A 65,972-nucleotide genomic window follows, 5' to 3' on the forward strand; every position below is an offset into this window, starting at 1 on the left:
GGTCGGGGGCTGCCACGCCCCCCGGCTTGAAGTGGTTTCCATCATCTGCAGGGTTTACAGTTTGGTTCAGTGGTTCTCAGCCCCCCCCCGCCCCCATACACATTGTTCCAGCCCCCCGATTCCGAGTGCAACTCCCAAGCGACTGTCGGTGGAGCCCGTAACTCGGGGAGGCAGAGACGGCACTTGGGAGAGTCCCGGAGACTTCGCAACTGGATCTCGGGCCAAACAACCTGATGCAGAGGAAGGAGCAGTCGTCCACACACACCCCCACACACAGGTGGGGCCAAACTTCTCCCTGGTGTAACTCCACTGGGGCCAATTGAGTTGCACCGGGTATGAATTTGGCCCATGAGCCCCCACAGGTTCAGACTGGGGCCTTCCAGTCTCCCAACTGCCCCTTTCCTCCAACACTTTGGGACTTTCCTTCCCAGCCCCTGAAAAGATAAAGGCCAGATCCTGACCTCGGCTGTCCCATTGTAAATCCACAGTATCTCCATTGGAGCCGATCCGGATTTACACCCATGTAAACAGGACTAGGCACTAGCCCTACAATTGGATGTAGAGAGGGGGACCGAGCCTTTGGGCTGGCTCGTACCTCCTGGGTCAATTCCCTCCAGAGAAGTGAGTCTTGGAGACAGTGAGTCCTTTCCCATCATGTGACCGTAAGTAACCAACCTCAATTCCCATTGTTTCCACTGGATACAGGCTTCTTCCTTTCTACCATAATGTGCATCACACTGCTGCCTGCTGTTAAACAGGCGGAGTGCTCCACCCCAGAGACAGCTGCATTTCCCTGCTGGGTAACTGATCCCTGTTCATTGTTACTGTGCCCTGGTATACAACTACCATGCTCCACCCCAGAGACAGCTGCATTTCCCTCCTGGGTAACTGATACTTGTTCATTGTCACTGTGCCCTGGTATACAACTACCATGCTCCACCCCAGAGACAGCTGCATTTCCCTCTTAGGTAACTGATCCTTGTTCATTGTTACTGTGCCCTGGTATACAACTACCATGCTTCGCCCCAGAGACAGCTGCATTTCCCTCTTAGGTAACTGATCCTTGTTCATTGTCACTGTGCCCTGGCATACAACTACCATGCTTCGCCCCAGAGACAGCTGCATTTCCCTCTTAGGTAACTGATCCCTGTTCATTGTTACTGTGCCCTGATATACAACTACCATGCTCCACCCCAGAGACAGCTGCATTTCAGTGTTGGCCAGCTGAACCCTGTGAAGTGTTGCTCTCCTGGGTGAGGCGCTTACCAGGTGTACTTGGGGCTCCCCCATGAAAGGAGCTGAAGGAAAGGAAGATGGTATCAGAGGTTCTTTGTAGTTCCTTAGCACTGGGGCAGGCAGCAGGCAGCCCGCAGGCCAAATCCGGAGCACCAGGCACTTGTGAACACACCCCACCGTCTTTTCATTTACTTATCATCATTACTGTTATTTTTGTTTTATTTTCTCTGGAGTCTGGACCTTGACCGAGAAATTTGGACCTTGAAAAAAGATAATTGGCTCCCCTGGTCTTAGCAGCTTCTTTCCAAGGGTAGCGACTGGCTTCCCCCGCGGTAACTCCTGCTCTGGCCCCTCTGCCAGGGGGGCTGCTGTGCCCCGGTTCTCCAGCCCAGGGAGAGTGGGGCACTGGGACTAGATGAGGCAGCAACTCAGTAGCAGAGCCTGGCCCCCGCCACTCGAGAAAGAATCTGACTTCTAGAACTGGGCATGGATGCTGGGAGTCCTGGTTCCCAGTCCCATGGACCAAACCACTAAGCGCCACTCCCATCCCAGAGCTGGGAGAGACCCCAGGAGTCCTGCTCCAAGCCCCCTGCTCTGACCCACTAAGCCCCACTCCCCTCCCAGAGCTGGGGATAGACCCCAGGAGTCCTGGCTCCCAGCCCCCCCTGCTCTAACCCACTAAGCCCCACTCCCCTCCCAGAGCTGGGAGAGACCCCAGGAGTCCTGCTCCAAGCCCCCTGCTCTGCCCCACTAAGCCGCCCCACTCCTCTCCCAGAGCTGGGAGAGACCCCAGGAGTCCTGCTCCAAGCCCCCTGCTCTGCCCCACTAAGCCCCACTCCCCTCCCAGAGCTGGGGATAGACCCCAGGAGTCCTGGCTCCCAGCCCCCTGCTCTGCCCCACTAAGCCCCACTCCCCTCCCAGAGCTGGGAGAGACCCCAGGAGTCCTGCTCCAAGCCCCCTGCTCTGCCCCACTAAGCCGCCCCACTCCTCTCCCAGAGCTGGGAGAGACCCCAGGAGTCCTGCTCCAAGCCCCCTGCTCTGCCCCACTAAGCCGCCCCACTCCTCTCCCAGAGCTGGGGAGAGACCCCAGGAGTCCTGGCTCCCAGCCCCCTGCTCTGCCCCACTAAGCCCCACTCCCCTCCCAGAGCTGGGAGAGACCCCAGGAGTCCTGCTCCAAGCCCCCTGCTCTGCCCCACTAAGCCGCCCCACTCCTCTCCCAGAGCTGGGGAGAGACCCCAGGAGTCCTGGCTCCCAGCCCCCTGCTCTGCCCCACTAAGCCCCACTCCCCTCCCAGAGCTGGGAGAGAACCCAGGAGTCCTGCTCCAAGTCCCCCTGCACTAAGCGCCCCCTGTGGTGGTCAGAGGACTTTGCTGACCCTGTTGCTAGCATGTGCTGCCCGCCTGGGCCCTGCCAGCTCAATGCGGGAGGCTGCTGCCCATCACTATGAAGGTGGGGCAGGCGTTGGGAGGCCCCTACGGCTGCCCCAGCCCCTCTGCCAGGCGGTGCCCGCTGCCTGGCTCTGGCTGACGCAGCGGCTGTAGGGCTCGGCTGGCTGATCATGTGCCTTGTTCCCTCGACCTCGGCACTGGGGAGACACAAAGCTCCCTCTGTCTCCAGTGTCGGGGCCTGAGAGCTTCTACTGTGCCATGGAGGAAGGAGGGGGCGGGTGGGGGGAGGGATGCTGTTCTGCATTGTTCCAAGACACGGCGTCCGCCATGGCCTCCCGCTCCCCCAAGGGCTGGGGCGTGAGAGACAGCGAGACCTAGGACGGCGATAGGCCAAGGTCTGGCAGTCCAGGCTCCTGGGTTCTATTCCCAGCATCCCCATTCTGGGCCTCAGTTTCCCCCCAGGTAACATAGGAAAAATGATATTGACATGCCTCTCACGGTACTGATCCAGCCCTGGGCTCCCCCACCTCACCCCTGCAACAGCTCTGCCGGTGCCCCTCGCTCCTGACCCGCAGCCCCCTGATAGCCCAACCCTGGGCTCCCCCCAGCTCTGCCAGTGCCCCTCACTCCTGACCCGCAGCCCCTGCTAGCCCAGCCCTGGGCTCTCCCCTTCCCCAGCTCTGCCGGTGCCCCTCACTCCCGACCTGCAGCCCCCTGCTAGCCCAGCCCTGGGCTCCCCCCAGCTCTGCCGGTGCCCCTCACTCCCGACCCGCAGCCCCCTGCTAGCCCAGCCCTGGGCTCCCCCCAGCTCTGCCGGTGCCCCTCACTCCCGACCCACAGCCCCCTGCTAGCCCAGCCCTGGGCTCTCCCCGCCCCCAGCTCTGCCGGTGCCCCTCACTCCCGACCCGCAGCCCCTGCTAGCCCAGCCCTGGGCTCTCCCCTTCCCCAGCTCTGCCGGTGCCCCTCACTCCCGACCCGCAGCCCCCTGCTAGCCCAGCCCTGGGCTCCCCCCAGCTCTGCCGGTGCCCCTCACTCCTGACCCGCAGCCCCCTGCTAGCCCAGCCCTGGGCTCCCCCCAGCTCTGCCGGTGCCCCTCACTCCCGACCCACAGCCCCCTGCTAGCCTAGCCCTGGGCTCCCCCCGCCCCCAGCTCTGCCGGTGCCCCTCACTCCCGACCCGCAGCCCCTGCTAGCCCAGCCCTGGGCTCCCCTCCCCCAGCTCTGCCGGTGCCCCTCACTTCCGACCCGCAGCCCCTGCTAGCCCAGCCCTGGGCTCCCCCCAGCTCTGCCGGTCCCCCCCACTCCCGACCCGCAGCCCCTGCTAGCCCAGCCCTGGGTCCCCCCAGCTCTGCCAGTGCCCCTTGCTCCCGACTCACAGCCCCCTGCTCCCCCAGCCCTGGACTCTCCCCCAGCCCGGAGATCTGCAATGCACCTCACTCCTGATCCACTCAGAGCCAAACAGACAGTCCCTTCACATCCTGGCTGCAAACCTGCAATCCTGGGAGGAGGGCAGGGCTGGGTGCACTGGCCGAGGGATCGGCTCTGGAGTGGGGGGAGCGAGGCGGGTGGCAGCCTGCTTGGGGGAAGCCCAGGGCCATGGGGCCCCAGGCCTGGTGGCTGTGCTACATGCTGGGTAAGGCTCCGACCCTGCCCCCCTAGGCATGGCTAACAGAGTTAGCTCTGGGCAGCTGGTGCTTCGTGTTCCTGCCCCTCTCGCATGCTGGGGGGAGGGGCACCCAGGCCAGCCCCACACTTCACCAGCGGGCAAGGGGCTGCCTGGCCTAGCTCCCGTGTTCCGCAGCCCCCTGCACTCCCTGCTCCTCATCCCAGGCTTGGAGGGCTGGTCGGGCGGGTCCTGGTCCTTTCCCGGGCCTGCCCCCCCAAGGAGCGCTCTCGAACTCCAAAGGAGGCAGGGCCCACGGGGCGACTAGGGAGCCATTTTCAGGGGAACCCAGGAGTCCGGGGATCCCGTAAGGAGGAAGATGAGATCCAGCCGCTCCCCAGGCCTGGATGGCAAAGAGACTCCTGGCATCTCTGTCCCGCTGATGCCAGCTCGCGTCCCGCTGGCCCTGTGGAAGCCTGGCACCGCGCAGGCGGGGAGGCCAGGTCAGGGCTGGCCCAGCTGGCTGGGGAGAGGGTGAGAAAATCCGGCTGCCAAGAGCCAGGCGTTGGCACAGCTCAGGCTCCCACGGGCTCCTGGCTCCTGTGAATGGGCCGGGTGCCCCTCTGCAGCTCCCCCTGGCACCGGCCCCAGGCGAGGAGGGCACCGGGACAGTGTGTCGGGGGGGAGATGGGCAGGCTAGGGACACACAGACCAGGAAGTAACCTGCCTCTGGGAAAAGGAGGCAGGGAGCAGGATCTGGGGGGCACCCAGGTGGGTTGGGGGTGTCGGAGGATGGGCAGTCCCCAGACGTGTTGGAGGTGTGGGGGGATGGGCAGCCCCCAGGGTGGCGCTGGGGCATGGATGCGCCCTGGGACTGGACCTATGGCCCAGGGACGCTAAGGCCCCCCCCAGGCCAGGCCGGGGGCAGAGCCGGTCTCCCCGGGGCTCGGTGGTTGCTGGGGCAGGTTCCGGTGACTGTTGGTTGTTGCTGGCGCCATCTGTCCCCACAGCTGAAGCTGGGTCGGAGCAGATTGCAATGGGGGAGGGGTGTCTGGGAGCCAGGACGCCTGGGTTCTACCCTCAGCTGGGGGGGCTGGGAGCCAGGACGCCTGGGTTCTACCCTCAGCTGAGGGGGCTGGGAGCCAGGACGCCTGGGTTCTATGGCTCGGTGCTCTTGTTCCCATTACAGCCAGGCCCTGGGAAGGAGCAGCGGGGCTGCCTCCCCTCCCCGCAGGACAGAGGGGCCCCTCTGATGCAGCCCAGCTGGCGTCTGGCCGGTTGCTGGGACGCTGGCGTGGCTTCAGGCACCTGCTTGGGCAGGCGGCCAGCGCCCGCGAGCCCCCAGGGAGAGGCAGGGCTGCCCGGGCTGCCCAGGAACAGGGCCAGGGCAGCTCTGCATTCCAGGGAGTGACGCTGAAAGGGGCCGGCTCCACCTGCAGCGAAACCAGATCAGTCACCGCTCCGTGTAGTGTAGACATGGCCAGGACCCAGGAGTCCTGGCACCAGCGTCCCTGCGCTAGCCACTAGACCCCACTGCCCTAGCCAGGCTAGAACCCAGGAGCCCCAAAGCGCCGTGTCCTCGGAGCAGAGGGCAGGCCGCAGGGCTGGGAGCCAGAGTCCCGGCTTGGCCACGGGGGAAGTGACATGGCTCTGGACGGCCTGGGCTAAGGCCCCGTCCGTGCGACGCTGGCTCAGACCGCGGGGGCCTTTGTCCGGGCGACCGACCTGGAGACCCAGAGCGCTGGAATCGGGGCATCAGCGAGCAGAGCCCAGGGCCGCGCTCGACTCCCTGTACTGCCCCAGGGCCCCGCAGGGTGCTAGGCCTGGCCCAGGGCCGTGGGGCCAGCACCGGGTTAGTGCAAATGGGCCCTGCCCCGAGGCCTTTACAGTCCTGCCCAAGGGGAACCCGGACCAGACTCCAGCCCAGCAGACCCGCCGTGGGGCTGGGAGCCGGGCAGTACCCTAGGGTCCGGCGGGCACCACCCTAGGGTCCGGCGGGCACCCTGGAGCCCTGGGGAGGGGCGCGGGCCCCTGGCCCCACAGCTCGCCCCGTTCCCGGCCAGACCCACCAGCCCTTCTCCGCGGGGAGCTGGAAGGGACCAAACCCGCATCCAGACAGCGGCGGGGGCCGGGGGGGGGCGCCCCAACACTGGCCCCTCCCTGCCGCTCTCCCAGGACCCGGGGGGAGGGGGGGCTCGGCCCCCTGGGCCCCCCGGCCCCGCCCCCAGCCACCCCTGCCCGGCCACGCGGGTTGCGGCGCCCGCGGCTGATGTCAGCCCGCAGCTGGGGCAGGACGGGGCCGGGGCGGAGCGGGCCGGGCCGGGATGCGCCGCTAGCCCCGGAGCGCGGGGCCCTTCCCGGCCAGCCCGGCCGGCGGTGAGTGCTGCGGGGTCGGGCCGGAGCCGCGCGGCGGAGAAGTTTGGGGAGCGGTCGGGTCCGGTCCGGTCCGGTCGGGGGGCCCAGGGAGGGAGGGTCCGGGGGGGAGCGGTCGGTCGGGGGGGGGGGTTGGTTCCCAGCTCGCACCGGGAGGCGGGACCCGGCCCTGGGGCCCCCGCGGGAGCGTTACAGCAAAACAAAGTCTCGAGAGAGGGGGGGGGACGAGAGCCCTCAAACTTTGAAACAAGCCCCGAGAATCGGGAATCCTCCCCCCGGGCCGAGCCCCCCCTCCCCCGTGTCCCCCCCCGGCTCCCGGACCGAGCGCCCCCCACCCCTGCGTCCCCCCCTCCGGCTCCCGGACCGAGCGCCCCCCACCCCTGCGTCCCCGCTAATCCCTGACCGAGCCCCGCAGCCCTGTGCCTCTCCGGTTCCGGGACGGAGCCCCCCAGTCCCTGTGCTCCCCCCAACTCCCGGACCGAGCCCCCCCCCCACTCTTCAGCCTTGGCTCCCCCGCTCCCAGCATTGAGCTGATTTCCCTGGTCCAGTGGCCCCCAGTCCCACTCCGGCCAGGCGCCCCAGCGCAGGGCAGGGGGGGCTGGGGGCTGGCTGGGTTCATGTCCCTGAGGCGCAGATGCAGGACCCCAGAATCCCAGCCCTGCCCTCCCACCCGGGTCTGCCGGTGCCCCGACCCGCAGCCCCCCCCTCTCCCCACTGCTGAATGGTGCAGGGGGGGTCACAGAAGGGGCCCCCTGTGCTGGCATTGTTGGTCTGCTGTGGAATTTCTCCGTCTCCCTCTTGGTTTAATCTCGATTCCATTCAATCCTACAGGCCTTTCTCCGAAGAGCAGTGACCCCCCCTCGCTCACAGGTCCCCCTGGGCTCTGCAGGGTTAGTGCACAAAACCTGAGTCCTCGGCCCGGGACTCCCCGTCCTGCCTCCAGGTCACCAGGGAAAGGAGTTTAGTCTCCTCCGTCCACACTGGTATTTGTGTCTCCTCAACTACCTCATGGTTGGGCCCCTCTGCAGTCAGAGAGAGCAGGGGGCTGCGGGTCGGGAGTGAGGGGCACTGGCAGAGCTGGGGGGCCGGGGGGGCCCAGGGCTGGGCTAGCAGGGGGCTGCGGGTCGGGAGTGAGGGGCACCGGCAGGGTTGGGGGGGGACAGGGCTGGGCTAGCAGGGGCTGCGGGTCGGGAGTGAGGGGCACCGGCAGGGTTGGGGGGGGACAGGGCTGGGCTAGTAGGGGCTGCAGGTTGGGAGTGAGGGGCACGGGGAGAGCTGGGGGTGGGGGGGAGCCCAGGGCAGGGCTAGCAGGGGCTGCGGGTCGGGAGTGAGGGGCACCGGCAGGGTTGGGGGGGGACAGGGCTGGGCTAGCAGGGGCTGCGGGTCGGGAGTGAGGGGCACCGGCAGGGTTGGGGGGGGGGACAGGGCTGGGTTAGCAGGGGCTGCGGGTCGGGAGTGAGGGGCACTGGCAGAGCTGGGGGGCCGGGGGGGCCCAGGGCTGGGCTAGCAGGGGGCTGCGGGTCGGGAGTGAGGGGCACCGGCAGGGTTGGGGGGGGACAGGGCTGGGCTAGCAGGGGCTGCGGGTCGGGAGTGAGGGGCACCGGCAGGGTTGGGGGGGGACAGGGCTGGGCTAGTAGGGGCTGCAGGTTGGGAGTGAGGGGCACGGGGAGAGCTGGGGGTGGGGGGGAGCCCAGGGCAGGGCTAGCAGGGGCTGCGGGTCGGGAGTGAGGGGCACCGGCAGGGTTGGGGGGGGACAGGGCTGGGCTAGCAGGGGCTGCGGGTCGGGAGTGAGGGGCACCGGCAGGGTTGGGGGGGGACAGGCCTGGGCTAGCAGGGGCTGCGGGTCGGGAGTGAGGGGCACCGGCAGAGCTGGGGGGTTAGGGGGAGCCCAGGGCTGGGGGAGCAGGGGGCCGCGGATCGGGAGTGAGGGGCACCGGCAGAGCTGGGGGGGCAGGGCTGGGTTAGCAGGGGCTGTGAGTCGGGAGTGAGGGGCACCGGCAGAGCTGGGGGGTTGGGGGGAGCCCAGGGCTGGGGGAGCAGGGGGCCGCGGATCGGGAGTGAGGGGCACCGGCAGAACTGGGGATTTACCTCTCTTCCTGACCCAGCCTTGCCCCAGGACAGCCAAGGACCTGGCCAGATCCAGCAGCAAGTCCCTGTGGGGTAGTTTAACCCCTTCCCTGCTGTGCCCCGCTGGCCTGGCCTGGGCACGGCTGCAGCAGAGAAGGGCTCTGGGGAACCCTGGGATGTTGGGGCTCAGAGCCCTCCTGCTCCCCACCCAGCTGGGAGGGACTCACCCCTTCCCTCTGGGGTGATGAACGATCCCTGAGCGGAGAGAAGCACAGCCCATCCCCCACCTCAGCTCTGGCCCCCTACCCGGCTACCCCACTGCCAGCTCTGCCGGTGCCCCTCACTCCCAACCCGCACCCCCTGCTCCCCCAGCCCTGGGCGCCCCAGGGAGGGGGTTCATCAGGATTCATGGGGGGGGGCTGGGATCAAATAATCTGGCTCCCTTCATGCAGGGAGCTGCCACTTCCACACCCCCACTCCCCTCCCAGCTGAGGGGCAGCCTGCCCCCTGGACCGGCCCTAGCAGCGCAGCGGCTGCCCCATGTCCCCTGTGTCTCTCCAAACCCCAACTGGCTGAGGGCCCTGCCATTCGGGCACACACCCATGGATGTGGGGAGAGGAGCCCCATTCCATAGAAGGGGAAACTGAGGCACTGAACGGGGAAGGGGCTTGCCTGGGCCTGGCTAGACCAAGCAGAAACCAAGGTGAGGGATTCTCCTAGCACCCCAGCAGGGCAGGCGGGTAATGGGGAGCAGAGACAGGCCCCATGCTACTCAGGCTCTGTCTCCCCAGTTCCCCCATCGGGTTCTCACGGGACGATGCCTGAGACCCTGCCCCTGGGGGGGGAGCGGGAGGCTGCCAGACCCTGGATTTTGCAGGATTCCTTCATTTTGGGGGTGGGTGGGTCTGAAGCAGCAACCCCCCCTCGTTAGGGAGGTGGCACCCCCAGGTGGGGGGGCTGTGTGGGTCATGGACATTAGCTGGGGAGGTGAACCCTTGGTGGAGGGCTTTAGGGCAGGTGGGAGAAAGCTGGGGCGAGTGTCTCTGTATGGAACCGGGGACGGGGGGGGGGCGTCCAGGGAGCCGTGGGGTCTGCAAGGGTGCAGGCGGGAAGCAGTGGGGATGGGCGCAGTACAAGGCCTCGCCCCAGGAGGCAGCACCCAGGGGAGATCGGGGAGCCAACCCAGCTGGGGAGATCCCCCTTGTGCTCCTCTGATCCCCCCCACGCTCCCCCCGAGGAGACGCTGCCAGATGTGTCCGTGTGTCCTGGCTCTGGAGCAGCCGCCAGATGTTGGGGGGGAGGGGCTGGCGTTGTGTGTGTTGATTCCAGCTGTTGGGGGGGAATTAGTCATCTTTTCCAGGCTTGGGTCGTGTGAAGAGATTAGCCTCTCCCGGGTGGGGGGGTGGATCAGACCCCGGGAAGGGGGGGCTCAGGGTAGATTTGGGCCAATGGGGTGGGGGCTAGAGGGAGGAGGTGGGGTGGGCCGGGGAGGAGACCTGTGGGGGGGGTTGACGTGACTGTCTCTGGCTGCGGGGGGAGGGGGGGGAGAAGCTCAGGGGGGGTCACAGATCTCTAGGGCTAACACCGGGCTCCCCCCGCAGGGCCCTGACTCCCGCCCAGCATGGAGCCCGACCTCCTGCCCCTCGTCCTCACGGCCGAGCCCTGGGGCTTTAACCAGCAGGCCACGGAGCTGGGGCCGGGCGCCCCCGGCCAGGACCCCTGCAACCTCGAGCTGGAGCGTCGCTACCAGGCCGTGCCCGCCGCAGTCTGCGCCCTCTGCTGCCTCTTCGGGGTCATCTACAGCTGCTTCGGTGAGCGAGCGGCAGGGCCGCATGCGGGGCTGGAACCCCTGGGCAGTGACTGCTGCGCCCCCCCCCCCAACTTCCACTGCTGCCCCTCACTCCCGACCCGCAGCCCCCCGCTAGCCAGCCCTGCCAGTGCCCCTCACTCCCGACCCGCAGCCCCCCGCTAGCCAGCCCTGCCGGTGCCCCTCACTCCCGACCCGCAGCCCCCCGCTAGCCAGCCCTGCCGGTGCCCCTCACTCCCGACCCGCAGCCCCCCGCTAGCCAGTCCTGCCGGTGCCCCTCACTCCCGACCCGCAGCCCCCCGCTAGCCCAGCCCTGCCGGTGCCCCTCACTCCCGACCCGCAGCCCCCCAGCCCTGCCGGTGCCCCTCACTCCCGACCCGCAGCCCCCCAGCCCTGCCGGTGCCCCTCACTCCCGACCCGCAGCCCCCCGCTAGCCCAGCCCTGCCGGTGCCCCTCACTCCCGACCCGCAGCCCCCCGCTAGCCCAGCCCTGCCGGTGCCCCTCACTCCCGACCCGCAGCCCCCCGCTAGCCCAGCCCTGCCGGTGCCCCTCACTCCCGACCCGCAGCCCCCCGCTAGCCCAGCCCTGCCGGTGCCCCTCACTCCCGACCCGCAGCCCCCCGCTAGCCCAGCCCTGCAGGTGCCCCTCACTCCCGACCCGCAGCCCCCCGCTAGCCCAGCCCTGCCGGTGCCCCTCACTCCCGACCCGCAGCCCCCCGCTAGCCAGTCCTGCCGGTGCCCCTCACTCCCGACCCGCAGCCCCCCGCTAGCCCAGCCCTGCCGGTGCCCCTCACTCCCGACCCGCAGCCCCCCGCTAGCCAGCCCTGCCGGTGCCCCTCACTCCCGACCCGCAGCCCCATCTCTACACACACCCAGAGCCCCTGCCCCACACGCTGGGTCCCGCTAATTTATCTTCTCCCCCGGCCCCACTTCCCAGGTTACCGCTGCTTCAAAGCCATCATGTTCCTGTCGGGGCTTCTCTTCGGCTCCCTGGTCATCTTCCTGCTCTGCTACAAGGAGCGAGTGCTGGAGACGCAGCTGAGCCTGGAAGTGAGCGCGGGCATCGCGCTGGGCATCGGCGCGCTGTGCGGGCTGGTCACCATGCTGGTGCACAGCGTGGGGCTCTTCATGACGGGGCTGCTGCTCGGGCTGCTGCTGGCCACGGCCGCCCTGGTGGCCACGGAGCCGCTCTACCAGCCGCAGAGCCTGTGGGTGCCCGTGGGCAGCCTGCTCGGGCTGGCGCTGCTCTGCGCTCTGCTGGCCCTGCGCTGGCAGAAGCCACTCACCGTGCTGTCCACGGCCGTCTTCGGGGCCGCCGTCATCGTGGGCTGCGTGGACTATTTCGTGGAGCTGCTGGCCCTGCTGGGCCACGTCTACGACCGGCTGCGCCTGGCGCCCTCGCCCCCCCTCTGCTGGCACAGCTGGGCCGTCCTGGCGCTCTGGCCGGCCCTTAGCCTCCTGGGCCTTCTGCTGCAGTGGAAACTGACGGCCGAGGGCTACTCGCACACGGACGGTGAGCGGGGCCGAGGGGGGCAGGGATGGAGCATGAGGGGGGGTCCTGTGGGTGGGGGCTGCAGGGCAGGGGCAGAGCAGTGGTGCTGGGAGACCAAGAGCCAGCCTGGGGGTCGGGTGGGGGGCATAGGGTGGTGACCTCCTTTACCCCTGGCTCTTGTCTCTCTTCCCCCCTGCCCCTCGGCCTGTAAAATCTGGACTGTCTCATTACTGAGTGCTTGGAGCAGGGAGGGGCTGGGAGCCAGGACTCCTGGGTTCTCTCCTCAGCTCCGGGAGGGGAGTGGGGGCTGGTGGGTTAGAGCCCAGGGAGGGTGGGATGGAATCGGGACTCTTGAGTTCTATTCCCAGCCACTCACCCTCTCTTGGGTAATTCCCACACCTGGCCGTGCCTCAGTTTCCCTGCCGCACTGAAGGAGCAAGGCCAGACTGGTCCCGTGCTTTCCACGTCTGGGGCCTGGGGCGGAGCGGAGGGGGGGCTGAGGCAGAGCGGGGGGAGGGGCTGGGGCAGAGCGGGGGGGCCTTGGCGCGGGTGCTCACACTGACTCACTCTCCCAGTGATCATCAGCCGGCGGCAGAAGCGTTTGCAGCTGCTGCGGATCCGGCAGAAGGAGGCCAAAAAACGGCAGAGCCTCCCCCCGCAGGAGGGCAGCTACCGGCGCAAGCCCAACCCCGTCAAGCGCTACGCGGGCGACGTCCTGGCACCGGTGAGTGGGGAGCCCCCTTCTCCCCCTCCCCGGAGCGATCACGGAGCCCTGCGCCTTTGTCAGAGGCTGAATAGCTCCGCTGGGATTCCGTTATACTCGGCTGCCATGCTGCGCCCCAGAGCCAGCTGGGTTTGGGCAGGAGAGAGGCCCAGGCAGTCTGTAAGGGGGTGGGGGGGAAGGAAGGGGGATGCCACATGGCCAGTTTATAGGGTGAATGCTGGGCTCTGCTGCCTAGCCAGGGGTCGGGGTCCTGGCGCTGGGGGATGAAGGGGCAGTGGGGCCCCCCTCAGGGCGCGTCCTGTGTTGACCTGTCCCCTCCGCGCCCCCAGAGCTACATCCAGAGCCTGCGGGATCGCCAGCTGGGCCCCAGCACCGCCGCCCACACCGTCCTCGACCTGGACTACGACTGCGGCTCCACCGTGCCCCTGACCGCCCCTGGGCCCGGCGGGCGCCTCTGACGGGGGCAGGGGCTTCACTACATTCCACTTGTGCCTTAGGGGCGGAGGCGGCAGCGATGGGGGGAGGGTGGGGAGACTGTTTTGCTGGTGACACTTCACCTCCCCTCACCCCCTGGCGCCCCCTCCCCAGCCCAGCAACTGCGCTTCCCAGGTAGGGTGGGCACCTCCTGCCCCTTTAAATATTCAAAGCAGCTGCCTTCCCCTGCCCCTATTGGCCTGTCCAGAGGGGAGGCGGGGCTCCAGGGGATACAGCTGGTTCCATTCGACCTGCTCTCCAGTGTCAGGTTGGGGACCCTGCTCTGGGCCCCCCACAACGTCCAACCGCTCTCGTTCGGACTCCCCCGTTTCCCCCCCCCCCGGCACTGAGCCATCGCTGGGGGGTTCTGCCTTGGGGCCCCGAGTTAAAGCTCTCCCCAGGCCGGGCGAGGCCCGTGGGGGCCCAGACGCTGTGCGGAGGGGCTGGCACGGAGCATTCTGGGAACTCAGCAGCCATAACAGGCCAGGAGCCAGCAGCCGTCCCCGCCCGAGCCCCGTCAGCCAGCCCTGGGGGGCACAGGGCGCTCACAGGCTCAGGGCGAGGGGAGGGCCTGCAAGGGGGGCGTGGGGACCCAGATCCCCTGGCCTGTGAGGACGACAGCCAAGGCCCAGCCGGTCTAACGCTTCTAGCACCACTTCCCTAAGCCGCCGGCTCCAGCAGCCCCCCCATCTCAGCCCTGGCTCCCAAGGGGGCAGGGAGCCGGTCCCCTGTTTATACGCTATGTACTGTACGGGGGGGGGGGGGGCATATTAAACTGCCTTACAGACCGGGTGTGGCCGGGTGGCTCCGTGTGTCTGTCTGCAGGGTCTGCCCCCTTTGGCAGGACCCCAGGGGCGAGCAGCTCAGGGCTGGGGTTCCCAGCTGCAGGGGGTGCTGGATTTCAGGGAGGGAGGGGCGGAAAACAGCCGGGCCCCTGCTCCTCAGCCACCCCTGGGAGGCCCAGCCCCACGCTGCCCTGGCACAGAGCTTGCAGGGTCACCATGATGCACAGGGGATGGGGTTTATTGTGCAGGGAGGGAGCAGCGGCTCCCAGGGGTACAGTGCCCAGGCAAGGCCCCCATCCCTCCCCAGCCCCCCAATCTCCTGTCCCTGTGCTGTTCCTGCCAGCTGCCTGCAGGTGGCGCCTCTGGCCCATTAAACCCCCCTCCCCCCCTTCTCTTCTCCATCCCCTGTGGCCCCGATCCCAGGGCGTCCGGGCCCATCCCGCGGGGGCGCCTAGGCCTCGCAGTGCATCCAGCGCTCGGCCGTGCTCAGCGGGTACCCCTTCTCCACCCGCAGCTGCGCGTTCACCCGCCAGTACTGGCCCCCCTTGAAGAAATAGACCCGGCCGTTCTCCCAGGCCACGGCCGCGTCCAGGTGGGAGGGCACCCCAGTGAACAGCTTGGAGATCTTCCTGGGGTAGCCGCCAAAGTCGCTCCAGGCCAGCTCGTCCCACTGCCAGTAGCCGGTGCCCTGAGCAGGAAGGTGAAGCAGAGGGGGGCTGGCGGCTTGGCTCTCCAGGGCTAGGTCCCCTCCCCCACACCAGGTACCAGCCCCTGGTCCTGCCAGGCAGTGCTGGCTGGTGAGCCGCCTTTGCCCAGCTCCTGGCTTGGAGCCAACAACATGCCAGAAGGATTCTCCCAGAATGCATCTGGCAGGATGCTGCAGGGGGGGTCCCTCAGGGGGGTCCCTCATTTCAGCTTGGAAATGGCTACACAGTTCCAGGGCCCCAGGGGAAGGAGACTGCAAGATGTGAACTACACTTCCCAGAATGCTCTGGGCCCAGGCTCTGGTATATAGCCCGTGAGGAGGGGTGTGGTCCTACAAATAGCGGGGCTGCGTTCATAGAATATCAGGGTTGGAAGGGACCTCAGGGGGTATCTAGTCCAACCCCCTGCTCAAAGCAGGACCAATCCCCAACTAACTCATCCCAGCCAGGGCTTTGTCAAGCCTGACCTTAAACACCTCTAAGGAAGGAGATCCCACCACCTTCCTAGGGAACCCATTCCAGCGCTTCACCACCCTCCTAGTGAAATAGTGTTTCCTAATATCCAACCTAGACCTCCCCCACTGCAACTTGAGACCATTTCTCCTTGTTCTGTCATCTGCCACCACTGAGAACAGTCTAGATCCATCCTCTTTGGAACCCCCCTTCAGGTAGCTGAAAGCAGCTCTCAAATCCCCCCTCATTCTTCTCTTCCGCAGACTAAATAACCCCAGTTCCCTCAGCCTCTCCTCATAAGTCATGTGCCCCAACCCCCTCATCATTTTCATTGCCCTCCGCTGGACTCTCTCCAATTTGGGCACATCCTTCTTGTAGTGTGGGGCCCAAAACTGGACACAGTACTCCAGATGAGGCCTCACCAATGCTGAATAGAGGGGAATGATCACATCCCTCGATCTGCTGGCAATGCCCCTACTTATACAGCCCACAATGCCGTTAGCCTTCTTGGCAACAAGGGCACACTGTTGACTCATATCCAGCTTCTCGTCCACTGTAATCCCCAGGTCCTTTTCTACAGAACTGCTGCCTAGCCATTCGGTCCCTCGTCTGTAGCGGTTTGTGGGATTCTTCCGTCCTAAGTGCAGGACTCTGCACTGGTCCTTGGCGTTGCCAAGTGAGTGGTTACGCCTGCCCTTTGCCAGCATCCTCCTGTCCTGGGATCAACCCGCCCTCAGGACAGAGGCAGCTGGGCACAAGGCGAAAGGCAGGACCCAAAGATCCCTGCCCCAAGGGGCTGGCAGGACGAGGGGGCGGGGCTGGCAGGACGAGGGGGCGGGGCTGGCAGGACGAGGGGGCGGGGCTGGGAATTCCCGCCCCAGCCGCCTCCGTTTGCTGGGTCCTAAAGCCGGAGTGGGCAGGAGCTGCTTGGGCTGCGGGGGGCCTGGCTCAGGGCCGAGAGGGGAGGCCGGGGCTGGAGGGGGCACCCCGGCCGGGTACCTTCAGAGAGATCAGCAGGACCCGGGGCCCGTCGCTTACCTTGAAGAGGAAGATCTTCTTGTTCCCCGGCCAGTAGAAGGCGGCGTCGATCTTGGCCGGGACCCGGGTCAGGGCCTTGGGGTAGCCGGGGTCCAGCTGGAAGCCTCGGTACCTCCAGACCTTGTCACCTGCGGCAGAAGCAAGGGGTGTGTGTGTCTGCGATGCAGAACGGTGCCCAAAGCTAGGCCCACAAGGAGCTCCCCCCCACCTACTGTGCCCCTTCCCCCACTCGTTCTAACACCCCCATCTCCTCTCTGACATCCCCGGCAAGGCTCACCCACCTTTGAAGAAGTAGGTCCTGCCGGTGCGTGGGGAGTGCACGGCCGCGTCCAGCCGCCCCGGGAGCCCCTTCCACAGGGCCGGGATCTCCTTCAGGGGGCCGGTCCCGAAATCCGTCACGGTCCAGACGTAGTCCCCCCTGAAGGCGTAGGTCTGCTCATACGGGCCTGGGAGGCAGAGGGGAGCAAAAGGTTAATGCCCAGTGGGCGGCCCCCAACCTCACAGATGTGGGGCGCTGGGGGGAAGTGCCTGAGCTCGGGGCCAGGCTCATGGGGGGGGGGAGCAGCGCAGCCTGGAGCGATGACCCGCTTGTCTTTGTACAGAGACGGGTCACCATGTAAATCGCCCCCAAAACCTATTTCCTCCCTTGGCCTGGGGCCCCTCAGGCACGTCGGGGCCCAGCCCAGGCCCTGCTGCTAACGGGGGCTGGGCCGCACTGGTTTGCGCACGTTTTAGCTCCCGGGACTGGGCTGGCAAATGCTTGCTCCACTGGCGCGGGGTTTACACAGGATCTGGTCTGAGCCCACGGTGAACGGCCGTTAATTCAGCGGGGGTTAGCGAAGGGGGCGCGGGCTGATTTTTAGGTGGGTGCTACCTGGCCAAAGAGTCATAAACCCACTCGTCCTGCTCACCCCCCGGCTCCATTTCAGCTCAGGCTGTCTGCAGCCACTGGCCTGGTTCCGATGCCCATTGGCTCCATTATTTTATATTAACGCCCTCCCTGGGCCGTTCGCAGCCCTTCCCGAACGCCCAGCATCATCTCCGTCCCCGGGCACCAACCCCGGAGAATCCAGGGGGCTTTGGTCCCTCCTCTTTCCCGGACCGTTGGGAGTTCCCCCACGAAAGAGCCCCGCCGGCTCACCGAACATCAGGGCGTCCAAGCCGTCGGTGCAGGGGTCGGGCACCTTGGTGGGCGGCAGGCTGGAGGTGGGCGGCAGGAGGGTCCCGGACGGCATCACTGGTGGAGTCTTTTTGCCTGAAAGTAACACCAGACAGTGGTTATTCTGGCCCGTTACAGGCCAGCCGGGGGCTGGAGGGGCTCCTGGAGGGCACGAGGGGGAAGGGGAGCTGGACCCAGACAGACACATGGGGCAGGAGGTGGGGCCTGGCAGGCAGAGCATGGCAAGGAGAAGTGGGGTCCCCCCGTGGAACGCCAGAGGGGTGTGGGAATACCAGGCCCAGCAGGACTCGGGGTGGGGGACAAAGCCAGTGGGATACTGTGGGAGGAGAAGGACCCAGGGCAGGGGAGATTTTCATAGACTATCAGGGTTGGAAGGGACCTCAGGAGGTATCTAGTCCAACCTCCTGCTCAAAGCAGGACCAATCCCCAAATGGCCCCCTCAAGGATTGAACTCCCAACCCTGGGTTTAGCAGGCCAACGCTCAAACCCCTGAGCTAGCCCTGGCGTCCCTCACCGTACAGGGCCCGGATGCCGTCGATGTCATCGAAGTGCAGGCGGAAGTGGGGCCGGTAGCCGCTGTAGACGGGGGCCATGAGGGCTGTGGGGTAGCGGGAGTGGCCCAGGCCCAGGGCGTGCCCGATCTCGTGGGCCGCAATGATGCGCAGGTTGACGCCACGGTACGTCCCCTCCGTCCACAGCTCGTCCTCGTCGAAGTGCACCGTGCCCTCCTCGGGGACATCGGCGTGAGCCAGCACCTTCCCTGTGCCCAGAGACACCATGAGGGCGGCTCCCCCATCCCGACTGAGCCCCCCGCCCCACTCCCTACCGCACACTGGGGGCAGCACGGCCTGCCAGCGAGAGCGCCCCTTCCTGGAACCAGGCGGCCGCTCACCCCAACCCTGCCCTCCTTGCGCCCGGGCGGCTCCGCGTACCAGGTCCGTCGAAGGGGCGGGAGCAGGTCCAGGAGGTGGCGCCGTGGAACGAGATGCGGATGTCAGCCGTGCCGTGCCGCACCTCCCGGAAGGTCAGCGGGGCCACGTCGCTCCAGTACGCGAAGGCGGCCTGGATGGCCTCGCGGGTAGCGCTGGTCCCCATGTCGGGTGTGTAGTGGTAGATCCGGTAGGTCAGGTTCTTCCTGCGCCAGCGGCCTGGGGGGCAGAGGGAGGAGAGCGGCTTTGCCAGCGGGGAAGGGGTGGGGCCCCCAACCCCCTTCCGAGGCCACAGGGAACGCTGGGACCCGGCTTCCACCCCTCGGTGCCCAGCAGCAGGAGAGGGCCAGCCCTGCCCTGCCCTGCCCTGGCATTCGGGGTCGAAGGGACACCCTGATGCTGGCTCCATCACCCTCCCCTCCACCTCTGGGCTTAGCCCCATAATGCCGACCTGACCCCCGCCCATCCCTAGCTCCGTAACCTCGACCCTAACGCCAGCCGTAACCCCGAGCCTGCCAGGCGGCCCAGCACTCAGCTCCCCCCACCCCCATTGGCTGCACTGGGGTCCGTCCGTCCGTCCGCCTGCCCCTCACCCAGCAGCAGGTACTTGAGGGTTTTCTGGTTGAAGGGGTCCTCGACCCCGCAGCGCGGCTGCCTCATCTGCTCCAGGGTGGCATCATCGAGGAGGCCGGTGGCGGGCAGCTCGGAGGCCAGCTGGAAAGACCTGGACGCGGGGAGCACAAATGGCAGGTTCAGCTGGGGCCTCGACGCTCGAGGGATGGGGCCTCGAAGAGACCGGCTCCCCCATGGCGCAGGCTGGGGGGTGCCAGGGACATCGGGTACGGCCCAGCACGCCCAGGGGACAGCGTGGCTCTGGTCACGCACACGCCCCGCTGGGACTCCGACCACCAGCCACGCCCGGCTCCGGCCCCAGTTGTGCCCACGTGCCCCAGCCCGCCCCTGGCCCCTGCTAGGGCGCTTGGCACCCGCGTTACCTCATGGCCTCGGTGAGCTCGGCCTCGGTGAACTCGTCCGTCAGCCTCTCCAGTGGCTTCTGCAAATACCCGAACTGCAGCAGGTAACGCTGGGGGGAGGGGGGGAAGGGACATGGATCAGCGGGACACATCCGGCCCCCAGGGACCTGGGCATCGCTGCGCGGGTGGGAAACGGGGCCCTGGCCAGAGGGGTGCGGCGCCACCTCCGGGTTCTGGGCCCGGCAAGAGATGAGCTGCGTGATCTCATGCCTGGGCACTTAGAGGCTGGCATTTCCCATAATGCTTTGAGGAGCTCAAAACGCTGTACCTTTAATGAAGGTTCACAGCCCCGCAGGGTGTGTGTGTGGGATCATTGTCTCCATTATACAGATGGGGAAACTGAGGCGGGGGGGAAGAGACTTGCCTCAGGTCAATGCCAGAGCCGGGGACAGAACCCTGCAGTCCTGGTTCCCAGTCCCCCTTGCTCTAACCACTAGACCCCACTCCCACTCCCCTCCCAGAGCCAGGGATAGAACCCAGGCGTCCTGGCCAAGGCCTGGGTGGCCCGCCCAGCTGGGTGAACAAGCGGACAGGAAATTCCCACGGCCTACTTGGCGCGTCAGCGGGGGGCCTGGCCATGCGGTGACACTGTCCTGTCCCAGCCGGGGAGGAACCGTGGTGTCCAGCCTGGGGTCGCCACCATGTCCCGTTGGCCCAGCCACGCTGCAAGGCCCTGGCACGTGGGTGGGCTCTGCACTGGTAGGTGGCCCCATCCCCAGCACAGATTGAAACAAGTCCCGGGGCTGTCGTGGGAACGCTGGCAGGGCTGGGCTGGGCTGGGGGAGCCCCGGAGGATTGTCAGATCAGGGTCGGTGAGAGCTCCCCATCCCCCAGCACTGGATAACAGGGGGCCGCGGGGCAGGAGTGAGGGGCACCGGCAGAGCTGGGCGGGATCCCAGGAATGGGATGGGGATTGGGGGGCACCGGCACCATTCCGCACCATCCCCCGTCCCCCCAGCACCATCCCGGCTGGGCCCCGGAGCCGGCGCTCCCTCTGGGGCACGAGAACACCCCCGGTCCCGACTCACCACAGCTTCCTGCTCCTCCGAGGGGTCGCGGGCAGCGGTGCTGGCAAAGAGGGCGAGGGCACAGACCTTGCAGAGCAGCTCCAGCCCAATCATCCTCAGCAGAGCCTCCAGCAGCAGCGGCCAATGGCGGTTTCTAAGGGGGGCACTAGACACTCCTCTGAGCCCTTGGAAACCGTCTTTCTGGGCCTGGTCCCTCGTCCCCTTCTGCCCGCCGGGTTCCCAGCGGCCCTTCGCTCCTCTCCAGCCCTCCCGCCCCTTTCCCAAGTTTATAAACCTTGAACAGCCCGGATGACTCATTTCAAACTAAACCATGTTGCAACCGCAGGCCAGAGCCCCCCCCCAGGGGGGGGGGGGAGACAGACAGTTAACCCCTTCCCGAGCGGGCTGCATGACGGACCGACCCAGTACAGGGCCCGCTGGACCAGGTGCTGCACAGACACAGAGCACGGGGCAGTCTCTGCCCTGCGCGGTTTGGGCACCAGAATAGGACACAGGACTCGTGGGTTCTAAACCTGGGACAACCACAGCCCCGCCCCCAGGCCTCAGTTTCCCCTCACGTCCTCTCCCTGTGAGATGCTGCCCAAGCCCGGCCCAGGTTACTCCTCTGGGATGCTCTCAAGTGTCCCCCGGGCCTGACCCTGGGAGCAAAACAGTTCAACAAGCCTGTGGAATTGACCCTTTGCCCCCAGCCCGGACAGCCCCCGCGCCGCCAGGATCTCTCCAGCCCACTGGGGTCAGCTGCTGGGGGTCTGCAACGTGCCCCTAGGAACCAGCTGGGACCCATCCCCCAGGGCCCCAGTGGGTGTAAAGCTGGTGAAGTCAGTGGGGCACCGGTCGGTCGCGCCGGCTGGGCTCTGGCCCCATTGACGCCCGTGGGGCACCGGTCGGTCGCCCCGGGTGGGCTCTGGCTCCATTGACGCCCGTGGGGCACCGGTCAGTCACCCCGGCTGGGCTCTGGCTCCATTGACGCCCGTGAGGCACCGGCTGGGTCGCCCCGGCTGGGCTCTGGCCCCATTGACGCCCGTGGGGCACCGGTCGGTCGCCCCGGCTGGGCTCTGGCCCCATTGACGCCCGTGGGGCACCGGTCGGTCGCCCCGGCTGGGCTCTGGCCCCATTGACGCCCGTGGGGCACCGGTCGGTCGCCCCGGCTGGGCTCTGGCCCCATTGACGCCCGTGGGGCACCGGTCGGTCGCCCCGGCTGGGCTCTGGCCCCATTGACGCCCGTGGGGCACCGATCGGTCGTCCCGGCTGGGCTCTGGCCCCATTGACGCCCGTGGGGCACCGATCGGTCGTCCCGGCTGGGCTCTGGCCCCATTGACGCCCGTGGGGCACCGGTCTGTCGCCCCGGCTGGGCTCTGGCCCCATTGACGCCTGTGGGGCACCGGTCGGTCGCACCAGCCTGTTCTCCTCACAGACTCACTCCTTGCCCAGCAAACCGCGCCACAGAACAGCTGCCAGGAGAACGGCACAAAGGACCAGGGCTCCCAGCAAGGCCCCAGCGCCCGTCCCTCGGGACAAGCATTGTCAGTCTCTGGCCTGTTCACCCGGGGACCGGGCAGTAGTGAATCAGCCGCAGCCATGGCAACGTGAGCCTCACACGCACGTCTGCTCATTGCACAACCGGCTACTGCGCGGCCTGAGTCTGAGGGCTCCCCCCTTTCACAGCACATTGGGGGAGGGCAGTTCAAGGGTTCCCCCTTCCCCTCCACTCACCTGCAGAAGGGGGGAAAGAATTGGGGTGTGATGGGACAATTCACCTGGGGAACTCACCGCAACAGGATCGGACAGAGGCATAGGATTAAAGGGGGTTAGATACATACAGGACTAAGGACAGGACCTAGTTATGATAAAAGTTACAAGGGCCAACGAGGCCACATAGCAATCAGTTCCACCACCACTGAAATGCAGCCACCTCTGGGGTGGAACATGGCAGCTGTTAACACCTACACAGCAGAGCTGCCGGAGCCAGTAGGGAGGCAGAACCCCCACCCTGGCTGAAGCTGCAGAGGGATGTAGGGAGGCAGACAGGGACAACCAGCAGTGGGGGAGGGCCAGGACAGCAGCTCCCACACCCAGTTCCCCCCTTGTGCCCCACATTTGGTGTTTTGTATGATGGGTATTTTCCATGCGTCCAACTCCTGCCAACTCCCCCAGCTGAGAAAACCATCAGGGCGTGACTCCCGGGCTCCCGCCATCCCCAGCTGATGGGGAGATGCAGCCTGGCCCGTGGGATCAGACTCCGGCATCATGCCAGCCCTGCAGGGCAAACCGGAGTGAAGGACGGGGCACCGTGGGTGAAAGAGGGACATACCATGGAGCCTGCCATCCAGGCAGGCAGGAAGGGAATGGAGGGATGAGCTACAGAGCCAGTCACCTGTCTAGAGATGAGCCCAGAGACATGGCTGAGATGCAGAGTGCGGCCCTGCCACTCTGTGCTCACAGGGAAACTGAGTCACAGAGGGACGTGACCTTACCCAAACTGTCACAGAGAAAGTTAGTGGCAGGAGCTTGGAGTGGGTCTCCAGAACACAGTACAAACGCCCTGATAGAACTCGTTCAGACCCCCTCCCCCAAAACGTGCTGAGGACCCAGGAGTCCTAACTCTGCCCTTAACCACTAGGCCTCCCCACTCCCACTCCCACCTCTACTCTAACCCACGAGAGCCCCCTCCCTTCCCACAGCTGGGGATAGAACCCAGGAGTCCTGGGGCCCAGCCCCCACTGCTCTAACCACTAGACCCCACAGCTGGGGATAGAACCCAGGAATCCCAACCCCCCCACCCCAATCCCCTGGGCAGCACTTCCTTCAAGCACCCCACCCCAGGCCAGCTGCCCAGCCCAGCCCCCAGGAAACAGTTTAACCTTCAAGGACAAAAGCCGAACAAACACCCCCATGGCCATTCTGGTCCCTGGGGCTCGCCCCCGCCTTGGGCTGGTTCAATTGGCATGGGCGAGCGGCTGGGCCAAGGGGCAGTCAGTGACCCAGCACTGCCAGGAACTCCAGGCGAGCGATGACTGGTCTGGCAGAGCTAACCGACTGGGAGAGAGGAGCCGGGGGGGGGGTGTGTGTGTGTGCGCATCACTGGGCGGGAGAGTGTGGCTTGGAGGGGGAGCGGGCAGGGGGACGACAAATGGCATTTGTATCCCAGCCGCAGCTCCAGGGCCGTCAGCCCAGATGAAGCCCCTGCTCCAACCCACTCAGCTGCTCCGGGGCGGGGGGAGTCCGGACTTCTGGGTTCTACATGCTCTTCGGCAAGTCACTGTCCCGGCACCGTGCCTCAGTTTCCCTATTTCCACCTGGTCTTCGCCTTTGGCTCTCCAGGACAGGGCCTGGTCTGTGTTTGCCCAGCGCCCGGCCCACAGGGACCCCACTCTCAAAGCGATTAATGCTAACAGGTTCCCCCACTTGGAAGGAGCTGCAGGGAGAGGGGATAGCCTGTGTCCCCCCTCCCCCGAAGCACATGGTGTTAACAGACCTCGTGCAGTCCCCAGAGGTGGGGGGCCCAGTCAGGTCACCCCATGTGCTGACCCCAGCTCAGCTTGAATAGACGCAGTGAGGGGTTTCACGCCCAGCACCAACCAACGTCCCGGAGGCCGGGGAGTCCAATCCCACAGCCAGCAAGAGCTCCCCTCTTTCTCCTAGAGGTGGGGCAGGAGCCGGCAAATGGGCCCCAGGCCGCAGCCCCATACCAGGTTCCTGCCCCTGCTACCACCACCCCAGCCTCCCACAGGACAAGCCCGGCAGGACCCTGCTCTCCCCTCGCTGTGGCCCCGCCCAGCCACACGGTCTAGGGGTTAACACAGGCAGAGTGAGAGCCAGGACACCTGGGTTCTGTTCCTAGACCGGCTGCCATCTCCCTGCAGGGGTTCAGGCAAGTCACGCCCACCCCCTCTGCGCCTCAGTTTCCCAAAGCGGCAGCCACGCTGGTAACAAATTGCCCTCCGTGTGCCCAGGAGATGCTCCCGCCCCCCCGCCCGCGCAGTGACACTGACCAGACCCGTGTCCGTCACCCTGGCATCTCTCCCACTTAGTCACCCTCTGGTCACTATGGCAACAAACAAGACAAGCTGTGTTCTGTGCGGCTTTTAATTAGTCACCAATTCTGTGCCCTAAACACCCGTCGCTACCCAGAAAACCGCTGGGCTGGGTCATGCACAGGGGCTGCTGTCCCGGCCCCACAGCTGCAGCTCGTTGAGGGCAAGGGAAGGGGGGACGGGACATATCGTTCCCATGAGACACAGGGGGGCTGCTGCCCCTGCCAACCCTCATCCCACACCCGGTCCGCCCAGTTCCCACCCCCCTGCCCTTCCATCACTCCCAAGCACTGGGGAGGAAGGGGGCAGATGACCCCACACGTACCCGCTGCAGGGTTCTTCCGCTGGGAGCTACGGGGCGAGATGGACCCTGGCTCTGAGCTGCTCTAGCAGCTGCTGTGTGACTGCACAGCTGGGGAAACCGAGGCACAGCCAAGTCACCTGCCCAAGGTCTCCGGGGGCCAAGTCAGCACTAGAACCCTGCTTCCCCCTCCCAGGCACCCCGCACCACCTCTCCCTGGCCGTGCTAACGCGCTGCCTCTGCGGCACCGAGCCGACTCCGTGCCACTTACAGCCCGTTAATGGGGTGGAGCTTCCGGCCCAGGCCCTGTGAACACCCGGCTGCACCAACAACCCAGAGTGCGTCAGCGCAGCCCCAGGGCAGGAGCAGCCGGAGGGGAGACGGGTTCGCTGAGCTCTGCGGCGTGGGGGCGCACACAGGCTCTCAGCCAGCCAGGGAAGGCCGCTGGTGGCAGTGTCACCTTGGGACCCGCTTGCTGGGTGCTGCTCCCAGGGGCTCCCACTAGCATCCCCACCTACAAAGGCAGATGGGCACTGCCAGGCCTGGGCGCTGGAGAAGACAAGCGCACCAGGGGGATCTAGGCACTGGGTCACGGCCAGGCAAGTCGCCATTGTCAATTAGCCAGTCCCCACGCCCCGAGTCGGTAGCACGACCTATCAAGGTTTTCTGACCTTTCCCATTACAAGACCCTGTTTTCGTTGCTTAGAACTTGGCTACGCTTTAACCGCTCGAGCTGAAATTTCCCATGCCCGGCATCTGCTGCCTGCTGAATTCTCCTGGGAATTTCGGCCAAAGCTCTCCAGCCACTCCGAGCAAGGAGAAGGGGAGCAGGAGCCATGGGCCACCTCCTGGAGAGCCCAGTCAAAGGGGATCGAGGCCTCACTCCCTCAGCTCCTGGCGAAGCCGCCAACAACCCCCGAAGGGTTTTGTGTAAACCCCTTTGCAACCCCCTCCCCCAGACACAAATCGTGATCCAAAGCTTCCTTTGGGGTCTGCAGCAGCAGGACACACCCGCCCTCGCCTCTCCAGCAGCGCTTGGCCTCCAGCACCCCCCAAAACGCAAGGCCCACCCCAGCCTGCATCTAAGGCAAAACCTTCCTGTCCACCACTGCCGTTGGGCTGGGCTGGCAGGACCCGCCCAAGTGCCCGCACTCCACCAATGGACGAGGCAGCTCAGATTTCGCTCTCGCGTGCAGGGCGACAGGCGTCACTAGAACAGTGACCAAGGGTCTCACTTTCAGCCGGACGCCTGCAGCCCACCATACTCAAGGGACTGGACGGTCCCTACAGAGCCACCTGGTGGCCAGTGTCAGGCGGAGCAGGTCCCCGTTTACAGGGGCTCAAGCCAGTTACTCTTACACCAATACACCCCCAAGACAGGCGGTGCTGCGCTCACCTTCGCAGGGGTGCACCAAGGACTAGCCAGGGGCACAGTCAGCCCCCCCGACTGTTCTTAGCAGTGAGACTTGCACAGAAAAATCTTGGAAAATGGGACCTAGACGGAGCAGCACCTTCCTGAGTTTGCAGAGAGCCTGAAGCAATCGCTGGAGGGTCATTCCACTGGGCGCGGTCTCAGATGCTGGAGAAGATCCGTTCAGGGCCAGCACTGTTAACTAGTTCTCTGCTCCCACAGGGAAAGCACCACGTTCCAGAAAGCTACACAACCTACTCTGAGTAGCCCTGCATTCTGGGTAGGCCGTTACCACACCGTGGGGCTGACGGGGGGAGGATGGGCGTGTTCTCCTGAGAGAGGGGCGCGCCTCAGCTTTCTCGGCTTTCCCTCCAGCACGCAGAGCACGCACACTCCGGGGAAGCCAGCGAGACTCTGTGGGGGCCTGAAGGCAGCTTGGCTCGAAGAAGGAAAAACAAAATCCCAGACGCCGAGGTCACTACTGCAATTTTATTATTGTGTCATTTTTAAAAATCAGAGGAGTGAGTGAGTGGCTGGAACACAGAACACTGAGGACCTGGGACTCCTACGGGGCTGGGGAAACAGCCGTGGGGTGCTAGCCCCGCCCACCCCCTCCCTATGACACCCCCAGCCTCCCCCCCCCCCAAAGAAAATAATAAAAAAGGAGAGAGGTATGTGAAAAGTTGTCGAGTTTCTAACCTCGATAGCTGGGAAAATTGTTCTTAAAAACCAGGCAGCACCCAACAAAAAACCCAGCCGGGCCCAACGAGGTCACCACAGCTCGCAGGATTCATTCACCTGCGCGCATTGAGTCCAGTTCAGAGTCTCCCTCCCGGGCCCCCCCCTTACAAATCCAGCTCCAGGTCCTCCAGCTCCTCCTCCAACGCCTTCCGCCGCGCCAGCTTCTCCAGCTGCTCTCTCGTCGGCTGCTTGATCTCCCCAGAGTCCAGCCGCTGCTGCAGCTCCTCCACCTGCCGCAGCTTCTTTTTCAGGTTTTTCAGCTTCTTGGTTTTCTCAGAGGCTGAGGAGTCCCCGTCCCCCAGGGCCGTTCCGCCGCAGGCCTGCTGCTGCTGCAGGGCCGACTTACCATCCCCCGGGGGGCCCCTGTCCCTGCTGCTGCCCCCCAAGAGGGTGGCCTTTTCCAGGGACTGGATCAGTTCGTCTGTCTCCCTCTCCCCTTTCTCCTGCTGCTGCTTCCTCTTCTCCTTACGTTTCAAGTTCCTCTTGGCCGTCTTGGACAGGCCGGGCTCGCCGCACTCCGCCTTGGTGGCCTGCTTGCCTGGCTGCGCGTTGGCCTCGGGGCTCAGACCGGGGGGCAGGTCTGGTTTGCTTTTGAAAAACTTCACATACTTATTCTCATACCTGCACAGAACAAAATCCATCAGGACTTTCCTCTCCCACGCACAAAGAACAGGAGCCAGCCAGCTGGTCCATGCGGCGGCCATCAGCTCCAACGCGCTCTAACCCCACTGCACACACCCAGCGCCCCAAGGCCTTGCCGCTGCAGATCCAGCCCACCACAGGAGGTGCTGAGAACCCACTGGCCCAATCACCACCCAATGAGTCATGAATGCTCAGCCCCTCCCATCAGGCCCCCCAGAACAGCGGCATCACTGAGGGACAACTCCAAAGGGCAAAGGAATCACAGCACTTGGCCGCCACCCTCAGGGCGGGAGACGACGCCCAGGACCAGAGGAGTGAGCCTCCATGAAACAGACACACCTCGAACATTTCCGGATTTGAGCAGTTTGCGAGTACCTGAGCTCTATGCCTGAGACTAGCAATGCCGGCCGGCAGAGGTTACCCTCGCAGGCAGGACACATCCGGAGCCCTGCCGAAGCCGCCCACCAGAATGATTTATAAGGGGAGTTAATACATACCGCCAGGTTACATCTTATGGTATAAGAGGGGTCAAAGTTGGTCGGGCACCTGGAAAAAGACTCAGATCTCACGATGTAACCCAACAGTACATACACATGGTTATAAATCATTACAGCCGAGGGGGCGCTGGGCTGGGGGGGGGGATCTTAAAGGGGCTTGACTGGGAAACGTGGGACAGCCTCTCCATTGCACCCTTCCTGACAGATGTGGCCCAATGGGAGACAGGCGGTTTGCTGCACCATGGCCCCTCTTGGATCGACTCGCGCTGGACCAGCGAGAGGATATCTGGTGCGTAAGAACTGCACACGCGCACGCCAGCCCGAAGTGCAGCGCTCGGCACTAGCACGCTGAAAACACTTAGAGGGAGTCCCAGCGTCGGGAATCTCGCCGAGGCAGGGCAAGGCCTCGGGAGACGGGGCAGGGAGGCCATCTTTAGTATTCCCCAAAGGGTTTGGAGACGGCAGGTTCGACTCCAACGAACGACCACATTCCCAAAACTTCATGGCCCAATCTGGAAGCCTAGAAAGTTGACAGCCGATTGGCCTTAGGTTCTAGCGAGGAGAGGGAGCCACATCCCATATGTGAGAGTCGATGAGCCCCCATGGGGGCCGACGTAGATCGACAGCGGCACGCTGAGCCCAACCCCCCCATTCCAGCTCACTAGTGACCCTTCTGTGGACATGGGAATTCTGAAGCCAAGCCAGATGCCCCGGGAGCTCCCTGAACATGCTCTGCCGTGGGAGAAGAGCTGGGATCAGTACTCCAGGGCTGACGGGAATGCCTGGCTTGCATTAGGGATTCAGAGATTTAAAGCCAGAAGACACCCTTGGGATCACCTAGTCTGGTTCGGTGGAGCACTGAAGAACGTGTTTCCAACTCGGCCACAAAGCCTCCCACGGATCCTTTGGGGAAAGCGACCCCAAGCGGTGAGCAGGCCCCACACGTACAATTGTCTGGCTCGTCACGCTGCACCCAGCTAAGAGGTGGACCAGGAGAGGACTAACGATTGTAAGATGGGCCGTTACCCTGAAAGAGGGAGAGGTCCCAGGCCTATATGCAAAAATGGTAGCAGTTTAACCTATCCCTGGGCAAATCCATGGGGACCGTTATTTCAGTGAGCGTGGCTTTCTTCAGGTTAGCTTATGGCCTTTAAGAACAGTTTTAAGCTAAACCAAAAGAAACCGCCCCGAATCCAAAAGAGCGCGCACACAACAATTCGCACCAGCTTAAAATCACACCTTAAGTGAAACCAGCGCCGCTTCCTCGGGTAGCCCAGCTCTGCGGAGCAGGCCACCTGTTCACTGAATAGGCCGAAGCGCCCGGCACACATTCATTGCCGTAGAAGCAGATAATCTCACAGCCGTCGAGGTTTTCAGATGCAAGGAGTTGGACTGCGTAACAGCCCCCCCACTACGGGCCATGCAAGAGATCCCAGAGGCCCTCCCCTGCTCTCTGGAGGACTAGAATTCGACTTACACCGGCACTTCTTCTTGGGGCACGTATCCCTCCTTCACCTTTCTCTGCTTCCTCCAGGTCCCGTCAGGGCGCTGCGTGGAGGCAATGTACTTCCCTGAAACGTTACAAGCATCTTTGTCTGTGATGGGATATTTTAAAGAGGGGGAAGGGAAAAAGTGATTTCAATATTCACCTAAAGGCTGCTCAGTAAGACCCGGCCAGCTAAGAACCCCAGTCCAATAAGAGATGTCACCTCCCCCACCATGTCTCTCTGGCAACTTTCAGTTCACAGAAAAACTGAAAACCAGCTTCACGCTCCCCCGGTCAGTACTGGACCCTCCGATGGGGAAACCGAGGCACGGAGCAGGGAAGGGAATTATGCCGGAGGTCACCCAACGAGTCAGGTCTCCGATGGGTCAGTGAGACTGTACCGGTGCCGTCTCCTACCGCAGAGAAACTGGGGTTCGCTACCGCCAGGGCCTGCCCCGTGGCCCCCCCACCAGCGCAGCCCCCCCCCAGGCCCCAGTCAGGATGGGGCTTCTCTGGCGGGGCCCGCAGGGGACGGGGAGGAAACAGCCCCACGCGATCCGGAGTGAGACTGAAGGGGGGACACGAGGTTAAGGAGTTCGGGGGGGGGCACAGACACGTGACTGGTTAAGGGGTCAGGAGCTGGGGAGATAAGGGCGGTGGGGGGGTCCCTGGTGGTGGTGGGGGGACAGGATCCGGGGGGGGGCAGGAGCCGGGGGGGTCCCTGGCGGGGGGGGGGCAGGAGCCGGGGGGAGCTGGGGGCAGAACGGGGGCATACGGGCCAGGCGGGGGGGGGGGCGGCTCGCGGGGGGGTGAGGCCGGAGCGGGGGGGGGGGGGCGCTCCCCTCCCCCTCCCGGAAGCGGTTTCCGCACTCACCGGTCTCGTCAGTCACATAGGGAGTCGCCATCTTGGAAACGCGACCCACTTCCGGCCACTCTGCCCCGCCCCCGGAAGTGGCGTGAACGGGCCGGGGAGAGCCCGGCCGGGGGCCATCTTGTTTTTAAAGAGACACTGACCGCCACAGGGCTCAACGGGGTGGGGAGACATTTCCCAGAATCCTTTGGGGCTTAGGCTAAGCGACCCCCCCCCCACATACACACACAGAGCGAGTCACGTGGGACACAGGCCTCCCCCAGGGGACATCTGTGTGGGGGGAGGGCTCACTGGTTCAAATCCTGCCCCGGGGGTGGGGGCGTCAGGGGTTCGAATCCTGCCCTCGGCCGGGTGGGAGACGGTGGCGCCCGGGGGGCGACTGGAGCCCCAGGCCAGCGGAGGGGGAGGGAACGGGGCATCTCCCAGGGGTGGGGTGAGGGGTCTGAGGTGGGCGCTGGGCGTCTGCACCTGTGACAGCCACATCCCCACACTGCCAGGAGCAGCAAACACCCCCCGTCACCGTCCCCAGCCACGGCCATGTCCCCACACAGGGCACAGCAGTGGGGGGCGATTCTCCCTCTGGACAGGGCAGGGGGGCAGCCCAGCCTGGGGTGGTGCATCGTTAAAAGGATGCGGAGGAAGTGGAGACGACAAGGGCTGGAGGAAAGGCTCCCGGGGAGACGCCCAGAGCTCAGCACCGCCAAGAGAAGATGGGGGAGGTGATTTGGTGTCACCAGCCAGGCCAGGCACAAGAAGAACCCGCAGTGGGAAGCCAAAGCCAGGCTGATTCCAAAGGGAAATTAGGCCCAGAAGTTGGCAGGGAGGGGGGTAACCCCTGCACCCAGCTCCCCACAGCGGTGGGGGGATGACCCATCGCTCCGTGTCTCCTGGCTTCCTTAGCCAGACACTAGCTCTCCGGCTCCACCCAGGGGGCAGCGGGCAAAGGCCTCTGCTCTGTGCCAGAGCAGGTGATCGAATGGGCCCCTCTGGCCTCAAGGCTCTAGAATGGATTCTCGGGAAATCCTGTGCCCATGCACCTCCCCCACCGCGAAAAGCCAGACCCCACCTCAAGGCGCCAGCAACCCAAGTTCTGACAGCGGGGCGGGGAGGGAGGCCAAGGTACCAGCTCCCTGGGGAAGCGGTTACAGTGGCTGATCACAGCCCAGCAGCTGCCTGACCGCTTTCGGTGGTGACAGATGGTATTTCCAGCCTTGCTGAGCTGTCTCTCTCAGGTACATAGCCAGCCCCCAACTGTTAGGATCTGAGCCTCTCACGTTCTTACCCCAGTCGCCCAGTGAGGCTGGGAAGTGCAACAATCCCCATTTTACACGTGGAGAACTGGCACCGAGCGGCTACGGTCATACTCCTGGGGCAGAGAAAGGACGGAAGCTGGATTTCCCCCGTCCTAGACAGCGCCGTAACCGTTGGGTCATCCTGCCTCCCCAGGGAAGCGACCAGATGGGCCGAGCTGACACCTGGCCAGATGTTCCACCTTCGGATTAACACCGGGGATGAAGTTTGCAACCCAGGAGATTTGTGTTTTGTTTTGTGTGTCTTTAGTTAGTGACAGAGAAGAGCCGCTCACCCTCCCCAACTAGAGCATTTCCTGCCTGCCACCATTAGCAAGGCATCATGAAGGCTGGAGAGCGAGGCCAGATGGCAGGGAAAAGACAATTTCCCCTGGAGATGCAGTAAACCTCTGATTTGATTCACAACCTCCAGGTCAGTAGATAATTAGTTCCATATCAGCCAACAATCGGATTTGAAAAGATTGGCTGGAGTTTCATTAACTAGTTACAATGATCAATCCAATTAGCAGAGCATGGGGTAATTCAGTTACCCAGGGATTAGATCCATTACTCAGGCAGGGAGCGCCTGTAATTTATTTAGGCGAAACCCCAGGCGCTCCCGATGCGTTTAAAGCCATAAAGCGGCTTTTGGACTAGAATGACACCAGTTTAAAAATAGCCTGTAAACAGCAGTGCCCTCAGGCCAGCCCTGCCACGCGCCTAGGGCCAGCCCTGCACACACCCTATGGAGCCCCCCTGCACCCCAGTAGCTGCCAACTAAACAGGAGCACCTCTCAGGGCAATAGGATTCTCCCCCTCTAGGGATCTCACTACCCTCACCTGTTGCATTAGGGTCTCCAGCAGTAGCCATATTGGGGAGAAAGGGGAGCAGCTGATTGGACTTTATAGAGGCTTTGTGGGTGGGGCTGTGAGCTAGGCTCCACCCTTCCCCTTTTTTGGTAGCTGAATGGGGCGGGGGTCTTAACACGGCTACCGCTACCCTTAGCTAACCCTGGGGGGGACTTAACACCGTTTTCCCTGCGGGCTGGGCTGCATGGCAGTTTTCCAAGGGGAGCAAAAGGGAGGCAATCCACCACCAGCAGGGGATATTCTGGGAGCAGGGGCAAGGGAGGGTGAGTGTGTTGCCGGAGAACCGCCATGCATTGTGTTTGCTTGGCACCTGCAATCCAAGGAGCTGACCCATTGTAGATCAATCTCTGATAATTTTCATATAACTTTACATTGTGCCTCTTCATATAACCTTGTGGTGGGTCTACCCACGTGTGACCTCTGTATCCTGGGACTTTGTATCAAAGCCTCATTTAAAAACTTTGCATTGCCCTTGGTATAATATTATAGCCCCTAAGGATAGAATAAGATAGAAGAAAATGTCTTTTTGCTAGCAGTAGAACAAGAGCTCTCCCCCCCCCCCCCACTCTTAATCAATTGCCCTGTTGAATGAATGAGGTGTGAATGAGCAAGGCATGGAAGGCAGCACCTCCAGACAGCCTCAACTGTTGGAGAGGGGCTGGGAGCCAGACCCAAGGACAATAAAGCGTGTCAAGTGGGCTCATTAAAGACAAGCAGACATACTGACGTCCTCGGGGGTTAGAAGCAAGCACCTTCTCTTGGAAACACCCTTTTTGCAGCATTGGAACAACACTCAAAAGAAAGCAGCACAAAGAACCAATGAACACAGACACAGAGTTTGAATCTGGTATAGATTTGCATAAGAAAAAAGCTGCTATAAAAGTGAGGTGTCTTGCAGAGGACCCCGGGTCTCGTCTTGTCAACATGGGAGCATCGATCCGGATCGGCAGAAGCCCGGCTCCACCCCCTCCCCCATCTAACTCACCTGGCCAGTGAAGTTAAGGGGAGCAACTAATTGGTAACAACAAGACGGAATGGGTTTGTGTGTGTGTGTGTGAGTGTAAGTGTAATATATTATATGCATATAATACAGTGTTAATGAATACATGTATTACTAATAAATGTGGCGTTTTGCCTTATTCCCCCTAAAAAGATCCTGTGCAGTACTTTAAGTACAACATTTTGGTGGAGAATGCGAAAGGGGGAGCAAGCATAAAATCCACAGTTATTATAAAACTGGTGTGCACACCGCCAGCTTTAGCAAGCCTGGCACTATAGGAAAAAGAGTGTAAACTTTCAGTTAATTAACCAAACTCTGAAGGATATAGGAGTTTAGGTTTAAATTGTGTTCATGACTGAGCTAAAGAGGAGAACTTAGTGTTTCTCACTCTAATCCGGGGAAGGATTAACCAAACTCTGAAGGATATAGGAGTTTAGGTTTAAATTGTGTTATAGAGGTACATACACCCTCAGCCGTAGCAAGACTGAGCTAAAGAGGAGAACTTAGTGTTTCTCACTCTGATCCGGGGAAGGATCTAATCCGGGGAAGGATTTGTATAATTGGTGTATGAACCCTCGGTGGTAGCAGACCGAGTAATACAGAGGGAGGCTTAGTGTCTCTCCCTCTGGCCCAGAGTGGGTTAAAAACATAAGATACAGATCTTGTTCTGTTAAGCCAAACTCTGAAGGATATAGGAGTTTGGGCAGTGTAGTGTGGTTTATGTTTGTTTGTTTTTTTGTTTTGTTTTGTTTTTTGTAAGTAATATTGTGGTAATTTCACAATTTTGAAGAAAATGTTTAAGGAACGGGACCAGGAAGGGTGGGGGGTAGTTGGAAAGTCCACCCTCCTTGCTAAATTGGTAGTGGAACAAGGCTTGTGCCCATGGAAAGGAACTGTTTATTGGAAAAAGCAGGATCGGGCCCAGGCAACCAACAAATAGAGAAACTGAAAAACAGGTTGGGTACAGAGAGTTAATACAGCACTCTCAAATCTTACAGCAGCAGTAACATCAGGAGAAGAAACATTTAAGACCCCAGAAGGGGGCAGACCTTTGGGACCCCTCTGGAGATTGGGAAGGGGGATATTTGAAATATTTGGGTAAATTCCTCCTCCCAGGGCCAAAATGCCATTGAAACAGTTAACAACAGTGCCTGCTTCTGCCTCAGATCTCCAGGCCATGGCAAAATGGCTGGAGATTTTAAAACAGAATTTTATTTTTTCTAGATGGAGTGTTAACGCCCTTTTACTGAAAGAAAGGGAGAATTTACACTCACAAAAAATGCACCACTTAATTAGCATTTGTGCAGCCCCAAGTACCAAACACACTGTGGCAGAGACTAAGCAGGTTCTGCCAGGGTAAAAGCACTGTGCTAATTTGTTTCCAAGCTTCTATCTTTCAGGCTCTGAACCAGAACATCAGGAGAGCTGGTACCAGCTGAAGAGTTATAAAATACCATGGTTATAGTGTCATGACAAAGTCTGTGTTCAGTGTTCTGTGTTGCATGTTCTGTGTCTGTCTCTAGTGGTGTCCTGTGCTAGCATTGGGTCCAGAAAAAGAGGAAATACTACACTAGACAGGGCAAATGTCTTTTCCTCTCTCTACTTCCCCCATGTCCATCCAATTTATCAATCACCCCTTGTGTCCAAAACACTTTGGTCCCCAGTGCATCAGGTTTATTTTTTGTTAGGTTCTCTAATAGTCATTTTGTTGTTGATTTTTGTTCTTGATACATTTGTATTGTTAGTTACATTTGCTTGTATTATTATTAATTCCACACTTTCCTCTATGCACTCTGATTCTACTTCCCCAAGCCCTAAAGGGTAGTTCTTGGGCCCCCATAACCTGTAAGACCTTGGCCCATAATTGTATGGCCCCATCTTTTAGGTCCCCAGAAACCTCTGAGAACAACTGTTAAAAATAGGGAATTCTACAACATTTTAGCAACTAAATGTTAGTTTAAGTCCAAATCAGCTTAACCTTGCATAACAACTGCGGTACTCCTACAAAATCTTATTTGTTGTGTGTGCTTAAAAAGGTCCTGACCTCAGTGACTTTTATTGTTTAATGGCTATTGCAGCATCAAACTTGGGCCTCATTTTGTTTGTCAATGTACCCAATTATTGTAATGATAATGGTTTTGTTGTATTTCCAATTATTATAATTGTTTGCATTTGTGTTTGTTATATCTGGTGTTTAGTCAATTGTAATGGTTTTAGTTATATTAACCTGGTTATAATTGTTTGGTTTGTTTGCAACAAATACAAAAGATTTATATGGTGACCACTCAAGAATTGTTCTTGAGAGGTCAAAAGGGGGATAATGTAGATCAATCTCTGATAATTTTCATATAACTTTACATTGTGCCTCTTCATATAACCTTGTGGTGGGTCTACCCACGTGTGACCTCTGTATCCTGGGACTTTGTATCAAAGCCTCATTTAAAAACTTTGCATTGCCCTTGGTATAATATTATAGCCCCTAAGGATAGAATAAGATAGAAGAAAATGTCTTTTTGCTAGCAGTAGAACAAGAGCTCTCCCCCCCCCCCCCACTCTTAATCAATTGCCCTGTTGAATGAATGAGGTGTGAATGAGCAAGGCATGGAAGGCAGCACCTCCAGACAGCCTCAACTGTTGGAGAGGGGCTGGGAGCCAGACCCAAGGACAATAAAGCGTGTCAAGTGGGCTCATTAAAGACAAGCAGACATACTGACGTCCTCGGGGGTTAGAAGCAAGCACCTTCTCTTGGAAACACCCTTTTTGCAGCATTGGAACAACACTCAAAAGAAAGCAGCACAAAGAACCAATGAACACAGACACAGAGTTTGAATCTGGTATAGATTTGCATAAGAAAAAAGCTGCTATAAAAGTGAGGTGTCTTGCAGAGGACCCCGGGTCTCGTCTTGTCAACATGGGAGCATCACTCTTAATCAATTGCCCTGTTGAATGAATGAGGTGTGAATGAGCAAGGCATGGAAGGCAGCACCTCCAGACAGCCTCAACTGTTGGAGAGGGGCTGGGAGCCAGACCCAAGGACAATAAAGCGTGTCAAGTGGGCTCATTAAAGACAAGCAGACATACTGACGTCCTCGGGGGTTAGAAGCAAGCACCTTCTCTTGGAAACACCCTTTTTGCAGCATTGGAACAACACTCAAAAGAAAGCAGCACAAAGAACCAATGAACACAGACACAGAGTTTGAATCTGGTATAGATTTGCATAAGAAAAAAGCTGCTATAAAAGTGAGGTGTCTTGCAGAGGACCCCGGGTCTCGTCTTGTCAACATGGGAGCATCGATCCGGATCGGCAGAAGCCCGGCTCCACCCCCTCCCCCATCTAACTCACCTGGCCAGTGAAGTTAAGGGGAGCAACTAATTGGTAACAACAAGACGGAATGGGTTTGTGTGTGTGTGTGTGAGTGTAAGTGTAATATATTATATGCATATAATACAGTGTTAATGAATACATGTATTACTAATAAATGTGGCGTTTTGCCTTATTCCCCCTAAAAAGATCCTGTGCAGTACTTTAAGTACAACACCATCCCTGAATGGCTGCTCCCTGGGGCCCTGGTCAAGGTGGACGCTTTGTCACCCTCATTTTACTGCTGGAGAAACCGAGGCTGAGGGAGTGGAGGTTTGTTCCCCAGGGGACAGAAGCCAGGCCCCCGACTCCCCAGGCCCCCTCTAGCTGCTCGGCCTTGCTCTCTGGTGCCGTTCCTACGTGGGGGCAGCACAGCGCCAGGCCTTTGCAAATCTTTGTATTCAAACTCCATGGAGACAGATGCGAGCTGTTAGGAGGGTGGGCAGTGAGGGATAAAGGGACTGGGTACTTCCCTCCCTTCCCCTCAATTGCCAGCACACAGCTCTGCTGGTGCCCGTCACTCCTGACCCGCAGCCCCTGCTAGCCCAGCCCTGGACTCCCCCCTTCCCCAGCCCTCCCAGTGCCCCTCACTCCCGACCCGCAGCCCCTGCTAGCCCAGCCCTGGGCTCTCCCCTTCCCCAGCTCTGCCGGTGCCCCTCACTCCCGACCCGCAGCCCCTGCCAGCCCAGCCCTGAGCTCCCCCCCAGCTCTGCCAGTGCCCCTCACTCCCGACCCGCTCGAGGACTCCCACCAGCCCTGCAAGTGCCCCTCACTCCCAACCCACAGCCCCCTGCTATCCTAGCCCTGGGCTCCCCCCTTCCCCAGCTCCATCAGTGCCCCTCACTCCCGACCCACAGCCCCCTGTTAGCCCAGCTCTGGGTCCCCCCCAGCTCTGCCAGTGCCCCTCAACCCTGATCTGCAGCGCCTGGTAGTCCAGCCCTGGGCTCTCCCCAGCTCTGCCAGTGCCCCTCACTCCCGACCTGCAGCCCCCTGTTAGCCCAGCCCTGGGCTCCCCCCAGCCCTGCCAGTGCCCCTCACTCCCGACCCACAGCCCCCTGCTATCCTAGCCCTGGTCTCCCCCAGCTCTATTCACTAGCCTTCGGCTCCAGCAGTTCCCTCTGAGCAGGGCTGGCCGGTTTGGAGCCAGAAGCTACCTGGGGTTAACAGCTGTTATAAAAAGGACGGGGATCAAGCGTTCTCCAGGTCCACCGAAGGGAGGACAAGATGCAAGGGGCTTAGTTGGCAGCAAGGGAGATTTAATCTTTCTAACTCTCCGGGCAGTGGAACCGGCTTCCAGGGGAGGTGGAGGTTTGTAAGAGCAGTTGGGACAAACACCTGGCCGGGCATGTCTAGGGTGAGCCGGGTGGCCTCCACGGAGGTGGCTGGACCTGCTCGAGGTCCCCCCCAACCCGGCACTTCTGTGACTCCATGAACAGCATTTCCCGGCCCCCCCCCTCGCTACCCCAGGAGAAGGCTGGACTCCCTCGTCTCAGCGTCTCTGGCATCTCAGCCATGCAGCTCTCATGCCGCAGGCACTCAATCACCGCTCTCCATTCATCGGGGCACCCGCTGAGGAGCATCTGTGGGTGATCCCTATCGACAGAGATTTGAGGTTTACCAGTCAAGTAGCCAGCAGGCAGGGAAGTCCTGCCAGCAGGGCTGAGTTCTGATCCCAGCGAGAGATACACACGGCGGGAGGAAGCAGAGCTGCTGATCTGTGTCTGCTTTACGCCTCCTCCAACTGCTGCGTGCAGTGCACAGAGCCGGCTTGAGCCCTGCAGCGAGTACCCGGCAGGTGTCGTGCTGAGCGCTGGGGAGACAGGGTGAGACAGCCCGGCTTTGGCCTGATCCTTTCCACCTGGGCGAGGGCCCAGGAAAGGGGGTAGGGACAGGCTGGAGTGTCCCCCCTTACACCCTCCATCAATCCCAAACCACGGCTTGGCCCCCAGCAGAACCAGCCGGGCTCCGACGCCCTCGTCGCTAACACCCGTGCAAACCAGTGTGAAACCCACCAGCAGACTTTGCACGGGGGCGAGGGGTTTGCACGCTTGCCTGGCTCCAGTGTAAACAACGGCACGAGGGCTCGAACACGTGATCCGCTCGGGCACGCGTGTGCTGGGCTGGGCTTGAGCCAGTAGAGAAGCAGCGTGACCCGGGAGCGAGGCTGAGTCCCACTTACACTCGGGCTCTGGCAGCGTGACGGGGCCTGAGAGGGCAGAGCGGGGGAGTGGCCAGAGGGAGCCAGGGGCGTTCGAGCATAACTTAGAGCAGCCTCAGGCGTCTCCGTGGCTGTCCAGGGATTTCTGGAGCGCTGCTCCCGGGGGTCACGCCCCTCCCTGCCTCTCGCTCCGTTCCTCCAGTCTGCCGCTTCCCGCCCTTCTCAGCTCACAGGTGCAGGGGAGACCGACCTCGACGCAGCTAACATCCGCAGCATGTGCATTTCTTAGAGCGAATTCCCACGCGCGGTCAGGCAGCGTCCGTTAGCTCCGAGCCTGGCGCTTTCGGGGCTACGCGGAGCTGTCGGCGGGCTGCCCAGAACAATTCTGCTCCCTCTTTGTCGTGTGTTTTTCAGTCACTAGCAAAGCGAGACGAACACCTCCCAGCTCTCCGCTCCGGCGCTCTCGGCCGGGCAGAAATCCACAGTGGGACTATTCTAGTCTTGTTCGGTAATTTCAGTGGTTAGAGTGGAGGGCTGCGAGTCAGGACTCCTGGGTTCTCATCCTAGCTTAGGAGAGAGTGTGGTCTAGTGGCCAGTGCGGAGAACTGGGCGTCAGGACTCCTGGGTTCGGTCTCCAGCTCTGGGAGGGAGCATGGGCTAGTGGTTAGAGCACAGTGGGGCAGAAACCCAGGGCTCCTGGGTCCTAGCCGTGCTTGAAGGAAGCAGAATTTATCTGCGGTGGCGTCAGCGCCGGAGCCCCGGCTCTGCAGCGTGCGGCTCGGTTGTTTTCAAGCAAGCCTCGCTCCTCCTTTCCTTTCTCTTTGTTCTCTGGCGGTTTCTCGCTCTCACTCAGACGTGGGCAGCAGCACTGGGGCTGACAGGGAAGTGGGTGCCGCACCTGTGACTCATCCCAGGGCAGGAACATACTTGCTCCTCCATACCTGGCTTCTCTGCACTGTGCCTCTGCCTTCCCCACGCCCACCCTCTTCCTTCCGCCACCTTGGTCCCCATGGGGGCAAGCCTTCCAAGGGGAAACCGACGCCGCTGTTTGCAGTCTCTAGGGCAAAGGCTGGCTCCTGCTCAACAGAGTCAACCTTAGCGGCTGCCTGTCTGTGCGTGGGAAGGCTGTTGGCTTGCAAGGCATGCTGGGAAGGCTCTCCCCCCATTCCCCCCGACTTGGCCTGAGTTGGGGTGCATGGCTGGGGCATGCATTGTTTGTGGACAATGATCAGACACACAGATGAACACCATTTGCTGGGGAAGGGTCAACACGGCTTTTGTGAAGGGAAATCACGCCTCATTCATCTATTAGAATTCTTCGAGGGGGGTCAACAAACGTGGACAAAAGTGATCCTGGGGATCTAGTCAGCTTGGGCTTTCAGAAAGCCTTTACCAAGGTCCCTCACCAAAGTCTCTTAAGCAAAGTGAGCAGTTGTGGGATAAGAGGGAAGGTCTCACAGGTCAGTAACAGGGGGAAAGGTAGGAACAAAGGGTAGGAATAAATGGTCAGTTTTCACAGCGAAGCGTAGATAGAGGGGTCCCCCAAGGATCAGTTCCGGGGCCAGTGCTGATAGACATATTCATATATGAGCTGGAAAAAGAAATAAAGAGTGAGGTGGCAAAGTTTGCAAACGATACAGAATTGCTCAAGATCGTTAAGTCCTAAGCAGCCTGCAAAGAGCTACATCGGGAGCTCACAGACCTGGGGACTGGGCAACACGACGACAGATGAAATTCAGCATTGATCAATGCAAAGTGATGCACCTTGGAAAACAGAATTCCAACTACAGCTATACAGTCACGGGGTCGAAATGAGCTGTTACCACTCAAGAAAGAGAGCGTTGAGTCCTAATGGAGAGTTCTCTGAAACCATCCACTTAATGTCCAGCGGCCGTCAAAAAAGCGAACAGAATGTTAGGCGCCATTAGGACAGGGATAGATAATAAGACGGGAAACATCATAATGCCGCTATATAAATCCAAAGTACACTCACACCTTGAATATTACCTGCAGTTCCGGTCGCCCCATCTCAAAAAAGATTAGAAGAATTGGGAAAAGTACAGAGGAGGGCAGCAAAACTGCTTAGGGGGATGGAACAGCTTCCATCTGAGGAGCGATTAAAAAGGCTGGGACTGTTCATCTTCGAAAATAAATGACCATGGAGGGATATGATAGGTCTATAAATCATGGCTGATGTAGAGAAAGGGAATAAGGAAGCGTTATTTACCCCTCCACATATCACAAGACTCAGGGTCACCCAATGAAATGAATAGGCCGCAGGTTTAAAACAAACAAAAGGAAGTATTTCGTCACACAACACGCAGTTAACCTGTGGAACTCATTGCCAGGGGATGTTGTGAAGGCCAGAACTATAATGGGGTTCAAAAAAGAACTAGATCAGTTCACGGAGGATGGGTCCATCACTGGCTATGAGCCAAGATGGTCAGGGATGCAACCCTGGGCTCTGGGTGTCCCTAGCCCCTGACTGCCAGATGCTGGGCCTGGATGAGGGGATGGATCACTCGGTAATTGCCCTGTTCTGTTCATTCCCTCACCGGCCACTGTCAAAGAGAGGAGACTGGCCGTTCTTATGTTTGACAAATGGTGAAGCTTTTAACAATACGTAGGTTCGAATGGCCCAGTTCACGTATATGTTCAACACTGCCCTCTACTGGATGGGATGAGGATGGCAACTGTGTACCATAGCACCCGGACTGCTTTCAGCTATTGGGGATTCTCCTTTAAGGGGTAGGAGCAAGCAGACCTGGGTTCTAGCCTTGCCAACGCGGTGAAGTTGTGAGCGTGTTATGGTGTGTGTATAGATACACATACACCCCATTCCCAGTATATCCCAACCCCCACCTCTTCTCCAAACTGAAGCTGTCACCCACTACACAGCATGGCTAGGAACCCCCGGACACCCCTATTTTTCAGATCCCCCCAATCTGAATCTCCCCCCCCCATTCCTGTTGGGTTTGGTAACTATGCTCCTGCTCTGCCCTGGCTGTCGTTTGAAATCCTGACGAACCAGCCGCCTTCGAAGAATTCGTCAGCCGGAGCAGGCTCGGCCCATGACAGCCCTTATCCCCGCCACAGCGGCGTGATTCATCCGAGCTGGTATTTCGATTCGACAGCCTGATTGACAGCACAGTCATCTGAGTCAATGCAGGGCTGGGAACGGTGCCGGCAGAGCCAGACCCACAGCACAGTGAGAGACCCGCCCCCCGCCCCACTGCCATGGGGGCCTAAGCCCCAGCCAGAGGGAACCCGCCCACCCCACGAGCTCCATCAACATGGGCCTTTCCGCTGAGCGAGGGGCCTGTTCGGCCAGCCGGGGCGGCCACGGGGCGGCCCACACGGGCTGCCAGGCAGGAACGGCTTTTCCAGGTGCCCCGGGAGCGAAATCCCCCCTCGCCATGTGCTGTCGCGTGGGCCTTCCCTTCTCCTCGGTAACATCCTCCCGAGCGGACCCGCGTGTACACGCACAGCCATTGATTCATTCCCTCCAGGGCCCGGGACGTGCGGCCCCATCTGCCGCTCCGCTGCGCCCGCGCTCACCACGGCGGGGGGATTCCGGGGGCAGGGCGGGACTCGGGGTGGACACATCCTGCCCTCGCGCGGAGCACACACAATGCAGCAACGGCCGGAGATCCCCAGGGCAGATAAAAGTGCCGCTTTTCAGCCTCTTTTGTTGCTCGACTCCTATTTCCGGCTCCGCTGCGACTGAGCGACAGGCCGGAATTTCTGCACGTCTGGCTGCAGCACCGGTCGGCAAAGTCCTAGGGGAGAGCACTGGGGGCTGCTCGATCCGCTCCCAGCGTGAGCGGCTGCTACAGGCTTTCCCAGGCTCTGTACTAAATGGGGGGGGGAGGGAGTTTAACAGAGCACAGGGCTCCAGAGTCCAGCCCCCCGCTCCAGCCTGGTTTGCTGCATTGAAGAGACGGTGCAGTCCGTGGAGGGCAGCACTGCCTGGGTCTCCCTGCAGTGGGCCAGGAACTGCCTCTAACTCAGTGCTGGGCCGTGAGCAAGTCCCTTCTCCCTGTCCCCATCTGCAAAGCCAGGCGCGAAGGAGGGTAACAGGGTAACGTGAGATGGAAACAGCGCCGCCCAGAGGATTCGGGGGGCCTGGGGCAAAGCAATTTTGGAGGCCCCTTCCATAAAAAAAGTTGCAATACTGTAGAATACTATATTCTCATGGGGGCCCCTGCGGGGCCCGGGGCAAATTGCCCCACTTCCCCCCGCCCCCGGGTGGCCCTGGATGGAAACAGTTGCAGAGGCGGCATCGGCTCCCCGCAGCACTCGCGCCTCCCGCCCACGCGCCCGCTCAGCCGGCAGAGAAAAGCTCGGCAGCCCACGAAGGGGAAATTCCAGCTGCAGGTTTGTGCCTCGCCCTGGGGTTCGGGGGGCCACGGCACACGGCGCTTCCGCCCTCCAGACTGGGCTGCTCTGTCTGCAGACAGCCCCAGCAGGGGTGACAGGAGTCGAGTCTCCCCGACCCGGTCAGTCCTTGGCCTCTCCGCTGAGCCTGGCGCGGAGGGGGCCCCTCCGTGCCAGTCATGTGGCAGCGTCTTTTGGCCGCTGAACTGGATTTGGACTGGTAGCCCAGGGGGCAAGACTGTGCACCTAAGCCAGCTGCTCCTGGCCAGACTGCAAGGGCTTTCTGGTGGCCTGAGTGTAGTGAGTTTGCTGGGTCTCAGTCCAGTTCCCAGGTGGGACCCTTAAACCCCCAGCACCAAGGCCAAGGGCTGGCTGGGGCCCAGACTGAACTGGGGGGGGGCAGCACCTTCGCAGCACACATGTGCACACTGATCACGCCTGGGGGAGAAGGACGAGGACGTAGAAAGGGACGAATGGCTCAAAGGTGACGGGGGTGTGGGTCCCCTCCTGCCGCCCAGCGTTTCTAGCGAACGTCTCCGGATCAGTGCCGCCCCCTCGCACCTGGCAGTCTGGCCTCGATCCCAGAGAGCACCCGCGTGCCTGGAGCGGGGCTCAGACAGGCGCCCGGCGAGGGCAGGCATGGGCAGGCCCACATGCGCGGAGCTGCACAGGCAGGCTCCGGCACACCCACGGATCGGTGCCGAGGGCTGAGCCAGCGACACACACACAGATACCTGCACCCACACGCAGAGATCCAGGCTGATTCCACCCCCGCCGATGCATGAACGTGCAGCCCTTTTACACACACCGAGATTGATTCCTCACACGCGGCCGGACCCAGAAACTCCCCGACCAGCACACAGACGGGGCCAGGCCCAGAACTCAGCTGCCCACACGGACCCATCGAATCAGGCCTGCAAAGAGCCAGAGGCCCCCGCGTGCTGCCGGCTTCGGGAGCAGAGATACAGCCAGGCACCCTGCACAAATCCAGCCCCCCACTCAGGGGCACAGGCCGGCCTGGCGAAGTCAGCTGCCCGTAGGGCAACCAGACAGCAAATGTGAAAAATCAGGACGGGGGTGGGGGGTAATAGGAGCCCCTATAAGAAAAAGACCCTGAAATCAGGACTGTCCCTATAAAATGGGGACATCTGGTCACCCTAGCTGCCCGGCTCACAGCCCTGAATAAACTGCCCAGGGAGGTGGTGGAGTCTCCACCACTGGAGGTTGTTAAGAGCAGGTTGGACAAGCCCCTGCCAGGGACGGGCTAGATAATCCTCGTCCTGCCATGGGCGCCGGGGACCCGACTAGGGTGACCAGATGTCCCGATTTTATAGGGATGGTCCTGATATTTGGGGGTTTTTTTATCTAGGCTCCTATTACCCCCCCCACCCCCACCCCGTCCCGATTTTTCACACTTGCTGTCTGGGCACCCTAGTCCCGTCCGGTCCTACCGTCCTATGGCTCTGATGTGCCGCTGGTGCCACCTCACACACACACCGGCACTGAAGTCAGAGCTGCTTGTGCCACCCCTGAATTTGGCCCCTAATCCCCCCCCCCAGCCCTGCGGTTCAAGGCCAAGGCGGGGGGGGGGTGCCCCACAGTGGGGGGTCCAGAAAAGTCCTGTTGGCAGCGGGCCAGCCCCAGCCCCTCCCCAGCTGGATTCTTGCTTTAACTACCCCCTGTCAGGAACTAAGCAGGTGGGGGGGGGAGCCCGGGGGGCCCCAGCGACTCTGCGCGGTTTGGTCTCACTGCAGACTGGTGCAGTGCGCTGCTGTCTCTTTAAGTGTGTCCCCCCCACCCCTCCCGGGGCAGGAGGCTGCGGGCTGGGGGCAGCCGGGCTCTGCAGAGCTCCGGGAGGGGGCGTCGCAAACCCGCCGCGGGGCTCGGGAGAACCTGCCCGCATCGCCCGGAGCTCGCCTCGCTGCCGCCGCACCGCAGGGGAGCGGGCCGGAGGAAGGTGCGGGGGCCCCGGGAGGGGAGGTGCCGGAGGAAGGTGCCGGGGCCCCGGGAGGGGAGGTGCCGGGGCGGGCTGTGATGTCAGCGGGGCCGGGCTCGGGCGGGCGGCGCCCCAGGCTCGCCCCGCGCTGCCGAGCTCCGGACAAGGTAGGGCGCGCCCGGGGGGACGGAGCTGCCGGGGACCCCCGCCCGGCTCCGCAGCCCCCGGCGCTGGCGAGGGGCAAAGAAACTTTGCGGTGTCCCGGGGGATCCCTGCGCTCCCGGGTCTTCCCCTTCCCGCAGCGCCCGCGGAGGAGGAGCCGGGTCCGGCCGCTCCCCGCTCGGGGTGTCCGGGGAGGCTCCGGCGAGTGACCCGATCCCTGCAGTGCCCGGCTCCGGGCAGGGGAAGGGGCTTCTCTGTGCCCCGCCTTGGCCCCAGGGTGACCCTCTGGACCGAGCTGGTTCAATCCGTCCTGCCCTGGGGGGGCTGCCGGGAGGGGGAGGGTGTCTGGGCTTTTGCACCCATTCATAGGGTGCCTGGCCAGTAGAGACCCCTAGATCCTGTGCTCCACCGTCCTGCAAGGCCAGGGCCAGAGGGGTCCCCTGGTTCCCCCCGGACTGTACGTTTATAGCCCACGGGTGGCCCCTGCCCCAAGGACTCTGCAATCCCGAGCGCCGTGCCCGGGTTTGTACCAAGCGTGCCACGTCTGCCTTGGCTTCCCCCGCCTGGTCGGTGCCGCGTTCCCCACCTACCCCAAGCTGCCACGAAGGAGCCGTCGCGGTGCTGGGGGTCTGCAGGGAGGGGAAGGGGCCGCACAGGAGGGGGTGCTGGGGCGTTTGGCTGAGGGTGGCTGGTGGGGCAGGCGGGGGGCAGTGTAGCGAGGGGCAGAGGTTTGGCTAGGGGGACCAGCGAGGCAGGGCACAGGGGGAGACCCCGTCTGAGGTGATGAGCCTGCGTGGGGCCAGCAAAGTCCCTGGCGGAGCACCCCCATCCCAAATCCGGAGCCCACTGGGTGTTGAGCTCTGGCTCCAGGCGCGGCTGGTGAATCTCTGACCCCCAAGGCCTAATCCGGCTGGGATCAAACCTACATGCGGCAACCCCTGGCTCTGCTAACTACAGAGCCCAGCGAATCTCCGTTGTGCGGGAGCCGGGGGACTGGGCCCGGCGCTCGGTGGCATGGGGGGCGCTGCTGGTTAACACTAGCTGAGGGTCAGCTCCTTGGGGCCTAGATTTTTTAGGGGTTCAGCCTCCCCTGGGATTTCGGAGGCAGGTTTCTGTGTGTGATGCCCCGTGACTCAAGGCCCCGCCATCTTGTTTAACTTTTATATATGGGGGAAAACATCCTTCCTGGGCCAGGTTGGGGCTTCGGCCGGACCGGCTCCCTCACCGCCAGGGTGCATGTGTCGCAACTGGACCTCCAGGGCGGGCCCCGTCTGTCAGCGCTGGGAGGCTGAGTGAGTCCAGGGGAAATGGAACCCAGGAGTCCTGGCTCCCAGGCCTACCCCCCCCTCAGTTAATTGATCCGGGGGGCGAGTTTCGGGGGGTTGTGATTCCTGTTCTGTTGACGCTGTCGTGTCTGGAGCCTGGCACAATCCATGGGGAGAAAGCAGCGCTGCGGGCGGGCGCGTGGGCGGGGAAGGGTTTGTCCTGCCCCCAGCAATTCTCCTTCAACCGGAGAGGCAACATCCACCTGCGTTCTTGTGCTAAAGGGCCCAGCTCCAGCCATGTGCCAAAGTACACGTTTACCCAAGAGCTCTGAGCGACACGGGGCGGGGGGGTTTACAACCTGCCGCCAGAGTGATTGTTAATTAAGGAAAACAAAATAACTTCCTGCCAAGATCTGAAAGGTGGACAAACAATAACGTGATTCCCGAGCGCCTTTCCTCCCCCAGCGCTGGCTATAGACAGGTCGTCTTCCGCCACGGAGATGCAGCCACCTCTGGGGTGGGGCGCAGCAGCTGTTTAGGCAGGGCCCGACAGAGCGGTGGTTGGTGGTCTGAGGGCAGCGCCAGCCCCCACTGGGCCGGAGGCTCCTTGGCCCTCCCTCATCCAAGCACTGACCCAGCTCAGGATGCCACGCTGGGGGGGACCCAAGGCTGGGTGGACCCCCCCCCCATGCTCATCCCTTCTATGGGTCGTGTGGAGGGACTGGGGCAGCAGGGGGCCTGGCTCACTGGATCCCTCTGACTGTGCTGAGGCGGGAGGGGGTGCAGGGTCCAGTTGACTTAACTCCTTTGGGGAGTTGCAGCCTAGACTGTCCCGTTGCTCTGGGGGCGGGGGCGGGGGGAGGCCAATGGGGCTTTGCTTTGAAGCGAGGCGGGAGGGGCATTTGCAGAGAGAGGGATGAAGCAAGAACCTACCTTAGTGAAGGGGAGGGGAGAGCCGTATTCACTGGTGGGGGTGGGGGGGTCTCGGTGATGCTCAGCTTGTGGCTGGGTGAAAGGGCCTCCCCCCCCACCCCCAGGGCCTCCCCAGCCAGTATGGAGCTGGGATCAGGGCCCTGTGTGGTGACTTCCCCCATTTCCCAGGGCCCCAGAAACTCAGCGTGTTACTTAGAGCTGCCTTGGGGCTGCTGTAACCTCTGTGGGAGGCAGGCCAGGCCCTAGGCTACGGGGAGTGCAGTGAGTGAGGGCTTCGCCCTGCCCCTGCCTAGGAACAGGGTCCCCCGGAGTCAGACGCCAGGGCGAGAGGCCCGGCACCAGCAGACGCTCCAAAGGCACTTGTTAAAAGTCGCCGCCCGCCGCTGGCCCCGGGTGCTGGCCCCCTCGTGGGGCCAGGGCAGGAGCATTTCCTTCATTCAGGCTTGCTGGTTCTACAGGCCTGAACTCGCTGGGGACGCAGGGTGTTGGCCTGCCGATGGCAGGGAGTAACCGACTCGCGGTGTCTGGATCCGGCTGGGGGCTGCGTCAGAGCCGATGGCTGGGCTGGCGGGGAAGCCGGGGAGCTCAGAGCTGTGCAGGGAGCCGGCTGCCAGGCGGAGTTCGGACCCACTTTTGCTTGGCTCGGCCGCTCCAGACGGGGTTGGGGCAGCTCCCTTGTGTCCACGAGAGTGAGTTAAAATGGACAGTCTCTGGCTCCCAGCCCCCTCCCCATGCATTAGCCCCCACTCCCCTTCCAGAGCTGGGGCTAGAACCCAGGAGTCCTGGCTCCCAGCCCCCCCCCTCCCCCGAGCTCAACCACCTTCTCCTTGTGCTGTCCCTATAAGACCAGCCTGGGGGGGATGACCCCCCCTCCCATTAGTCAGGTGGGGGCTGGCAGCTCAGCTGGAGCAAGGGTGGGGGCCAGCCAGTGCCCAGGCTCCTGGCAGGGGGGCCAGCTGCCCATCTGGGATGGGTAGGGCTAAGCAGCGTGGGGTGGACAGCTGGATCGGGGGGCAGCCCCAGAGCAGGGCACTGAACCTTTCCCTTGACATTCCCACCCCTCCTGCATGGCTGGGCGGCCCCCTGCCGAGTCCTGGACCATCCCCTCCTCCATGCAGGGCTCACCCCCCCCCCCTGCAGCTCGGCTAAGCCCGGGAAGCATTTAAGGGCAGCTGGAACCTATTAAGGGATTAGCCAGGAATCCCAGAGGGGGTGGGCAGGGAGCCTGCCAGCCTGGGCCAGCACCCCGGCGTTCCCACCCCCTGTCTGCCCAGCACTGGCTGATGGGGAGCAGGGGCTGCTCCGTGCGTTGGCACCAAGCCAGGGAGCGTGGGCCAGGGGGGCGGGGGGGGCACAGGCCCAGAGGGAGAATGGTGGGAGTCGAGACTCCTGGGTTCTTTTCCGGGCGCTTGTAGGCAAGTCCTTGCCCCTCTCTGCCTCAGTTTCCCCATCTGGAAAGCAGGGACCCTTCCGGGGAGGCTGTGAAGCTAAAGTAACAACTCGTGTTTACAAAGCACTTTGGGTCCAGGATTGGGGGGCACTGGTGGAACTTGGGGGGAGAGGGCTGGCCTAGCAGGGGGCTGCGGGACAGGGGCTGCTAAGAATGGTCCCCCCCGTGTCCCGTCTTCCCCCCCCCCCCCCGCCGTGCCAGCACTCACTTGCCTTGTGCAGCTCCCAGGTACTGTGGCACTTGCTGGGTGCTGGGGGTGGGAGGCCGAGGCACAGTAGCGGGGGGAGCTGCCCCCTCCCAGGCTGGGAAGCTGCAGCCCCATGCCAAGGGGGGGCGGGGTGGGGCTGTTAGCACGTCAGCCGCCTTGCCAAAAATCGGCTGGGTGGCGTCTGTCGGCAACACGAGCATGAAATCTCCTCCGTCACGCTGGGATAACGCCCCGGGCTGGGGTGCAGCCCTGCTGTGCCCCCCCACGAGGAGCGATGGGGCTGGCGAGGAGAGGCTCAGTGGTGTCCTGGGGAGGGGAGCAGGTGTCTGAGCCCCCCCCCAGCGCTGCCCCGCTCATGACAAAGGATCGTGGGGAGGGGCTTTTCCCTGGATCGCCCGGTTCCCAGCCTGGCTAGACGGCAGCAGGGGTCACTGGGAGCCGGGGGGGGGGGCTGAGGCCTGCAGTGGGGGTCCCTGGTGTCCCTTCTCTCCTCCCTGGCCTGAGCCCGCGCGTGTAGCCAATTGGCGTCCCAGTAGCGGGGCCGGGCAGAGCGGGGCTGGGTCAGAGCCGAGGGTTCTCCGAGTCGTGTGCTGGGCAGGGCCAGACGAGGGGGCCGGGCCCCCTGCTCGGCCGCCCCCTGGGGATCAAGGTGTTAAGCTTTGGCCTCCAACCCCAAGCGGCTTCTCCCAGCATCTGGTTTCCATTTGCCGCGCTCGGCTGGTGGAGCCGGGGCAGGCGGAGCCGAGCTAAATTTAGCGCCGCTGATGGAGTTAGCAGGACTCGGTAACCTCAGGATCACTGGGATGTGTCCAGGGCGGAGTCGGTGCCCCTTACCCATGGCCTAGCGCGCCTGCCCTCCTCCTGACAGCTAGGGGGGCTGGGAGCCAGGACTCCCGGGTTCTGTTCTTAGTTCTGGGAGGGGAGTGGGGTCTAGTGGTCAGAGCAGGGGGGCTGGGAGCCAGGACTCCTGGGTTCTTTTCTCAGTAGTGCTGCTGGCTCGCTTTGTGTCGCAGCACCGCTCTGCCTCAGTTTCCCTTCTATAAAGGGTGGGGGAGCAGGATCCTATCAGGGCTGTACGTGCATCCAGCAGGCGCTAGAGGAGGTTCACGGCCCCGTTAACAACAGGGTTTATTAGCTTTGCCGCTAAGTTTCTTCAGTCAGATGCAGCGCCCGGCCCCTCACCCTCCCTGTGGCTGCATCTGCCTTCCCTGCTCAGGTTCTGAGTGATGTGGGCTCAGAGCTCACGGATTGCCCCGTGGAAGTCACTGCTGCAGGATATTCTGGGGGCAAAGGGGGAAGTGAGTGGACAGAAAGGCCAGGCCGGCTGGAGGAGCGAGGCTGGAATTCTCCCAGGGGGCTGGCAACCCTCATGCTCCAGGGCACAGCCTGTGCCCCAGCTGGGGTCAGGCAGGACTTTCCCTCTGGTCACAGGTGGCTCAGCTGCACCATCCCTGGGCTGCGGGTGACGCTGAGGACCCACTAAACTCGCCTCCTGGGGGCTGCATCGACAGCAGCCTCCCGGTGAGGCATCGGGAAGCCCCATCATATCCCGTAGCGCCCCCCCCCCCCCTCGGTGTGCAGCCAGGCTGCCTCAGTGCCCCACTTCCCCCCCAGGGCCGGGAGCTGCCAGGGGGACTCTCATCCAGCCGGGGGCGGGCGGGGAGCCAGCCAGGCCTCTGGGATCTCTGCAGCTCGGCCTGGAGGAGCCGTTTGCCTGGGCCGCATTTCACGCCTCCCCCTTTCCTTCCTGCCCCTCCTCGCCCGGGGGGTCCCTGGGGGCGGGCACTGAGCAAAGCCGCCTTCGAAGCCCAACCCCCTGCGTGAAAGTGGGGGGGTGCTGAGCGGCTACCTGCTCCCCAGCGGCTGGGCATGTACCGAGGGGGCGTGTGCATGGCTGGGGGGAGCACAGGGAGGTGAGGTTTGTGTAGGGTGCTGGTGGCGTGTCCGGGTGGGTATGTTGGGGGAGGTGGCACTGGCACCCTGCCTCTCCCCCCCCCCCCCCGCCCTGTCCCAGTGGTTTGTTCCTTGCCCCGGGACAGTCCCATGTTTACCCGGGGGGGGGGGGAGTCATTTCTTGCCTGGGGGATCCCTGTGGGCGTGCCCCCCCCCCCCCCGCCCACACTGCTCTAAAAATGGATCCACCGAAAGCAGAAGTCGTTTTGTTGAAGGGCTTGGACTGACTTTGTCGTCCCCTCCCCCACTGGCCCCATCCGGAGCCGGCCCCACAGCGTGGGAGGAGGGGGACTCCTGGCCCTGCTGGCCCAGAGCAGCTGCCCGGGGGGGGGGGGGGGGGAATTGGGGGTTGGTTAGTCACATGTTTGGGATGGAAGGGCGGGGCTGGGAATGAGGCAAAGTCAGAGCCCCCCCGACTGCAGGGCCTTGGAGCTAACGGAACAGGGGGTGGGACCAGTCGGGGTACAGGAAGGTTGGCAGAGCTAAACCCCGGCCCCCACTCCCCTCCCAGAGCTGGGGACAGAACCCAGGAGTCCTGGCTCCCAGCCCCCCCTGCTCTAACCCACCAGCCCCCACTCCCCTCCCAGAGCTGGGAGAGAACCCAGGAGTCCTGGCTCCTGGCCCTCCTTCGTTTTCATTGTCCTGAGTGTTAGCCCCTCAGCTCATATTAGCTCAGCCCTGGGTCCCCCTCCCTAGCTAGTGCCCCCAGTTTTGTGCCCTTCCCCAGCAGCTCCACCAGTGCCCCTCACTTCCGACCCGCAGCCCCTGCCAGCCCAGCCCTGGGCTCCCCCCACAGCTCCACTGGTGCCCCTCACTCCCGACCCGCAGCCCCTGCCAGCCCAGCCCTGCCCCCCCCAGCTCTGCCGGTGCCCCTCACTCCCGACCCACAGCCCCTGCTAGCCCAGCCCTGCTCCCCCCAGCTCTGCCGGTGCCCCTCACTCCCGACCCACAGCCCCTGCTAGCCCAGCCCTGCTCCCCCCAGCTCTGCCGGTGCCCCTCACTCCCGACCCACAGCCCCTGCTAGCCCAGCCCTGCTCCCCCCAGCTCCACTGGTGCCCCTCACTCCCGACCCACAGCCCCTGCTAGCCCAGCCCTGCCCCCCCCAGCTCCACTGGTGCCCCTCACTCCCGACCCGCAGCCCCTGCCAGCCCAGACCTGCCCCCCCCAGCTCCACTGGTGCCCCTCACTCCCGACCCGCAGCCCCTGCCAGCCCAGCCCTGCCCCCCCCAGCTCTGCCGGTGCCCCTCACTCCCGACCCACAGCCCCTGCTAGCCCAGCCCTGCCCCCCCCAGCTCCACTGGTGCCCCTCACTCCCGACCCGCAGCCCCTGCCAGCCCAGACCTGCCCCCCCCAGCTCCACTGGTGCCCCTCACTCCCGACCCGCAGCCCCTGCCAGCCCAGCCCTGCCCCCCCCCAGCTCTGCCGGTGCCCCTCACTCCCGACCCGCAGCCCCTGCTAGCCCAGACCTGCCCCCCCCAGCTCCACTGGTGCCCCTCACTCCCGACCCGCAGCCCCTGCCAGCCCAGCCCTGCTCCCCCCAGCTCTGCCGGTGCCCCTCACTCCCGACCCACAGCCCCTGCTAGCCCAGCCCTGCTCCCCCCAGCTCTGCCGGTGCCCCTCACTCCCGACCCACAGCCCCTGCTAGCCCAGCCCTGCCCCCCCCAGCTCCACTGGTGCCCCTCACTCCCGACCCGCAGCCCCTGCCAGCCCAGCCCTGCCCCCCCCCAGCTCTGCCGGTGCCCCTCACTCCCGACCCACAGCCCCTGCTAGCCCAGCCCTGCCCCCCCCAGCTCCACTGGTGCCCCTCACTCCCGACCCGCAGCCCCTGCCAGCCCAGCCCTGCCCCCCCCCAGCTCTGCCGGTGCCCCTCACTCCCGACCCGCAGCCCCTGCTAGCCCAGACCTGCCCCCCCCAGCTCTGCCGGTGCCCCTCACTCCCGACCTGCAGCCCCTGCCAGCCCAGACCTGCCCCCCCCAGCTCCACTGGTGCCCCTCACTCCCGACCCGCAGCCCCTGCCAGCCCAGCCCTGCCCCCCCCCAGCTCTGCCGGTGCCCCTCACTCCCGACCCGCAGCCCCTGCTAGCCCAGCCCTGCCCCCCCCCAGCTCTGCCGGTGCCCCTCACTCCCGACCTGCAGCCCCTGCCAGCCCAGCCCTGCCCCCCCCCAGCTCTGCCGGTGCCCCTCACTCCCGACCCGCAGCCCCTGCTAGCCCAGCCCTGGGGTCCCCCCAGCTCTGCCGGTGCCCCTCACTCCCGACCCACAGCCCCTGCCAGCCCAGCCCTGCCCCCCCCCAGCTCTGCCGGTGCCCCTCACTCCCGACCCGCAGCCCCTGCCAGCCCAGACCTGCCCCCCTTCAGCTGCGCTAGTGGCCGTCAGCCTGGCCTGGCTAGCGGGTGAGTTACTGCTCCAGCTTGTCCTTGCGATGTCTTCCCTTCATACAGTCCTTTGTGACTGATTTTCTTGTTCTATAGCCCGTCACCCTGAAGGGCCACGTTCTGGGGGGCCAGGGCTGGGCTAGCAGGGGCTTGAGGGGTTGAGATTGAGGGGCACTGACAGTTTGGGGGATCCGGGGCTGTGGGTCGGGAGTGAGGGGCACCAGCAGAGGTGGGGGACCCAGGGCTGGGCTAGCAGGGGGCTGCGGGTCGGGAGTGAGGGGCACCGGCAGAGGTGGGGGACCCAGGGCTGGGCTAGCAGGGGGCTGCGGGTCGGGAGTGAGGGGCACCGGCAGAGCTGGGGGGGGCAGGGCTGGGCTAGCAGGGGCTGCGGGTCGGGAGTGAGGGGCACCAGCAGAGGTGGGGGACCCAGGGCTGGGCTAGCAGGGGGCTGCGGGTCGGGAGTGAGGGGCACCGGCAGAGGTGGGGGACCCAGGGCTGGGCTAGCAGGGGCTGCGGGTTGGGAGTGAGGGGCACCGGCAGAGGTGGGGGACCCAGGGCTGGGCTAGCAGGGGCTGTGGGTCGGGAGTGAGGGCACCATCCAAGCCGCTCTCGGGTCTCAGACTTGCTGTCTAGGCTGCGAGGGGGCTGGCGGCCCTGGGGGGCCGTGCTCGGATTAGCCCCATTAGCGTTAATGGGGGCGGCACGTCCCGTCCTCTCCCTGCCCCGCAGAGACCTCAGAGCACTTAGCGCAGCCGGCAGCTCCCAGGTGTGCGCCGAGATCGGTATCAACATGAATAAATCATCCCCCTAATGGAGTGAGGCGGGGGCTCTGGCAGGCGCGAGTCCTGGGGAAAACGCTGCCCTGGAGCAGGGGGCCCCCCCCTGGCTCCCACTGAGCGGGAGGATCTCCAAGCACTCAGTGCTCTATTAGCCCTTGAGGGGGAAACTGAGGCACAGAGGGGCCGTCAGCAGAGCGTCAGCAGCACAGCTAGGAATGGGACCCAGGCATCCTGGCTCCTAAGTCCCCTGCACTAACCATTAGACCCCACGGCCCAGAGCTGGGAACAGGGCTGGATGCGGCAGGGGGCACAGTGCCACTCAAGATCTGGGGGGGGAAGGCCTGGAGCGGTGGCCCCTCCCCCATGCTGCTCAGCCCCCCCCAGGCTTTGGCCCCCAGCCGGTCCTTACGCAGTTTGCAGCCCACTCGGCCGAGCGCCCCAGGCCCCAGCCGGCACCTAGAAGAGCTTGGCCTGTTGCCAAGTCCCACCTCCCTCCCCCCAGTTCGTGTCTCTGAATCAGACGATTTCCCCCCCCCCATCCCCAATTCACAGCCGCGATTGGAGAACCACAAACCTCCCCCCAGCCGTGACTTGGCACCATTAAATATTGAGCAGAGCCGGCAGCGTGGCCGCCCGCGGCGAGGTATAAAGCGCTGGTACCCCGCTGCCCATCGCCAGCAGCTCCGTGCCAGGCTGCTGGGGCACCGGCGCCTCCCAGGTGTCCCGCTGCGGATCCCTGCGGCGCTGGAGCCGGCCGGGGTGTCTGCGCTGGCCATGGGGCTGCTCTGGGGCAAATGGTGCCCCCGTCTGCCGGCCGGCGGCCAGCCCACCCCAGTCGGTAATTGGGTAATATCCCTTTAAGAGCCCGTGGGGCTGGGGGGTCTCAGCAGTGGGTCCAGAAGAGGCGGATCAGGCCCCACTCCCATCCCCGACTGCCATGGGTGCCAGCCCGGCCTCCTCTGCTGGGCTCCCGGCAGCCCCAGCACAGGCCCCCCCGGTTGGGATACCGGGGGGCTGATGGATCTGGGGGGCCGGGGGCTTGGCTGGCCTTGCCTGGGGGAGGCGGTCGCTGCTCTGGAGACGGGTTGGCTCTGTCGGGGAATGTGCCGGCTCAGCTCATCTGCGAGGGGCACTGCCCAGCCCCCCGTCGCTCTCGCCGGCACCTCGCCCGGGCACCGTCGTGCTCTGCGGTCCCGCTCCCATTGGCTCCTTTTGTTGTCCCCCCCCAGTCACCCCCCCACGGGTGTCTCAGTTTCTAACTCCCCCCCCACAGCCGCAGCCCGGAGGCCCCAGAGCATCATGTCGGAGAGCAAGGAATGGGCCACCCTGAGCCCCGAGGAGTTCGCCCACCTGCAGAAGTACATTGACTGTGAGTAACTGGCCCTCCCCGCAGCCCCGCTGCCCCCCCCCCCCCTCCTGGGCAGGTACTCGGGCTCAGAGCCCCCTGGAATCGGCCCTGCCCTCGCCATGGTCCCGCTGCCCTGGGGTGGGGGGCTGCGGTAGGGGGTCCCCGTGGGGACAGCCCGTTGCCCCCAGGGCATTAGGGCGCCAAGCGGAAGGGCCCCCCCAACCAGTGAGCGCCCCCCCCCGCAGACCCACTTGTCTGGGCCCCGCCTAGGGCGGGGGGTGGTGGGGAGAGTTGCCACTGCTCTGGCGGGAGCAGGATCGGGCCCCGGGCGGGGGGAGGACGGCACAGGGGGTGCAGCTGAGCCCACCCACACCCCACTTTGTGCTGGGGGGTCGGTCCCACTGGCTCTGTGGTGGGGGAGGGGTCGCCTCTGTTGGGGATTTGCTCTGGTACCAACACTCCAGGCCTGCAGGTGGGGCTGCTTTCCTGCCGGGGGGGGTGACCTGGCCCCTCCATAAGGCTAGGGAGCTTGTGGGGGGGGGCGGTAGAGTGGCTGGATTTGCCCCCAGAGCAGGGCGGGGGTCACGGTGGCAGAAATGCAGCTCCCCCCCCCTCCCCCCGGGCAGGGCTGAGGGAGGGGGAGGGCTTGGCCCCAGGTCTGGGCAGCGTCTGCTCCAGGCCGGGGGGGGGGAGCCTGGGACCCTGACCCCCCCCCCGTCTCTCCCCCCCCAGACAGCAGCAGAAAGGTCCAGGACGTGCTGCAGGAGTTCTATGGAGATGGCGCCTTGGTGCAGCACCTGCAGGGAGACGTGAGTCCGCCCGATGCGCCCCCCCCCCCCCGTGCCACCCAGGGGGGTCCCAGTCTGACCCCAGAGCCCCGAGCAGGGCCCCCCCAAGCCCGGGACACCCCCTAACTGCCCCCCTCTCTGCTGCCTCCCCCCAGTCGATCGACTTTGAGGGCTTCAAGCTGTTTATGAGGAGCTACCTGGAGGCCGAGGAGATCTCGGACACGCTCTGCCAGCACCTCTTCCTGTCCTTCCAGACCTCACCTGGGGAGGGCCCCGGGCAGCAGCCGGGCCTCGGGGAGCAGCCAGGTAAGGGCGTGCACCGGCCCCGCCTGCTCCGTCAGCCTGGCTGAGCTGGAGGAGAATCCCCATCAGATGCTGACTGTACGGGGGATATGACACACAGCAGAGCAGTTCTGATCCCAAGCGGCAGGGGGCAGTTGCTAGCCAGCTTGTTGCAGTGGCCAGAGCTGGACTGAGGAGAGGGCCTGTGCCTTGGGCCCCCCCCAGCCTTGGGGAGGGGGGTGACGTGGGTCACAGGCTGCCTGGGGCTGGGGGCTGCAGCTGAAGCTGAAGAGTGAATGGGCCTCGGGGCCCGAACTCCTGGGTCCCATGTGGGGCAGGGGGGCTGCAGGATTCAGCGCCGGCTCTGTCCCTTTGCAGCCAGCGGCCTGGTCTGTGTCAATGACGTCTCCTGCTACTTCTCACTGCTGGAGGGGGGGCGCCCCGAGGACAAGCTGGAGTGTGAGTCTGGGGAACGACGACGGAGGGGGGGGGGGGGATGGCACGTCCCACCCGCCCCATCCCATGGAGAGGCGACGAGCTCGGGGCAGTTCTCGGGCTCAGACCTGAGTTGGGTTCCTAAGGGGGCAGGGGGTGGCCCTGGGGTGCAGTGCGGGGGGGGGGGGGCACGGCGGGGGGCTTGTGGGAGACCTTTGGGGGAGGGGTCAGACGTCTTTCACCAGAGGGGTGGGGGCTGACAGGCTGTGCTAGGATGTGGATTGGACGGGTCTGGCCTAGGGTGGGGGTGGGGTGGCCATGGGGGTCTGGGCCTGGCTGGGGTCCCCCCACTGACTCCACTCTCTTCCCCCCCCCCAGTCACCTTTAAGCTCTACGACAAGGATGGGAACGGCCTGCTGGACAGTTCGGTGAGTGCCGTGGGGCTGAGGGGGACCCCAGCCCCCCCATCAGTGTCCCCTTCACCCCAGTGCCCCCCACTGCCCGCTCTGAGCCCCTGGCCCCTGCAGAACCCCCCCGGGCCTGGCAGAGGCCGGGAGCAGCCCCTCCCCCCCATCTCTGGGTCTGGCCCCACAGCAAAGGGAGGACTCTGCCCCCCCCCCAACCTCTCCAGGGACCCCCCAGGTGCTTCTGGCCTCAGGGCTGAGTGACGGGTCCATCCCCGGTGCACCATCCCTGGGGGGGCCGTCTGCCCCCCCCCATGGGCCGGTACTGCCCCACTCTGCCCGCCCTGCCCCCCCATGGGCTGGTACTGACCCGCTCTGCCATCCCCCCCCCATGGCCTGGAACTGCCCCACTCTGCCAGCCCTGCCCCCCTCCCATGGACTGCTACTGCCCCGCCCTGCCCCCCCCCATGGGCTGGTACTGACCCGCTCTGCCAGCCCTGCAGCCCTGCCCCCCTCCCATGGACTGGTACTGACCCGCTCTGCCCCCCCATGGCCCAATACTGCCCCACTCTGCCAGCCCTGCTCTCCCCCATGGCCCGATAGTGACCCGCTCTGCCCCCCATGGGCCGGTATCGACCCGCTCTCTTCTCCCCCCGTCCCCCCCAGGAGGTGGATCGGATCATCACCCAGATGATGCGAGTGGCCGAGTACCTGGACTGGGACGTCACGGAGCTCAAACCCGTGAGTACTGGGCTGGCGCCGTGGGGTGGGTGGGGCTGCCCCAGCCCTGCCCCCTCCTGCCTGGAGAGGCCCCAGCCCATGGGCACTGCAGGGGGCAGCGTGTGGTGGGGGGGCTGCCCTGAGCCCGTGGGCTTCTTGGAGGGGGGCTGCTGGGTGGGGGCTCGCCAACCCCCCCCCCTGGAGCCCCTGAGCCATGTCCCTGTCCCCCCCCTCCCCCCCCAGATCCTGCAGGAGATGATGAAGGAGATCGACTATGACGATAGTGGGACGGTGTCGCTGGCCGAGTGGCTGCGGGGGGGGGGTCACCACCATCCCCCTGTTGGTGCTGCTGGGCCTGGAAGTGGTGAGTCCGGGGGGTGGGGGGAAGAGAGCGGGGCGATCCCCAGGGGGATCCCGGGGGGTGGAGGGGGGCGATCCTGGGGAGGGGCAGAAATGCTCTGAGCTGTGTGGGAATTTGACCCCCTCCAACAATGGGGATCCCCACTGGGAAGATGGGGAGCAGCCGGGGGTGTGACTGGGGGGTTGGGGGGAAGCTCCCTACGTCCATCCCGATCCGTCCTGTGGACCTGGCACCCCCCACAAACCCTGATTTCCCCCCCCCCCAACCAGTGGTAACCACAAGTGGGTAACGGCCCATAGGTGAGCCCCACACCCCTGGGGGAGAAGTGAGTGAGCTCCGTGTACCCCGACCCGCTGCCCCCCCCCCGACCCCCTGCCCCCCCCGGCCCCCTGCCCCGCCCGACCCGCTGCCCCCCCCGACCCGCTGCCCCCCCCGACCCTCTTCTCTCCCCGCAGAACATGAAGGACGACGGGCAGCACATGTGGCGGCTGAAGCACTTTAACCGGCCGGTCTATTGCAACGTCTGCGAGACCCTCCTGGTCGGGCTGCGCAAGCAGGGCCTGTGCTGCACCTGTGAGTGCCCCCCCGCCCCACCCCCCGACGCGGGCACGGCCCCCCCCCGGCCCTCCACCCCTCCCGACGCGGGCACGGCCCCCCCCGGCCTCCCGACGTGGGCACGGCCCCCCCCCGGCCCTCCACCCCTCCCGACGCGGGCACGGCCCCCCCCGGCCTCCCGACGTGGGCACGGCCCCCCCCCCGCCCCCCCGACGCGGGCACGGCCCCCCTGTCCTCCATCCCTCCCGACGTGGGCACGGCCCCCCTGCCCTCCACCCCGACACAGGCACGGCCCCCCCTGCCCTCCACCCCTCCCGACATGGGCATGGCCTCCTCTGACCCCCCCCCCGACACAGGCACAGCCCCCCTGCCCCCCCCCGCCCCCCCGACGCGGGCACGGCCCCCCCCGCCCCCCCGACGCGGGCACAGCCCCCCCACCCACCTCCCGACGCGGGCACGGCCCCCCCTGACCCCCCCGCCTCCCGACGCGGGCACGGCCCCCCTGCCCTCCACCCCTCCCGACGCGGGCACAGGCCCCCCCCACCTCCCGACGCGGGCACGGCCCCCCTGCCCTCCACCCCTCCCGACGTGGGCACGGCCTCCTCTGACCCCCCCCAGACACAGGCACGGTCCCCCCTGCCCCCCCGACACGGGCATGGTCCCCCCTGCCCTCCACCCCTCCCGACGTGGGCACGGCCTCCTCTGACCCCCCCCCGACACAGGCACGGTCCCCCCTGCCCCCCCGACACGGGCATGGTCCCCCCTGCCCTCCACCCCTCCCGACGTGGGCACGGCCTCCTCTGACCCCCCCCAACACGGGCATGGCCCCCCTCTGCCCCTTCCCCCTGACATGGACATGGTGGGGGATCCCCTCTGCCCCCCTGACACGGGCACGGCCCCCCCCTCCGCCCCCCTCCCCCTGACACGGGCATGGCCAGGGAAGGGGGATCCCCCCCACCTCGGCCCCCCTGGAGAAATGGTCACAAGCCAGGGAAAGGTGCCCAGGGGGCGCTGTGAGTAGTGTGGGCCTGGGGGGGGGGGCTCAGTCTGGGGCGACCCCGCCCACCTCTCACTCAGCCAATGAGAAACAAGCAAATCAGCATTGTGTCCTCTGCTCAAACTGCCATTGGCTTGTTGGTGGCCCAGTGGGCGGGGCAGTGGCCTAACCACCGCCCCCCTCCTTCCAGTCAGGTGTGATTGGCTGGTCCACTCTAAGCCCAGCCAATCATTGAGCAGGACCTTTAAGGGGGTCTGGGGGGGGGAGAATGGGGGTGGGGCTAGAGGAGCAGCTAAGCCCCGCCCCTGGCCAGCTCGTGCCCTCCTCCCTGGTCACTAACCTGCCTTTTCTGCCTCCAGTCTGCAAGTTCACGGCCCACGAGCGCTGCGCCCGCCGGGCGCCCCTCAGCTGCATCAGCACCTACGCCAAGTCCCGCAAGGACACCAGCGTGAGTGGGGGCAGGGACCCCCCAGGTCTGTCTGGCCTGGTCCCCAGAACCATCCTCCGCCCCCAAGCGCCTGCCACGTGCTCGCCGACCCCATTGTACAGACGGGGAAACCGAGGCACGGCGCGCGGAAGGGAATTGCCACTGATGGGCTGACAGTCTCTGGGACTAGAACCCAGGAGTCCTGACTCACAGCCCTCCCGCACCTCCCTGTAAACCACTAGACTCCCCTCCCCTCCCAGAGCCGGGAGAGAACCCAGGAGTCCTGGCTCCCAGCCCACCCTGCTCTAACCCACCAGCACCCACTCCCCTCCTAGAGCCAGGAGAGAACCCAGGCATCCTGGCTCCCAGCCCCCCCCTGCTCTAACCCACCAGTTCCCACTCCCCTCCTAGAGCCGGGTGAGAACCCAGGCGTCCTGGTTCCCCCCCCCCGTAGCTCACTGCTGCCCCCCCCCAGGCGCAGAGCCACGTGTGGGTGAAGGGCGGCTGCGAGGCCAGCAAGTGCGACAAGTGTCAGAAGAAGATCAAGAGTTTCCAGAGCCTGACGGGGCTGCACTGCGTCTGGTGCCACCTCAAGGTGGGTGCGACCCCCCCCCTCTCCCCCCCGGTGCCCCTGTCGCTTGGCCGGGGGCTGGGGCGGCTTCGGGGGGGTGGGGCCAGGAGCATGCGCCGCGCTAACCCCCGTCTCCCCCAGATCCACGAGGAGTGCCAGCCCAGCGTGCCCCCGACCTGCGACTGCGGGGCCCTGCGGGACCACATCCTGCCCCCTTCGGCCATCTACCCTGTGGTGCTGGTGAGTGCGTCCCCGCGGGCGGCGCGCCCAGCCCCGAGCCCCTGGCTAGGGCTGTATGGCCCAGTCCGGGCGCCGCCAGGCTGGGGAGTTCCCCTGCCCCACGCTGGGGAGGGACCAGAGGCCACCGCTGAGGGGCTCTGTGCCCCACTGGGCTTTGAACCCAAAGCAGCAGCTCCGCCCCTGGACCCCACGGTGCCCCTGGGGGCTGCTGGTTCCTCTCCCAGGGCTCCGGGCCCCTGCCCCCAGCTGACGCCCCGGCTCTGGGTTCCAGGAGAGACAGAACAGCCAGAAGAGCGAAGGCGGGACCCTGGTGGAGGAGACGCCGCAGCCCTGCACCACGCCCGAGGGCCAGGCGCTGCGGGTGAGTGGGGGCGACCCCCCAACCGCGCGGCTCTTCGGCTGGCACCGGCGGGGCGCGGCCACCGCCAATAGACCCTGGGCGAGGCCCCACGGCAGGGCCCCGGGCGGGGGGGGGGGGCCGGGATTTAAAAAAATGAGGGAGTTTATCCCTGCCCAGAACGAGGTAACAACCCCCCTGCGCCCCAGGTCAGCTATTCCTGTCCGGTGCCCCTCACTCCTGACCCGCAGCCCCCTGCTCTGCCAGTCGTGGGCTCCCCCCAGCCCTGCCGGTGCCCCTCACTCCCGACCCGCAGCCCCTGCTAGCCCAGCCCTGGGTCCCCCCAGTTCTGCCGGTGCCCCTCACTCCCGACCCGCAGCCCCTGCCAGCCCAGCCCCGGGCTCCCCCCCCCCCCAGGCTCCCCGACCCCCCTTCACAGTGGTCCATACACACCGAGGGCGCTCACTATTGGCTCATACAGGGCACAGTGGCTCCCTCTGGTGGCAGAAGGTGACCATGCAACTTGGCCCCAGCCTGTGCACTTGGCATCCGCTGGGCAGGTGCAGATCCCACCACGTGCACTTCTTCCCGCGCCCAGGCGTTGCCCTGCTCCGCCCCCAGCCCTCGGCACGCGCCGCGGATCCCCGCTTCGGCCGTGCGGCGGCGGCTGGAACCCGGCTGCGGTTTGCTCCGGCCAGCGCTCGCGACTCGCTCGTGTTTCCTCCTTTCATTTCCCCTTTCCCCCGCTCTGCAGATCATCCCGGTGCCCGACACCCACCCCCTCCTGGTCTTCGTCAACCCCAAGAGCGGCGGGAAACAGGGGGAGAGGTAAGAGGGGGGGGTCTAGCAGAGGGGGCTCTTGGGAGCCAGGACTCGGGCAGTGCAAGAAGGGTGGGGTCTAATGGTTAGACATGGGGGGGGGGGGGAGGCAGGATGTCACGGAGTCCCCGGGCGTTGCTCTGGAACTGCTCCCCACAAAGCCAGGCAGGACTTTGGGGAGCCTCCTCTCCCTCGGAGCAGATCGTCTTCAGGGCAAGACGCTCACACGGCTTCACCTCCTGGGTCTCTCCTGGGAGCATTCAGCATATGCCCCTCCGTGCGCTTCCCACAGCGAGTCCACCCAGGCGGGGTCCTGGGGAAGCCAGAGGGTTCTGTACCCCCCACTTCACAGTCAGACGTGACTCTCAGCCAGCCAGTAACACAGAGGTTTATTAGATGACAGGAACACGGTCTAAAATAGAACTTGTAGGTCCAGCGAACGGGACCCCTCGGCCGGGTCCATTCTGGGGTTCAGAGAGCCAGACACCCACGTCTGCCGCCCTCACTCCTAGTCCCCAGGTAGCTCCAACTCTGAAACCCCCTCCAGCCCCTCCTTCTCCCGGCTTTGTCTCTTTCCTGGGTCAGGAGGTCACCTGATCTCTTTGTTCACCTTTAGCTATTTCCTTGCAGGGGGGGAAGGGGCCCTGGCCATTTGTTGCCAGGGAGACAGAGTGTCAGGGATTTATGCGCACTGGCCTTTCCCCACCACCTAGAGACATAAGAAATGCATAGGGGAAACTGAGGCAGCCACACAGTATTCAGAGGAAACATTAAGAACGGTCCCACTTCGTCACACAGGACTCCTGGGTTCTCTTCCCAGCTCTCTGTGTGACCTCGGGCAAGTCTCTCTGCCTGTCTGGGCCTCAGTTTCCCCATCTTGTGTGACGGGTGGAGGCGGGTTTGGGAGGGTTGTTCCGAGGTTGCCGGGCGACAGTCTCGTTACCATGATGTGATTGCTACACCCTGGTCTAATGGACATACCCTGGACAGCTGCCCCCCCCCCCCCGGCCCCAAGGCTACCCTGCACCCCCCTTTGATCTAGACTTTCCGGGGGGGGGGGCGGGGGTGTCCATGGCGATGCCTGGTGGGTTCTAGGCTTGTCGGCGCCGCTCCTGAACCCCTCCCCTCGTCTCCATGACCAGGGTGCTCCGGAAGTTCCAGTATCTCCTCAACCCGCGGCAGGTTTACAACCTGATGAAGGGGGGTCCGGCCCCCGGGTGAGTGAGAATTCGGGGCCCTGCGGCCTTTCGCTGGTGGGTCTCGGCTCTGCCCCCTAGTGGACTCTTGCCCACATTGCAACACCACAGGGCAGCTCCACAGCATGAATGGGGTGGGGCGAGGGTCAAAGGGCATCGGCTGAGTGAGGGGTGTGGTGGCCCCCAGGGCTGGGGTAGCAGAGCTGGAGGGGTGGGGAGCCTGGGGCTGAGCTAGCAGGGGCTGCGGGTCGGGAGTGAGGGGCACCGGCAGAGCTGGGGGTCTGGGGGGGGCCCAGGGCAAGGCTAGCAGGGGCTGCGGGTTGGGAGTGAGGGGCACCGGCAGAGCTGGGGGTCTGGGGGGGGCCCCGGGCAAGGCTAGCAGGGGGCTGCGGGTCGGGAGTGAGGGGCACCGGCAGAGCTGGGGGTTGGGGGGAGCTCAGGGCTGGGCTAGCAGGGGCTGCGGGTCGGGAGTGAGGGGCACTGGCAGAGCTGGGGGTCTGGGGGAGCTCAGGGCTGGGCTAGCAGGGGCTGCGGGTCGGGAGTGAGGGGCACCGGCAGAGCTGGGGGAGGGGAGCCCAGGGCTGGGCTAGCAGGGGCTGCGGGTCGGGAGTGAGGGGCACAGGCAGAGCTGGGGGTCGGGGGGAGCTCAGGGCTGGGCTAGCAGGGGCTGCGGGTCGGGAGTGAGGGGCACTGGCAGAGCTGGGGGGTCCCCAGGGCGGGTCAGGGTTTAATGAACTCTTGGGGAGGATCTGGCAGGGAAGGGGGGGGAGTCCGGGCCCCGGTGCTGACCCAGCTCCGTGTCTCTGTTCTCAGGCTGAACTTTTTCCGGGACGTGCCGGATTTCCGGATCCTGGTCTGTGGGGGGGACGGCACCGTGGGCTGGATCCTGGACGCCATCGGTAGGTGGAAGCAGGAGGGGGGAGGGGCAGGAAATGGGGCCAAGGAGCCTGGGCCCCCCCCCCGCTGACCATCCCCCTCTCCTTGCAGATAAAGCCAACCTGCCCCGGCGCCCCCCGGTGGCCGTGCTCCCGCTGGGGACCGGCAACGACCTGGCGCGGTGCCTGCGCTGGGGAGGAGGTGAGTGACACCCGGGGGGGGAGCTGGGCCTTTGGGGCTGCCTAGCCTGGCCCCCCCCAGCTCAGCCCTATGGCCCCGTCCAGCCAGGTGCCCCCTGCCCGCACCTGGCACTGACCCCTGCCCCCCTCAGGCTACGACGGGGAGAACCTGCGGAAGATCCTGAAGGACATGGAGAGCAGTAGCCTCTTGCCCATGGACCGGTGGCTGGTGCAGGTGACCCCCGAGAACCCCGCGGAGAAGGGGGACCCCGTCCCCTACGAGATCATCAACAACTACTTCTCCATCGGCGTGGTACGGCCGGGGGGCTGGGCACTGGGGCGGGGTGGTTGGAGGGGGCAGAGCCCCACTCGGCATACCCCCCCGTCTGGCCAGCCTAGGAACCGCGGGGGCCGGGGGGGGGCGCTGCTGGGCTCTGACTGCGTCTGTCTCGTCCCCAGGACGCCTCCATTGCTCACCGCTTCCACCTCATGCGGGAGAAATACCCCGAGAAATTCAACAGCCGGTGAGCACGGGGTGGGGCCTGGGGCAGGCTGGTGGGTGGGGGCCAGCCAGGCAAGGCTAGCGGGTGGGGGGGCAGGGGCTGTCTCCTGGGGGGTTCCTGGTGTCCATGTGGATCCTGGCTGGGGCTTGGGGGGCCCTTGGAGGGCACCGACTCTGGGTCCGTAGCCAGGTCCTCGGCCATCATATTGGTGACTTCCCCCCCCCCCCCCCCCCGACACCTCCCCTGCTGAGATGGGCCGGGAGCCACAGCCATCACCCTGCCCCCCCACAGCGCCCCCTGCTGGGACGGGAGCAGCCGGGCACCCCCCCCCCCCTCCCGCCCACCGGTGCCCTGCCCCCACGGTGCCCCCTGCTGGGACGGGAGCAGCCGGGCACGCACTCCCCACGGCGCCCCCTTCTGTGGTTTGGTTTGTTCTGTTTTCCACCGGGGTTTGTGGGGCTCTGGTTCCTCTCCAGGATGAAGAACAAACTCTGGTATTTTGAATTTGCCACGTCCGAGACCA

The 65,972-nt window shown here is 64.1% G+C and overlaps 4 protein-coding genes across 11 annotated transcripts in view; 2 read left to right on the forward strand and 2 right to left on the reverse strand.

Moving 5' to 3' along the window:
- The first annotated feature begins 6,443 nt into the window (after positions 1–6,443).
- Positions 6,444–13,954, forward strand: LOC101932306 (transmembrane protein 198-like). 4 transcript variants are annotated; one of them, XM_024111733.3, is made up of 7 exons: positions 6,444–6,602; positions 7,431–7,582; positions 9,119–9,369; positions 10,268–10,477; positions 11,410–11,985; positions 12,540–12,688; positions 13,018–13,954. In XM_024111733.3, exons 4-7 carry the CDS (start codon positions 10,288–10,290, stop codon positions 13,144–13,146), a joined length of 1,044 nt encoding a protein of 347 aa, XP_023967501.1. In that variant the 5' UTR covers positions 6,444–6,602; positions 7,431–7,582; positions 9,119–9,369; positions 10,268–10,287; the 3' UTR covers positions 13,147–13,954. The 4 variants fall into 4 exon arrangements, with proteins under 4 accessions (XP_023967501.1, XP_005311123.1, XP_005311124.1 ...); XM_005311066.5 differs by lacking the exon at positions 9,119–9,369; XM_005311067.5 differs by lacking the exon at positions 9,119–9,369 and having other exon boundaries at positions 7,431–7,489.
- A 215-nt stretch (positions 13,955–14,169) lies between these two features.
- On the reverse strand, positions 14,170–20,585 carry MMP19 (matrix metallopeptidase 19). Its single transcript, XM_005311104.4, has 9 exons — positions 20,314–20,585; positions 19,247–19,335; positions 18,845–18,975; positions 18,255–18,470; positions 17,837–18,082; positions 17,284–17,397; positions 16,424–16,588; positions 16,143–16,270; positions 14,170–14,635 (listed from the first exon to the last, which is right to left on the reverse strand). Exons 1-9 carry the CDS (start codon positions 20,404–20,406, stop codon positions 14,399–14,401), a joined length of 1,419 nt encoding a protein of 472 aa, XP_005311161.2. The 5' UTR covers positions 20,407–20,585; the 3' UTR covers positions 14,170–14,398.
- Positions 20,586–26,534: 5,949 nt separating this feature from the next.
- On the reverse strand, positions 26,535–32,471 carry PYM1 (PYM homolog 1, exon junction complex associated factor). 5 transcript variants are annotated; one of them, XM_065575882.1, is made up of 3 exons: positions 32,426–32,471; positions 29,417–29,510; positions 26,535–27,421 (listed from the first exon to the last, which is right to left on the reverse strand). In XM_065575882.1, the coding sequence occupies exons 1-3, from the start codon at positions 32,454–32,456 to the stop codon at positions 26,905–26,907; spliced, it is 642 nt and encodes a 213-aa protein (XP_065431954.1). In that variant the 5' UTR covers positions 32,457–32,471; the 3' UTR covers positions 26,535–26,904. The 5 variants fall into 5 exon arrangements, with proteins under 5 accessions (XP_065431954.1, XP_065431953.1, XP_008173456.1 ...); XM_065575881.1 differs by having other exon boundaries at positions 29,417–29,534; XM_008175234.4 differs by lacking the exon at positions 32,426–32,471 and adding an exon at positions 30,300–30,456 and having other exon boundaries at positions 29,417–29,534.
- Positions 32,472–45,131: 12,660 nt separating this feature from the next.
- DGKA (diacylglycerol kinase alpha) overlaps positions 45,132–65,972 on the forward strand; it is a 23,341-nt gene continuing 2,500 nt past the window's right edge. The window contains 21 exon segments of the mRNA XM_065575861.1: positions 45,132–45,308; positions 55,685–55,780; positions 56,492–56,568; positions 56,703–56,853; positions 57,208–57,288; positions 57,643–57,692; positions 58,335–58,409; positions 58,632–58,703; positions 58,705–58,752; positions 59,205–59,322; positions 60,661–60,749; positions 61,204–61,323; positions 61,441–61,539; positions 61,811–61,900; positions 62,631–62,704; positions 63,838–63,912; positions 64,705–64,790; positions 64,879–64,968; positions 65,099–65,259; positions 65,406–65,470; positions 65,926–65,972. The exon segment at positions 65,926–65,972 is cut by the window's right edge and continues 44 nt beyond it. Of these exon segments, the coding sequence (XP_065431933.1) occupies positions 55,711–55,780; positions 56,492–56,568; positions 56,703–56,853; positions 57,208–57,288; positions 57,643–57,692; positions 58,335–58,409; positions 58,632–58,703; positions 58,705–58,752; positions 59,205–59,322; positions 60,661–60,749; positions 61,204–61,323; positions 61,441–61,539; positions 61,811–61,900; positions 62,631–62,704; positions 63,838–63,912; positions 64,705–64,790; positions 64,879–64,968; positions 65,099–65,259; positions 65,406–65,470; positions 65,926–65,972 (1,738 nt within the window). The 5' untranslated portion in view covers positions 45,132–45,308; positions 55,685–55,710.

This window comes from Chrysemys picta, chromosome 22 (genome assembly GCF_011386835.1).
Source record: "Chrysemys picta bellii isolate R12L10 chromosome 22, ASM1138683v2, whole genome shotgun sequence".
Taxonomy (NCBI): Eukaryota; Metazoa; Chordata; order Testudines; family Emydidae; genus Chrysemys; species Chrysemys picta.

What these genes read in the sequence shown, in the direction of transcription:
- LOC101932306 (XM_024111733.3), top strand. Translation starts at nt 10,288, where the DNA reads ATGGAGCCCGACCTCCTGCCCCTCGTCCTCACGGCCGAGCCCTGGGGC. An exon ending in GGTCATCTACAGCTGCTTCG is followed by an intron (nt 10,478 to 11,409) that starts GTGAGCGAGCGG and finishes CCCACTTCCCAG; the next exon opens with GTTACCGCTGCTTCAAAGCC. An exon ending in GGGCTACTCGCACACGGACG is followed by an intron (nt 11,986 to 12,539) that starts GTGAGCGGGGCC and finishes TCACTCTCCCAG; the next exon opens with TGATCATCAGCCGGCGGCAG.
- MMP19 (XM_005311104.4), bottom strand. Translation starts at nt 20,406, where the DNA reads ATGATTGGGCTGGAGCTGCTCTGCAAGGTCTGTGCCCTCGCCCTCTTT. An exon ending in GAGCTCACCGAGGCCATGAG is followed by an intron (nt 18,976 to 19,246) that starts GTAACGCGGGTG and finishes CCCCGCGTCCAG; the next exon opens with GTCTTTCCAGCTGGCCTCCG. An exon ending in CAGGACCTACTTCTTCAAAG is followed by an intron (nt 16,271 to 16,423) that starts GTGGGTGAGCCT and finishes CTTCTGCCGCAG; the next exon opens with GTGACAAGGTCTGGAGGTAC.
- PYM1 (XM_065575881.1), bottom strand. Translation starts at nt 32,456, where the DNA reads ATGGCTACTGCTGGAGACCCTAATGCAACAG. An exon ending in TGGAGACCCTAATGCAACAG is followed by an intron (nt 29,535 to 32,425) that starts GTGAGGGTAGTG and finishes ATCCCATCACAG; the next exon opens with ACAAAGATGCTTGTAACGTT. An exon ending in CCCCAAGAAGAAGTGCCGGT is followed by an intron (nt 27,422 to 29,416) that starts GTAAGTCGAATT and finishes TGTTCTGTGCAG; the next exon opens with GTATGAGAATAAGTATGTGA.